At 49.0% G+C, this 71,424-nt stretch overlaps 1 protein-coding gene across 1 annotated transcript; it reads left to right on the top strand.

Annotated features, from left to right (window-relative positions):
* Positions 1-47,886: 47,886 nt before the first annotated feature.
* On the top strand, positions 47,887-67,943 carry Foxo6 (forkhead box O6). The gene is made up of 2 exons (XM_051188661.1): positions 47,887-48,439; positions 65,803-67,943. The coding sequence occupies exons 1-2, from the start codon at positions 48,026-48,028 to the stop codon at positions 67,066-67,068; spliced, it is 1,680 nt and encodes a 559-aa protein (XP_051044618.1). The 5' UTR covers positions 47,887-48,025; the 3' UTR covers positions 67,069-67,943.
* The last annotated feature ends 3,481 nt before the right edge of the window (positions 67,944-71,424 follow it).

Below are 71,424 nucleotides of genomic sequence, written 5' to 3'. Positions count from 1 at the left end.
ACATACCCAGGTCACCCCAGCACTGAGAGAACACCCACAGAAGAAAACCACCAGATACTAGTTAGTTCTGGAGAAAATGTCTTACTTTTGCAAATTTACCAAGTGTGTGCCATGTGGATGCATAGCTTGGGTATAGTCTTCTCCATGAAAGGACAGGAGAAAGTTCTGTAGACTAGAACAGGACAGTAGGTTCTCAAGACTAGAACATAAGCACTTTGGGTAGGGGCACTATTACACCTGCTCTCTCTTGTTAGTAAGATCTTTCCGAAGCACCCCTTGAGAAGGTTGTTTGGGAATGGGCATCTGAAAGGCTGGGCATGGTGGTTCATGTTTGTAATACCCACACTTGGGAGGCTGAGGTAGAAAGATCAGTTTGAATTTGAGGTCAGCCTGGTCTATACAGTGAGTTCTAAACTAATCCAGATGGCAGGCTCTTACTGTGTCTCAGAGAGAAAGTAGGGGAAGGGAACAGGTTCCATGCTTCACCCTGCTGTGAATGCTGTAGTATGATAAATAAAAGACTCAGAGTCAGATGTTTGGGTTCAAGCTTCAAGCTAAAGATCAGAGAAGCAAAGCAGCCGGCCACTAGCTCTTACCTCTACCTCAGCACAGACTGCTCCTGCCTTTACTGCTCCTCAGATTCACTCAGACTGCTATGCTTTCCTCAACATGGCTAGAGACTAACTCTCAGACTTAACCCCAGCTACAAGGCCCTGAGCCTGTCTTATATACCTCCCTAATGCTGGGATTAAAGGCATGTGATCCCAGATGCTGAGATCATCTTTGTGGGAGCTGTTTCTTTAAGGATGGGATCAATCTCGAGTAGTCAGTGTGGCCTTGAACTAACCGAGATCTGTCTACCTCTTAGTCCTGAGTCTTGGGATTAAAGGTATATATCACCATTGCCTAATCTCTGTAGCTTGAGGCTAGCTTTGATGCCTGAGCAAGCCTTAATAAATCATAAATAATATTTCACCACAGAATGCTTCTTGGAATTCAATTGTATATGAATTTGGAGCCCCATTATCAGTCCGGCTCTCATTATAGAAACAATACTAGAGGATTCCTGCAGTGCATGTCACTATGGGATTGGTTAGGCCTGTCCAAAACCTATAGGGCAGACTGTCAGAAAAGACCTGAGTTGGAAACTGGCATTAGAGGTGACATTTCTGGGCAACCTTTGTTCTGCTCATAAAGCCAGGTCTTCCAAGATTATCGAGGATGATTTCCTTTAATTACAGGGACTCATGGACTTTAACCACAGCTACTAAAACCCCACAATACACCTACAATCAATCACACATGTTGTGTGATTACCTAACTAGAACCATACAGAGGGTAGAATCTACATACAACCAATCAACCTGGGTCTCTTGTCTGGTTAACATGACTTCTTCCTTTTATTTATTATCTTTTTCTGAACATTGCTAGGATTGAACCCGGGGCCTCATGCATGCTAAACAATCACCCTAACAATGAACCACACCTCCCCCATTAGGCAAGCTTCTTACAATTTCATTTTTCAGTTTTCCATAGAGGTGATACTTCCATTTGCTTTAATATGTCACTTGTGGACTAAAAAACATCATTTAGTTCATGGTGTTAAAATGGGGAGCTGGTTGGGACAAACCTGTTTGGTCATGATTTATCATTTTATAATGTAGATTAGTTAAGATGACTGTTATTTTATTTATAGGCCTTCTAGCTGAGTAACTGATTGGGCTGAATGCCCTTATGTCTGTTGTCTTTGTTTGGCTTTGGCACCTCAGGGTTAGTGGCTTCAGCTGATAATGACAACCTCGGTTGATTTAAAGACTGGCTCAGCAAACTGAGGGGGAGGCACAACTTAGGCACGGCTGTGTGGGGGCTTTGTAACCAGATCAACTGCTTCTGATTCCCCGAGTTAGCCTTCCTGTCCAATTCCACATGGCAGGCAAGTGTCTGCCCAGAGGATAGTGGCCTCCAGGTCAATAGCCACTTCTTTCTCTAAGTCTTTTTTGCTTTCTTTCACTAGAATCCCACGCTCATCCCAGTGTGGTTCACCCTGGATGGTTGGAAGCAAAGGCTGGCAGAGCCGGGTCTGGTACTGGAGCCAGAGATGGTGTGCATGCCCCTTGGGGGACGCAGCCACAGAGCGGGATGCAGAAGGAAAGTCAGGGCACAAAAGGATGAATGGGATCGGAAGAGCTAAACAGCAGATGCCTAGGATAGCCCAAGGGGCACGTTGAGAAGGCAGCCACCTTTTAAAACTCTGTAACAATACCGAGAACAGAAGTTACTTGTTCCTTGAACGTCTCCTCTAACTCATGTGAGGCCTGATGTCATTTTCAGAATGATCCATTTTCTTCCTTGGATATTAGCATTTTCACCTCTCCTTGAGCCCTTAAGTGAATGCGTAAACAAAACGACCCGCATTTGGTTTCGTTTTCCACGTCTACATTTGCTTCTCATCTTACTAATTTCTGTTTTTGTCTCTATTAATTCCTTCTTTTTTTTTTCCCCTCCAGCTTTCTCTTTCTCAGATGCCCATATCCAATTTTCTCTCTCCCTTCTAACAAACGTGTTCAAGGCTATCTGTATATTTTTTATAAGCACCGTGCTGACCTTGACAATCAGTTTCATCTCCCGACGCTCTCAGTGACGCTCATTTTTGAAATCTGTCATTTCACTCTCGAGTATTCTATAGATGGTGTTTTAAGTTTCTGAGAGCTGAGTTTTTGTCTCTCTTCTCTCACTGAGACCATTTCTTTTCACGTTATAGTCAGAAAATGTCTGTATGCTTCCTACTTTTTGGAAATATACTTTCTTTTTTTTTTCTTTTCTCATTTGTAATCAACTTCGAGGATTGGCTATTTTTGTAAGCAAACCATAAATATTTTAAATGTATAAATACATTTTGCTTGCCCATTTTGCCCATTTTGTGGTGCTTTAGTAGACTATTGCAGAGGGGGTAATTTATAATAAACAGAAATGTATTTGGCTCCTGGTTCTTGAGGCTGGTAAGTGGGGGGGGGGGTTGGGAGGTTGAATTTGTGAGGGCCTCCTTGCCATTCAAAACATAGCAGAGTGTGGAGGAGGCTCTATGGGTAAAGTACTTCCTGTACAAACGCAAGGATCATAGATCTGATCCCCAGCATCCATGTAAATGCCAGGTGAGCATGGCAGCCACTTATAATCCTAGTGTTGGGGAGGAGGATTCAGGATCTCTGGAACAAGCTAGCTAGCTAGACTGATTCACTGGAAAACTCCAGATTTAAGTAAGAGACCCTGCCTTAACATATAAGATAGACAGCGGCTGACAGATACCTGACATTAACCTCTGGCCTGCACATGCACTGAGGCGTGCCCTTACATGCACACATTAATGTGAACAGGCATGCACACATTAAAAAAAAATAAAGACAAAACAAAACAAGAAAACATTTAAAATGTGACAGAAGGCCAGACATGGTGGCACAAGCCACCCAGCATTTAGGAGTGAGGAGGATGTAGTTGATGGTCAGCCTGGGCTACACAGGCTCAAATAACAATAACAAAGTCAACACACACAAACACACACACACACACACACACACACACACACACACACACACACACACACGAAGCAAACAATAACAGCACACACACACAAAAAAGAGAGAGAGACAGAAAAGGAAGGAAGGAAGGAAGGAAGGAAGGAAGGAAACAAACAAAAAAAGGAGGAAATGGAAAATGAAGTTTACATGGTAGCTCTGGTGGGTTTTTGTTGTTTGCTTTTTGTTTCTTTTTTGATTTCTGTATTTTATGTGTGTGAATGTTTTGCCTGTATGTATATATGGGTACTGCTTGCATGACTTGTACCTGAAAAGGTCAGAAGAGGGCATCAGATCCCCTGGAACTGGAGTTATGGATGGTTGTGAGCCACTATGTGAGTGCTGGGAATTGAACTAAGGTCCAATGTAAGAGTAACAAGTACTCTTAACCACTGAGCCACCTCTCCAGCCCACATTATCACTTCTTAGAAGTCTCATCATTCAACATTGTATCTGTAACTCAGTTTCTAAAGTGTTCTTTGAGGGGGACAATAGAAAAAGAAAGAAAGAACATGTACCTTCATTTCAGTAAAATTTCTTATATAAATCTTAAATTGAGCTTTCAGATTATATTATTCAAATTATCCTGTAGGTTTACTTATTTTTGACCACTCTATTTATCAATTTCTGGAGACGCAGGCAAAAGTTAAGTATTATTGCAAGTTTGACATGTTGTCTTTGCAATTCTAAAGCTATTTCTTACTCTGTTCTAATACTCCATTGTTTAGTACAAAACACATTTTATTCTCATATCTTCTTGTTCAATTGTATCTTTTATAAAGTGTCCTATTTGTTTCAGACAATGCTTTTATTTTCAATTCTATTTAATCTGATCCTAATGTGTGCATATCATTTTTTATTTTGTTAGCACATACTGATTTTCCATTTTTTGTTATCTTTTCTGTGTTGTGTTGTTTTAAATGGGACTCTGAGATGCCTCGTTAGCATGGTAAGTAGAGTGTCAGTCTCATACTGAGACTCTGAAATGATAGCAATGTGTGTGTGGATGTGTACATGCACATGCATGGGTTGTTGAGAGTCTCTGTGGTTTAGTAGGATGTTGTAATCTATTCATATTTATTATTATTTCTGATATGTTTGGATTTCCCTCTGCTTTTTACTTGACTGATCAAGTTTTCCTTATTTTATTTTTTTGTATTTATTGGCAAGTTTTATGTACCATTTGTTAGTTCCTTACATTTTAGATAAATTTATTTAAACATCTTTTTCCTTCCAATAGTGTCTTAAACCGCCTACTCTCTCCCACATTCTGTTAAAACTTTAGATACAAGTATTGTGATTTTACTTTATTCCTGTACTTTCAAAAGAAGTCATTTCTTAAAAACCATGTGAACTCTTATAGATACATTTTTATTTATTATTTAGACTCTTGGATATGTATTGGCTTCTTAAAATTTTGTGCTCCTCTGACATTCTCTTTCTTGAATTCCTTTTTTGTTTTTCTGAAGTACATAATTATTTTTTCAGCAGGAGTGAATGGGTAGTAAATTTTCTTTGTCCTTTATTATCTGAAAATATCTCAGATTTGTTTTTCATGCTTGATAGCTTGGCTGATGTAGAATTGCACGTTCAAAAAAAAAAAATCCAGAAGCGTTGAAATTTTTGTTTTTATTTTGTAACTTAGAAATGTCACAGGATGCGTGTCTTTTTAGTACTTTCTGCTTAGCATTTGGTAGGTCTTTTTATAGTTTGAGAACTCAGATCTTTCTCTAGCTTTGGGGAAATACTTTAAAATCATATTTTAAATTATTTCATCACCTCTAGTCTTTGTCATTTTTGTTGCTAACTCCTTCAAGGTAAATATTGGGTCTTATATTTTCTCTCATTTTGAATTTTTGTGTTGTCATTGTATTTTCTATGAGATTTCTTTGACTTTATTTTCCTGCTTTTAATGTTCAAAGATGATTTCCTCTTTGTTTCTTTCTCGTAGTGAATATCCTTTGGATTCCTTTGAGTTCTTTAACGCTCCCCAGTCTTCCCTACATTATCCCTACTGACTCTGGGATGAATCATTTTGGTTTTTCATTTTATTCTTTCTCATACTCAAGAAGATATTTTGTGTGTGTGTGTGTGTGTGTGTATTCACATGTGTGAAATTAGTTGCATATATGCCACTGTGTTTGTATGGAAGTTAGAGGATATCCTCAGGTATTGGCCTTCACCTGCCACCTCATTTGCAACAAGGTTTCTTCTTCTTTGCCACAGTAAATACACAGCTAGCTGGACCATGGGCTCCCCTGGGATTCCTCTGTCTAGTCTCCACTCCCCATTTCACTGAAGCAATGCTGGAATTAGGTGGGTACTGCCACATTGGACTTTACATGGGTTCTAGAGATTTGAACTCAGGTCCTTACACTTGCCTGGAAAGCACTTTGCCCATTTAGCTCTCTCTCTCATACTCTTGATTATCTCAAGTATCTGATGACCAAGGATGGTCATTTCAGGCTTATAAGGTGATGGCAGGATGTCAAGTCTTTTAGGAGAGCAGGATATGTTTGTGCCACAGTTGTGGTGACATGCTTCTAGGGTGGGCCACTGCTTTGAAGTAAAACAGTGCAGGTGGTGTCCTTTTCAGAAGTACAAGAAGACCCTGTGTGGGCAAGTGGGCACCCTCAGGGTGGGCAAAGGAAGAAGAAGCCACCACACGGTGCCTGAAGTCTGGAAAAGAATTGTCTCACGACCTGCTTTCCCTTACCAGGACCAATGCAGAAATGTAGCCAGGGTCTCCTCCCCCAGCTTAAAAGCATGCATGACCAACCCTTGTCTCCCTGTCATTGCTGACCATATGACCAGACCCACAACTTAGTGATTCTTCTGTTCCTGCCTTCTTTTCCACACAGCATGGAGCTAGGCTCACATGCATTGCTGTGTTTAGCAGGTGGACAGGCTATGTTTGGAAGCCCTAGATAGCTTCTTTCAACTCTGGGACCTTGGTAGCTTACAGTCATCAGAGACACTTCTCTTTCTCTTCATGATTTTGTTGTTTTTATATGTTTTTTTTAGAAATTCTCCAGAGATTCCCCTAGGAGGCTAGGATGGCCTTCCTTCCATGAGAATAAGCCCTAGTGGAAGTACTTATCTGGTCTCTGTTGTATTGACCTTGCTAACACCCATTGGCCAAAGCAAGCCACATAGTACCGAGTTGAGATGCTGGGGGGACTCACAAGCATAAGAACACCAAGAGAAATGGTTCATTGCCTCAGTTTACCACACCTCTGAGGTGATCTTTCATCAGTCACTGGGATTCAACATCAGAGACAAGAGTCACAGTCAGGCATTCTATGTCTACTGGGAGAGGAAAGGGCTGGACTGCCTCTGTGCTTGGTCAGCAATTCTCTGCCTGCCCTCTGCTCCTGGCACTTGGAGTGTCTCCAAGGTTCTGTTGGAAGGACAGCATACATCTCTTTAGCCAATTTCTTCTGTGCTGATGTCATCACTCTGGTTTTCTCCACAAATCTAATCCTGTCTGCCCTTTATCTTCTAGAAGATCCTCAAATTTGTCTGATATCAAAATTTCTAGTTTCCTTAGGCTAGTCAGGATGTGTTCTTTTAGGGGATGTCTACTATTTCAATGAATTTTACTTGGTAGAAAGAAAAAAAAAAGCAATTAGATCTCTGGTGGTGAAGGCCTGCGTTCACACAGTAGGGATGCTGAAGAACCATCATATTTGGACCAGATAACATTTTTCTTATCTTTCCAGTCATGCAACATGCTGTTAATACTGGGCCTTCGATCCCTTCTTCCTCTGGAGGCTGGGGCTGGTAAATTAGATACTGATTTTTGGGAGGCAAAATGTCTGAACCTTTTGGGGATAGAATGGGAACCCAAGGAGCTGGTACAGCTCTAGCTCATTTTAACACCCTCTCTTTGTTCTGAAGAGATAAGGATCAGAGATGGGATCAAAGTCACCCTGTAAACCAGCTATGGGACTGGGTTTGGAACAGGAGTCTTTGCCCATATCATGCCTCAATTTGTACCTCTGTCATCTTAGTGAAATCCAGGGTTTAATGTCCTGAACAGACCTGGGCAATACCTTTACTGTACAATACCTAGGAATGAAGGATTTGACACAGGAGTTGCCTCTAAATGAGACAGGCCTCTGTCTGGCCCCTCCTCTTGAAGGCGATTATTTAAGCTTGGATGAGAGTGCCTTTGGATCGTAGATTCTCTCTCCCTCCAGCGCCCTCTGTCTCCTACTCTGTTATCTATTTACCTATCTATTTACGTGAGCTCCCCCCCCCCACACACACACAATGAATTACGTCTGCAAGGCAGTAAAATGTTATGTATTTGCAAGGCCCATAATCTTTAAAAGCCCAGTGATGCCAGATCCAGACAGCAGCGAGCTCCCTCCAGTATGTTAATAGATAGTATTAGGGCAATAATGAAAACACTTGAGACAAGTAAGCTCCTATCAAAAGCTGAGTAATAGGGCTTCGCCGAGTGAATCACAATGCAGAAGAGATTAAGACGTCTGCCGTTGTGCAGTGTCTATTCAGACTAACAGCTGCTCTGCTTCTGATTAAAATGGGGTTGGGGAGACCTTTCTGAGACAGTTCCCCTTTCTCCCTGCACAGTCCTCACCCTTCCTACCTCTGCCTCCACATACAGAAACCTGCAGTTGTGCTTAGCCAGAGCCATTGTGTGTGTGTGTGTGTGTGTGTGTGTGTGACACACACATACAGTGGAGTCACAAACGTTCATTGCATCTTCACTCACAGACAGAACCACCATTGCTCGCATAGCCATTAACACACAGCCACAGAATCATATCAGTACATCCAAGCATGTATAGCACTACATCCACAAGCACAGGCACATGGCCATACATGGAACCACTCTCTCGTACCCTCATGGCCTCAGCCAGTCTCTCTCTCACACACACATTAAATTACAATCTGTCATGAACACAGTCTCACCTCTCTCTCTCTCTCTCTTTTTCTCTCTGTCTCACCACATACACACACACACACACACACACACACACACACACACACACTTTTCACAGTCACAAACAGACACCCAGAGACAATTGAACAAGTGTCACAAACCCATACATACTGGATGGCTAGTCATATTCACATGCAGCCCTTGGAAGTCCTTTGTATGCAGAAGCACACGTGAACATTCATACATGGAATCACTGCTTGTCATCGACACACAGACCTTCATTCACAGAAGTGTTCCTGCCCATACTCAGACAATCATCAATACTCATATGCAGCTGTGCACTCATGCAAGACCACCCAGCTGAGTACAGCATGGTACCCTCCTGTGTCTAAGACACAGAGGCAGTCTGCACACCTGCAAACCTCAGCTACAGGTGTGCTGTGCTCAAGGCCCAAGTCACAAACCACCTGGATCCACACACATGGAGAAAGGCATTGCCCTGCATATGTCAGTGATGACTCTAGAGTCAAGACCACAGTACAACTAGTTCGGTGGTTTCAAATTTCTCAGGATATTGAGATCACAATCTCCCATCTCTGCAAGGCTGTGTTGTGGAGAATGATAGAATAATTTATGTGGAACCTAAAAGTGCAAAGAGCTCTGACCTTGAGTGGCCTGCAGAAGTAGATTTAGAACCTGAAGCTACACTGGGATAAAATAGCCTTCTTTGGGAAGTAGCAGGCATCTGGACAGTCAAGATGTGCACAGAGAAACCAGAGAGCCACTAGGCAAGCATGGTGAAGAAGGGCTCCAGCATTGCACTGGTAAAGCCTTGAGGACCCATCCTGGTCCTGACCTGTGTGTCCTGTCCCTCAGCCCTTGCCCCATCAGTGATCTCTTTCCTCCAGTCCAGCTCTACAAAAAGAAACCAGAAGTCCCAACCATCTGCTGCTTTCCTCTCATGTAACATCAGTTCCAGGAGAGCCTTGAAGATGCTGATTCTGATCGCTTTTCCTGAATGCTGGACTTGGGGAGTTGAGGCTTTAGCAAACTAAGAAATCACTCAACTGCCATCTTAATCCTTGGGACAGGGCAGAGCCTTTGGATACCACTTAGATGTCCTTGATGGAAAGGGCTGCATCTGTACTGAGCATCTGGAAATACCCTTGGTAGCCAGCTGGTCAGCCATGGGGCTGGCTGTAGGAGGGGAAGGAGATGATGACTTCGTGCCCATAGCCATACTTAGCAGCCTCTAGGATGGAGCCTGATGGCTGCTACCCTTCAGCCTTCTCTTCTTGGTCCCCATTTCCACTTTGAGGAGCATCTCACTGCACATTTGGGGACTAAGGTTTGGCTCTGAAGGGGTTAAGTAGAGTGGGAGCCAATGGCTGTGTTGGGGAACTTGTCCTTGGTTCTGAGAGCCAGGATGCCCAGACTCAAGAAGCAGGAGAAAGAAGGATTGAGGCAGGAGCAGGTTCAGACAAGTCAGAGCCTTCAGATAGTTTCTTTGGCTGCCCTAAAGGCTCAAGGCTTGAGTGAAGCTCAAGGGTCATATCCAAAGGATCAGGCCCCAGACCGAATCAAGGCATGAGGTCAGACCATGGGAAGAAGTTTCAGTCTGAAAGTGTTTCAAACATGTGAGAACCTGAGTTGGGATCTCCTACACCTACATAAAGCAGGGTGGGGCTGGTGGCTGCCTATAATGTTGGCTGGTGCTCAGGAGGTAGAGACAGGGGTCCCTGGGATATATTAGCTAGACTAGCCAACTTGGCAAGCTCTGGGTTTAAATGAGAGACTCTGTCTTCATAGATAAGGTGGATAGTAATCCAGGAAGACAGCCAATGTCAACCTCTGGCTTCTACATATGTACACATACGCATGTGTCTACACACATAAACATGCATACACACACATACACAGGCAAAAAATGAAAATAAACCTAGATGGCTGAAGTCTTTCAAAGACAGGAGAATCTGGCAAACCTTCCCATTGCTTCTGTACCTTCTCCTGACACATCAGTTGTAGACTGACAACCTTGACCAACCTGAGCTCATCCTTGATTCCTTGTTCCCACAGCCTGTCTCCTGTTCCCACTCTATCCAACCTTTTGGTGACATCGTCTGAGAAGGGACATAGGCAGCTCTGTCCCTGCTTGTTCCATCTCTTTTGTCTGCTCTCTGTCATAGTAGATCTAGCATTTGTGTGTGTATGTGTCCATACTTAGCAAGTCATGGGCAAAGAAACCAACCCATCTTTAAATCCAGGCCTTTAGCTAGTACCTCTTGGACCCAAGGGCCTGCTTAAACCTCGCTGGCCCAGGGCTGGGACACTGAGGGCTGGGGACATTTGTTTTGTGTTAGGTCCTTATGTTAGCATCTAATTTTCACAGGAGTCCTGTGAGCCATGAATAGTTGTTCCTTCCCATAAGAGAGAGGAAGGGCAACTGTGCAAGGATGGACCTGTCTGACCCCACCCTCCTGCATCTTCCATATCAGTGATCCTTGGAGATCATCTACTTCCTTCTCACCCAGCCACTTATGGGAAAGAGGTGAGAAGAGTCTTCCTCAAGGTCACAGAGTGACTTAGTAACTGAGCCCAAAGGCCTTCAGGCTCAACTGGTCCCTAGCAGACCCAGAGGCAGGAGGAGCACACCCCTCAAGGGTGATCCTTTTACCACATGGCTCAGCTCCTGGCACCCAGGCTGAGACCTGCAGCCCCAGACAGAGCATGCAATACCATCTCCCTTCCTGGGGAGGGGAAAGCAGCTGTGGCGGTTGTGGCAGGCGGAGAGAAATTTCCTCTTTCTGTAGATTGGATCAGTCACTCTCAGAATTGATGGCAACGGCTTCATCACGAAGATCTAATGCTTTAATTATGTTGTGACATGACCTGACATGGGGGTGGCATTTGATGGATTCTCTGGTGTCATCAGCATGGCCCTGACATAGGAAAGTGGCAGGATGCAGGGGGAGGAGGGAGAAGAAGGGCTCTTGGAGGGAAATGGCTCCTCCCAGGGACCCCTCCTTATTCCCCAGCTCTCTGTCTTCCAAGGAAGTTCATGAAGCATGGAGGAGGGATCCAGGAGAAGAGGGACAGCCACTACTATGCTGGAGAGAGTAAATGTGCACTTCCAGAATGACTGTGCACATGTGCACACATGTGTGCAAGAACCTAGATACACAAGAGTGTGTGCAAACAGGTGAGATTAGGACCCAGAGATGACAGCAAGAGCTGCATTGCTGTCTGTCTTCAAGGAGAATGAGGAAGGTAGGTGAGGGCATCTAGCTGGTCAGCATGTCCTGGGGGCTGTCTGAGCAGATGCACTCACATAGTCTAGAGGGCAAAGCTGAAACCATCACAGAATGTCTAGGGAGGCAGGCTTCACTTGGCAGGATGAAGGCTGCCCTGCAATGGCATGGGGAACTCTGGAGACTGGGAGCAGTCTTCCTCAAGAGAAGATGATACCATTGCTGCAGATGGCTTTATTCTCTCAGTGGGTACTCTGAACAGTGATCTCAGAAGCTAGGACCCCAAGTATCTGTGGTGAATAAATGAGAACATTGTTCTTCTCTTCTCCCCCCACATTACAACCTTGCTGCCTGCTCAGAAGTCTGGGGTGCCCTGGATGTGGCAAGAAAAAGAAGAAATCTGTTCCCATTAGCTCAAGCTCTCTGCCTGAATACCGACATGCACAGCCCCTCCTCTGTCAGCTCTCCCCATTCTGGTCTCTCCCTTCCAGGTTAAGATCTCCCTTGCAGGCCTGTAGGCTAGAGAGAGCTGGACTCCTGGGCCAGCTGAGTAAACAGTGCAGGCTGGATGGAGAGAAAGCAGAGGTACCTGTTGGCACCCCCATGACACAAATCATCAGGCCAGGAGCTGGGCTAGTCCCTTCTCAGGTTCTATCTTAGGGATCCCATGGACACCTGTAACCAGGCTGTTATCTCCATTTTGCAGCTGAAGACAGTGAGGTTCAGTGACACAAAGCTTCAAGCCCAAGGCTACAAGTCTGGGAAGGAGGGAATTAGATTTGACTTAGCAAAGGTTTGCAGAGTGGCTCCTGATGCTAGGGGGAAGCTGCAGACCCAGACAGGAACTCTAGACACGCTGTGTACCCATGTCACTCTCATTTTGTAGTAGGGCTGGTTCTACAGCTCACAGTAGAGGAAGAGCACCAGAACAGATATCCAGAAATAGGGTCTGGCCTGTTGCCTCCATCCTTAAGGAAAGTAATATGAGGTTTAGGTCTAAGAAATATTTAGCTTGGGGGCTGGAGAGATGGCTCAGGTGTTAAGAGCACTATTCTTTTACAGGACCTGGTTTAGTTCCTAGCACCCAAAACAGGAGGTTTGCAACTGCTTATAACTCCAGCTCCAGGATATCCAATGCCCTCTGGTCTCTGTGGGTGCCTGCATGCAGATGGTGCACATAAACTCATGAAGGCACACATATATTCACATTTAAAAAAGAAAGAAAGAAGGGAGGGAGGAAGGAAGGAAGGGTGGAGCTGGAGTGTCTCTGCCAAGGTGATTCATATTCCATTCTGCTCACTGCACTGTATATAGAAGGGGAAATTGAAACCCATAGATGGGCCCATGCTAGGATTATATCTCTAGGCTCTGAACTCCTGGATCAAGGCACGGCTAGATGGTGATGAAAGGCTTCCCGGAGCCTTGAAATTCCTCTTGAAAGGTGAGTTAGGGAGAGCCAGCCCAAAGAGGCTCTGAAAGCCTGGGGGATTTTCACAGCCTGAAGAAAGCACCACAGTATATTCCTAGCCCTAAACCCATGGAGTCCCAGCCTCAGTGAAGGATATAAAAGGCAGAGTGGCCAGGTTGGCAGGGGCTCGTGGCCTGGGCTGCGTTTCAGTGGCAGCAGGGCAGGAGAAGCTAGGCATTGTGCTGGGCTTCTCTAAGCACAGTACCTGGGTAGGAACGGAAGAATTAGAAGCGCCTGAGGTGCGGGCGCATCAGTGATGAGCACCTGGGCACACACAGAAGCAGGTGCTCATGTGTGTGGCTGGGCACCCATGATCAGGCTTTCAGGAGTCTTACCAGACAGCAGAGCTGAAAGTGTGTGACAAGAGCTGGGGCAGGGAGAAACATCTGTGCAACCAAGAACAAGGGTGACTGCAGCATACTCCTCTGGACAGTCACCATCCAGGGCTCCATTGTGACCAGCTGTGACTAGTGTAGTCATATATGGACACACCTGGCCCAATTTGCATATCCCATGGGTATAGATAGCTGTATATGCCGGTCTGATGTGTGCTTTAGGATGTAGTCAGACTTTAGCTAGCCATGGTCCTCAGCGTTACTCCTTGTTCCAGTGTGGTACATTTGTGTAGAATTGCATGGTCCCATTTAAATCTAGGTCTGGGTGAGTTTGGCCCTACAGAGTCCTACTGTAACAGGTTTCCCCATCACAAAGGCCACTGTGTATCTTCCTAAGCCATTAACCCTCGCCTGGTATCCCATGGAGGTCAGGGTTTGCTGAGATCTGATGCCAAGGCATCTTAGTCCAGGCCCAGCTGCTTCTGCCTCTAGGTTCTTGAGATGTTCAAGGCTTCATCTCAGCCCCCACCCTACCCCACCCCCCAAGGGTACAGAAAGGATGAGGTTAACATCCTACTTAGTAAACAACTCCTATGGGAGGGGTCCAGAGAGACTCAACTGCCAAGAGGCCTTCACCAACAAACAGGGATAGTGGAGTGCAGATGGGAAGTAACCTGCCCAGAATCTTGTCCCAGCCCAGGATAAAGCTAATTGCTTTGGATAAGCAAGCTACTTTTTCCATTTCCCCTGCAGGCCTTAAAGGGACTGCCATCTGACAGTGCGTATCAATAGAGTACGGGTTCTGGATCTTGGCTCCTTACCCAGTGAGTGACTCTGAGTTGCTTCTATCCTCATCTGGGTTCTTTTTTCTCCACAAGGTGGTGTGTGCCTGATCAATACCCGGTACTTAGTGCAGAGCCCAGAGGGGAGAAGGGATGAACTGGAGGTCAAAGGTAAGATGGGTGCACTCCTCTCCAGTAGCTGCCCCCTCACTCAGCCCGTAGGGGCCAGGGCTTCACTGTTACAGCCTGATGTGCTTTCAAAAGTGACCTGCCCGCCATACTCATGTGAGCCGGGTCCTAAGCCAGAGACAGTCCATTCCAAGTAAGAGCCCACACTAAGGTGAGAAAATGGTGGCTTTCTAGCCTTACAGCTGCTGCTTCAGAGCCTTCTCTGATTGAATGAGAGGCATTGAGCTGGACACTCATGGAGGTGAGCTGGGGGTGACTAGGCCAGCCTCCAGAGTAGCTCCCCAAAGAGCACAGGGACTTGCTCAGGATCTGCCAGCCTGATTTAGACAGCAATTTGCATACAATTTACCCAGAAAGCTGCACTGTGAAAAATATAATTACTTTTTTAATATTCTCACTCTGATGTGAATGCTTACCGCCCGTAATGAATTACTTGCTTAATGAAGATAAACCTGAATTGGAGATGCACTTCGGAGGGCTGCTGGGGCAGCCAGTTTGATGCCATCATTTGCAGCTGTTAATCTCTGAAATTGATGCCCTTGTTGGTGGATCATAAATTGAGGGGAAAATCTGAGCTCCAGCTTTTCCAGCTACTTTACTGTGCAGTGGTGGCTAAACTACTGAGCCTCTCTGAGCTCCAGTTTCTTCATCTACAGCAAGGTTACCAGTTTTGGGACAAGTTGCATCCATAGAGATGTGGGGATGAAGCTGGATATGATGGCGCACACCTGCAATCCCAGAACTGGAGAGAGAGGAGAGGTGGAGGCAGAAGGATTGTGAGTTTAATGTTAGCCTAAGGTGGGAAGGAGTCTCACTGACAGTGCTAGCCTAATGTTAGCAAGGTTCTGAGTTTCATACCCAGCACTGAAAAGATGAGATGATGGATAGGAGGGAGAGGAGGGGAAGAGCAAGGGGGCAGAAAGAAGAGGAGGAAGAAGAAGACAGCAAGATTGATTTTTATTAAAGCGTAACTATCTATACATTATAAGACACAGATTGGGGAGTGACTTACTCAAAGATGCACAAGGATTGAGGGGCTTCTAATCTACAACCAGTAACTATAGCTTCTCTCCCAGGGATTGCACTTCTCCTGGCTCCTAAAGGCCTTGGGAATTGCCTCTGTCACATCTAGTGATGGGCTAGAGAGCCAGACTAGAGCTCTACCTTGACAGAAGAATCCTTGTGAGCTGGGCTGGTGTAGCCCTGGGAACTGCTCTTTTTTTTTTTTTTAATGATGCTGTCCCCTTCTTGGGGACCAATCAGAGAAGAGTATGTGTACAATTGGGTCAGGTGTGGGTGAGAGGGTCCAGGACAGCAAGTCAATAGCTTAGTAAATATGTACTTACCATCCTCTGGAACTATGTGTCCTAGGCTCCAGAACAACAACAATGAGTAAGAGTAACGAGGCCCCGCTTACACATATCTGAGATTCAAGAAAGCTGTGGCGAATACCTAGAGATAAGCAAGTTGACAAAAAGCAAAGATGATCTGAGTGATAAGTGATATAAAACTTTAAATGGATGAGTGACAGACAAGAGAGTGTTTTGACTTTTGGCCAAGAAGACATCCCTAGGAAGTGGCTAACCCTATGAGCTGAGGTAAGTGTGCTAGGAAGAGGCAGTCCAGTAAACAAGGGAACAAAGTATCAGGAAGACCAGTACCAGACTACTAAGTGGGGTTTATTCTAGGAATGCAAGTCTAACATTGAAAAAGCCAATTAATTTAATTACCACATTGACAGAATCAAGGGTAAAACCTTAAGATCAGTTCAATGATGAAGAAAAAGAGCGCCAAGAGAATACAAATTCTGTGCCCACTCATGATCTGAAAAAAAAAAAAAAATGTTCTCAGCAAACCAGGGATAGAAAGGAGGAACTTCCTGGCATGGTGAAGGACATTCATGAAAACCTTATACTTTGTCCTATACTATCTGGTGGAAGAATGCATGGTTTCCCTTCTTCAGGACCAAGGCAAAGGTGCTTGCTGGCCTCACTCTATTCACTAGAAGTCCTTGGCAGTGTGATAAAGCAAGGAAAGGAAACAAAAACACTAAGACTGAAAAAGACAAAGTGAAACTGTTTTCATTTGTAGCCCATGTAATTATTTATGTAGAAAATCATGAAGAATCCTCAAAAACTTAGCAGAACCAAGGAGGGAGTTTAACATAGTTGCAGGATACAAAGTCAATATGAGACATAAAAATCATCTACGAGGAGCTGGAGAGATGGCTCCGTTGTTAAGAGTGTTTGCTGCTTTTCCAGGAAACTGGAGTTCTTTCCCCAGCATTCCCATGACAGCTCACAACTGCCAGTAACAACTTCAGGGGATCTGATACTCTCTTCAAGCCTTTCCACATGACTTTCTACATGCATTGGTGACTACACTCATAGATACACACTCATACACCAAATACATTAATAAACCTTATTTTTATATTTTTTTCTTATTTTACATATCGATCTCAGTTCCCTCTCCCTCCTATCCTCCCATGCTCCCCACAGAGCCTCTCATCCCATCCCCCATCCATTCCCCAGGGAGGGTGAGACCTTCAATGAGGGATCATCAAAGTCTGTCAAATCATTTGGGGTAGGGCCTAGGCCTTCCCCCTAAATCTTATTTTTTAAAATCAGTGGTATTTTCTATATTAGCAGTAAACAATTGGAAAAGTAAAACTTCAAAACTTATTAAAATAACATAGAAAAAAACATTAAGTACTTTGAAACAGACTTAGCAAAAACACATAAGATCTCTGTGAAGAAAATTAGAAAACACTGTTGAACTGGAAAAAACCTAAACAAATCCACCCGAAGATGACCTCTGTGAGCTGGGAGACACACACATTATAGATATGTCCACCATATCTATAATGAGTTGTAGACTCTGCAGTCAATACCCCAGTAGGCCCTTTTTGTTGTTAAAATGACAAACTCATTCTAAAATTATGCAAACACTCAAAGCAATTAGGCAATTTTGAAGCTGATAAAGCTGAGGGCCCCACACCACCTGATCCAAAGATGGCTTTTTAAAAGTTGTTGTTTCACTTGTTTAAAGAAGAGACCAATGGTGAAAACCTACCATTAACCTTACATCTTCTAATGCCACACATTTACTAATTATGTGTTCTTAAAACCACCATGTGCTCCACAAAGATTGGGGAATGTATCTCTTAGAATCTGCGAAGCTAAAACCAGGCACAGGAACCCTGTGATCGAGAATGCTGAGGTAGGGCTGTTCTTAGAAGTTTCTGTGCCACTCAGTCCCAAAGCCATTTAGTCCCAAATAAACACACAGAAGTTTATAGTAATATATACTGTTTTGCTGGTGGTGCAGGCTTCTTATTGGCTAGCTCTCTTTTAATTATTAACCCATTTTTATTAATTTGTGTATCTCCACATAGTCTTGGCTTACCGGTGAAGCCTGGACCTCTTATTTCCTCGGCAGCTATATGGCGTCTCCTTGACCCAGCCTGCTATCTTCCTCTATCCCTGTTTGGATTTCCCACCTGGCTAAATCCTGCCTGTCCATTGGCTGAAACAGCTTTATTCATCAACCAATAAGAGAAATATATACCCACAACAGACAGAAGGACATCCCCCATCAAGGAGTATCACTTGAGACTGTGAATTTTAGATCAGCCTGGGTGACATAATGAGATACCATCACAAAACCAAAATACAAAGGTCTGCAAAGTTAAGTGTGCAAATGAATACGTGATTTCATAGTAAACCACTGAGTTCCATAACCTATTTGGATATCAGTTATTTCATAAGTTTTTTCCTAGGTTCCTGTGAACCAATGGCAGTGACATCATAAATAAAACCACAAAGACCTACAACAGTCACATAGAGCTCACGTTTCTGGAGTTGAATTAGGAAAGCCACAGAGATGAAATAAGGTTTTATTCCTCTCCCCATCATAATGTAAAAGAATGAAGTAGGCATAGAAACCAGTTGGGATGTTATTGGCATGAATTAGCTAAGAGGTAGTAGGGAATCTCAGCAACCAGGGACAGTATTGGAGGTCAAAAAAAGGGAAGGATTTGCTTATATTTTAGAAGTAGAGGCAGTGAAGTTTGCTGATAACTGGAAATAAGGGGTGAGAGAAAGGAGAACCAAATGATATTTTGGCTTGGGCAGTCAGGCAATGGAAGTGTGAATTCCTGAGAGGAGAAAATCATTTAAGAATGGCTTCTAGTGAGAGAGGAGACCTATAAGGCCACACAAGGAGCTGTCTAACAGGCAAGCGAATGTATGAGTCTGGAGTGAAGGAATAGATAGGGACTGGAGACTCAAATTTAGAGTCGGTGTATAGATGCTATTGAAAGACTGGTTGAGACTAGTGAGAAGAAGACCAAGGATTGTTCTGTGGTCCCACTTTGGGAAAGGAGGAAAGCAACAAAGTTTGGCACAGGACCTGGGAAGGATGGATTGGGAGATAATTAGGACGAGGCATTGGGAAAGCCGCAGAGATGCAGGGGTGGGGAGAGGACATGCGCTATGCAGAAGAGAAGCTGGCTCACACATCCAGTATCTTCTCCGCACCAGGCACTGTCTCAGAGGACTTATTCACCCAGGACAGTGCTCTGAAGTGTGCATTGCCATTCCTATTCCATGCAAAGAAAACCAGACTGGTCATATAGCCTAAAGGGAACCTCAATCAGCAGTGAGACTTGTCTCTGAGTGTCCTTCCCCCACTCCCCTGTCCATGTCTCCAACAAAGGGCACAGGATTTGGGGAAGCCACTTAAGAGTTTCCCATCTGCAAAACGTTCACCTTTCAGGCTTATGAGGATAAAATGGGATAATCCGCGCTAAGCACCTGGCAGTGCTTAACTGGGCAGGCCCTTGAGGGGGAACAATGGCTGCGGCTGTGTGTGTGATGCATAGCTCAGTCTCCTGGACAGAGACCCATACTGGGAAGAATGAGGCTGGGGCCTGAAGAGTTGAGGCAGGCTTTCTGGAGGAAGTGTGGTGTGAGCCAAGGGCTCAGTGGTTCTAAATGAAGAAGAGACATTTCAGTGTCCATGGGGCCAAACGAGGAAAAGGTCTTGCATAAGGTTCACAGTGTTTAACATAAAGAATTACTTTGGTCTGGAGATTGTCTTTCCTACTTTGTCTGAATCAAAGCATCTTTTCCAGAAAAATGGTTGTGGATGGAGGATGATTTCTGTATTGTAAACACCCTTAGTAACAAAAGGAAAATTTGGTGACCTTCTGTCAGCATCCGGACTTCTCCTTAAGTCTTTAACTCGTTCATGACATTCAGATCTGAGAACCGCTGGGGCTGGAAGATACCTGGGTAGGAAAGTTGTGCATGCAAAGAACAGCACAGTATGCCCTGGAACTGTCAGCCAGTAGCAAGCACACATGGGCAGGAGCTTTCGGTGAGTCTAAACAAGGAACCAGGAAGCCATATTCTTGGGTTAGAGCGGTCACCATGCTGAAGTCCCTACCCTCTGCCTCCCAGCTACCCAAAGTGGTGAGAACTCTCTCAGGGTGGGATAAGACTGCTCCCTAGGGCTCCCCCAAAAGTGTGCGCTGCGAGAAAGGAGGTGATGAGAAAGGAGATGAGGAGCAATGAAGCATTAAGAACAGACAGATTCTTGGGAAAGGTTAAGAGCACTGGCTGCTCTTCTGGAGAACCCAGGTTGGGTTGTCAGCACCCACATGGTGGCTCAGAGCGATCTGTTACTCCACTCCTGGACGGACACACACACACACACACACACACACACACACACACACCTCATATAATACATATATACATAAAGTCTTAAAAATAACCTGGCTTAATAATTATTGAGGAGATGCATAAGATGGACCCAGAGAAGCAGACAGGCAGGGGAGAACAGGAAGAAAAACCCAGGACTCTTTGAGCAGGGTGTGCAGCACCTGGATGTCTGGGCACACACGAATGTGTGCTTACATGTGCAAACACATTCTAACCTATGCCTGTCCCTGGGTACAATCTGCTGGTGGTGCTGGCCTTGGTTGGGGTATATGCTCAGTGCTGGCTAGAGTGCTTCATATATGGCTGATGGGAAGGTGCCCCACACCTATTCCTGTGTGCATCCTGCTTCCATATCTGTGTAGGAAACTAAGAGTGAGTATGTTCTGATGGTGCTGAATCTCTGCTGCGTATGTTTATGCTTCTGAACAGGAAATCCACACTGTGTGTTGATGGCAGCATGAGCTGTGTCTACAGGTATTTGTAGGTTGAGTATGTACTATCAGTGTCAAGTGTGTGATGTGTATGTTTATGCATCTGCCCAGAAAATCCAGGTTGAGTGTGTGCTGATGGATGTGAGTATCTGGGCAGAGCTCCGTATCTTGGTGGTGCTGATGGTCTTGAGGTGATATTGGAACCCAGATTGGGCCTCTCTTCTTCCCTAGTCTTCTGGGGGGGGGGTCGGGCTGCAGTTCCTTTTATGACTTCTTTTTCTCCTTGCCTATCAATATCTAGTCAACAAGCAGGGATCTCATAAGTGATGATGTAGGAAATAGGGATGCAAAGTCCCCATTGGTTCCTTTTTGTCCCCTCCTCCCACCCCCACCATTTCAGAATCAGCCTTTGGTTCTCAGGATTAGAATTGTGGTTTTTACCTGAGGTGGGCAGACCTCCTGGATAGGGACAGTCCCCACCCAATCCTCTTTCCAGATAGGCTTGGTTCTTTCCAGTCTGACTTTTGCCGAGTCTCTCTTTCTGAGGTATGTCCCTGGTGTGACCTTCTCAGCAGCCCTGTGAGCAGGCTGGGGGTTGAGGCCCAAAGCCTTCGTCTCTTGCTGTCTTTTCAACCCCCACCCACTTTCTTGGGGCTTCTCCAGATTTGAGCTCTGGGGAGGGGCTGGTGCATGGGCAGCAAGCTTATCCCATCACACTGTCCAGCCTCTTGGCCCTTACCCAGGATCCTGCCAGGAAGAGATAGTGGGGGAGGGGAGAGGAAGAAGTGGCAATAGGGTGTGTGTGTGTGTGTGTGTGTGTGTGTGTGTGTGTGTGTGTGTGTGTGTGTGGTGGGGGAGCCTGCCTCTGAGTATGTGTGTTGGGAGCCATTTATCAAGTGCTCACTGATACCCAGGCGGGGTGCTAACAGCTTTACTCGGATTATCTCATTTAATGAGTGTGACAGTGTGTGAGAGGGTGAGAAAAACAGGATGACAAGGGTGAGTAGTCACTGGCTGTGGCTGGGAGTCCTTGGTAGTGTGTACCATGCTCCATGCTAATAATGCTGCCCTCATGGATCTGAATGGAGCCTTGGGATGGGGAGCAGACTCATGAGCCCTCTCCATGTGGGCTCTGGCTGATGGAAGGAATGGGCTGTGGCCCTGTTCCAGGCCTTCCTCCTTCCTTACCCAACTGCTTAGTATACTGCCCAGCACTCAAGAGCTCATTAGCAAGGCAAGGCTAGCTGACAATGGGAAATACCTGTTGGTTCAATCTGGTCCTCACTCTGCAAAACTCACACAGAGGGAATAAGAGCTCCCATGGCTCAGAGGCCAGCCTCAGGAACACAGTGGTACAAGAGGTCCCACCTTTGCTTGCAGGTGGCCTCGCTGAGTCCTCACACAGACTTTTGTCCTTGTACCTGTGCGCTTCCTTAAAGACACCGATTAGCTTCATTTCAACTCAATCACTATCTTTTAAAATTCTGAAGTACATGAGGGTTAGGGTTCCAGCATGTGAGTCCTGGGGATGTTGCCTAGCCCTGGCACTTCCTTCCTTGTTCGGGTCATTGCTGATGTCATGGCCCTCACTGCCAGTAGCATTGTCGTGAAGACCCGATATTTTGTCACTTAAAACTCTGACAGAACTTCCTGCCTCCAAGATGCTTTCCTTGCTGGTCTTCTGCCTCCTCTGGGCTCCCACAGCCAGCACACACAGACCTGTATCATGGCACGTGCCACACAAACAGTTGTTATTTTGATGCCTGTTATGACCTGTATAGGACAGCTTTTGCTCCCTGATCATCATCTCTTCTTCCTTATGAAGAAGTGGCTCCCCTTCCTCCTTTGCCCCTGTGGTTCTGAGGGACTGCATGCACTTGGAGCTTCTGCTTCTTCGCACAGGGATGATCACATGACTGAATAGAGCCAATCAGAGTCCTCCCCTGGGATTGCCATCTGTGAATACTGGGTGAGCAGAGGCCTCTCCTTCCTCTGGGATGCAGAATGATGTAAGTCCAGCACTTTGCATGGCTGTAGCATCTATCTGCTGGGCACGGACGAGCGTAGGCAAGCCTCTCTGCGCACCAGTTTTCTACGCTGCACCGATGCAATGATAACAGCACCGGCAGGATCCTGAGGAGACTTTCCAGTTAGTGCACCTGCTGAGGGGCCAACTGCTTTGCCTGAAGTTTAGATGTACATATGTGTGTGCTGAGTAAGAAACATGGTTAAGTGCTTCGAAAATTGATGCAGTAAGCTATGCGATAAAGAGTCCCAGATGAATTATTGTCCCTATCAACCCAGGTCTCATCCCTTAGACAGTTATACTTATTTTGTTCAGCTATTTGCTGAGATGGGCTCTTACTACATAGCCTTTGCTGTCCTGGAACTCACTTTGTCGACCAAGCTGCTTCCTGCCACTGCCACCGGAGTTCTGGGGTTACAGAGATGTGTCACCGTGCCCGGCATGGCAACTGTTTTTAAAGTGTTCTCATGGAGGCCTGTGAGCCGGATAAGCAGGGGAAATATCCTGCTTCTAACCTCAAGGACCAGAGGCCAGTCCCTGAGACCCACATGATACAAGGAGAGAACCAGCTCCTGCAAGTTGTCCTCTGACTTCCTCTCACACACTGACTTAATTAATTCGTTAATTAAAACTTCTTGTAGATCATTCTAAATGGTTCTACATGAAAATATAAACACTTTTATTCTTTCCTCTAAAAACCAAATTATACCCTCTCTATTCTGTGTCTTTTTAACATTTTTATTTAATAACATATCCTGGGGTGCTTACTCTGAAGTTCTCTGTGGCTGGCTTTTTCCTATTCCATGTATGGACAAACTTCACAGCTCCTAATGATGAGTCCCAGTATTTTCCCAATTTGTCTGATACTCTAAACAATGCTACGGTAAGCCAGCTCTGTGTGTATTGTTTCACATGAGTGCAATGGTCTTTGTAGACTTTAGAATCTAAGCCAATCAGGAAACAAACAAACAAACCAACCAACAAACAAACCAGAGAGTATTGACAAACTTGCCTTCGGAGACCTGAGCCAAATGGCTGCTGCTGAAGAGTATGTGAAAATATTCACTATTGGTTGTCAGGGAAGCACCAATCAAAGCCACCATACCATTTTGCATCACACCCACTGGAGCACCTGTTCTGTCTTAGTCTGCCCCTTTTGGGCTGCCCTGGGAGGCTTTGGCCAGATCAATCCCTGGAGGCTGGAGAGCTTAAGGTCTAAGTGCTGACTGATGTGGCGCCTGGCATGGGCTGTCTTCCTGGATTGCAGACATCTGTATCTCACTCAGCATCCATGTGACTGGTCATTGTGTGCCAGTGGGGAAGAGGAACTCAGGCTTCTTCCCTTTGTATTTCAATTAATTCACTTATATGAAATACTTCGAGGATGTGGAAAAGAAACAGGGAAGTGTCATTAGCCTCCATGGGGCCCGTTCACTTCATTTAAGAAAGGTGCAATATTTTACCATGTTGACTTCACCACTCTTTCATTTTGTAGGAAATAAAATATTGAAGACATAGTCAAAGTCCAACACTTCATCCTTTCCCATTGCTTCTCCTTAATCATGAATCTAACATTGTGTATTTTTCTTTTGAGACAGGGTTTCTCTGTGTAACCCTAGAATTCACTCTGTAGACCGAGCTGACCTCAAACTCAGAGATCCACATGCCTCTGTCTTCCAAGTACTGGGATTAAAGGTGCACAGCACCACATCTGGACTCATTATATGTTTTTATATTTTTATTCCATGCATGACTATGACCACAAAATATATTGGAGTTTTCCTGCTTTTGTTATATTTTCCCAGCTTTTAAATTTTGTGATACTCCTGCCCGTGCATGCAGAAGCAGAGTATCCTCCTCTTTTGCGCTCCTCCTTATTTTTTGAAGCAGAGTCTCTAAATGAAACTGGAGCTCTCAATTGGCTAGATTTGCTGGCCAGAGAATCCCCATGATCCTCCTGCCTCTGCCTCCTCACTACTGGGATTATGAACATGCACCATCAAACTAGCTTCAAACTCAGGCACTTTATATTGACTGAGCCATTTCATTTACCTTACTCCACTCAAAATACAATTCAATGTTCTTTTTGTTTCTATTTTTAACTCTTATTTCTCTTTCAAATACTGAGGATATATGGGTGGGAGAGTTCCAAGTATCTTTTTGTTATTGATTTATGATTCTACTGTTGTCAGAGAACATACTTTGTCCTATTTTAAACTGATTGCACCTGGTTTTATGGTCAGAATACTATGTTTGGGTAGCAATTTTATGTCCACTTAAAAGTGTTTTCTTTCTGTTGTTGTGGGAAGTATTTTAAAGGTCAAGTTAGGTAGGCAGGTCTGATAGAGTTCTTCAATTTTGTTACTAACTCCTCCTAGTTGAAAATCCCCTCCTGTGTAGAATTTTGTGAGACTCTGCAGTATATGAAACACACAGGCTCAGGAGCTTCCTGAAAATTACAGGACTCACAAGGCCCCTTCCTAAGGTTATGTAAGCAGTAGCAACTGTTGAGAAGAACCCTCTTCATAAACCTACCTGTAGGTTTTGTAGGGATCTTTGAAAAATGTATATTTTGTGACTCACCAACCATACTGGGGGTGGGTTGTTCAATAATGCAGCTTCTTCTGTGTCACTCACACTCCTGTTAGTGATCTTAGTCAACTCATTGGTTCACCAGGCTAGAGTTGGGTGGAATAATTTATTTGGTATGTCTTTGATTAAACATGAGGTGAGAGATTTTGTTCATGTCTTCCCACCAGGAAAAGCTACCCAACAATGATATACCCTTGATGACTTTCTACTTTTTTGTTCTGCCAGTCACTGAGAGAAGGATATTGAAATATCTCTAACTATAATTGGAAATGTATCCATTTATCAATGTAGGTCTATCAGTTTTTGTCTAATGTGTTTTAATGCTCTGCTACTAGGAATATAAATGCTTGGGATTATTATCTTTTCTTGGTGAATTGATCTCTTTATCATTATGAAACAACTCTGCTTCTGATAATATTGTTTTCTTGAAATCTATTTTGTCTTATATTAATGCAGCCATTTCAGGTTGGGGCTGATTACTGTAAGAGTGGGATATGTTGTTTGCTTTACTTTTAATCTATTTATATCATCATATTTGCACAGAATAAGGGCTATATATTGCTATTTATAAACCAACTGGCAATCTTGACTTTTTAAGTGTGGTGTGTAGACCATTTCTATCTAATGCAGTCATTGATATGAGTGAGTTTCAAATCTATCTTCTTGCTATTTGTGTAGTGGCTCCCTTTTCTCTTTTTCTTTGACTTGAATAGTTTTATATTTTATTTCTTTCATTGGATTCAGTTGTCACTTTTGAAATGATGGTTAAAATTTTAATTTATCCAGGAACACTTTCAAGTACCTGTCAGGGGCTCCGTTGGTAAAATGTTGGCCATGGAAGCATGAAGACCTGAGTTTGGATCCCCAGCACATTGTGGAAATAGATGAGTGTAGCACCAAACACCTGCAGCCCCAGAACTGGGGAGGTAGAGACAGAAGGATCTCTTAGGCTTGCTAGTGAATTCCTAGTTCAGGAACTTAAAAATAAGGTAGAGAGTAATTGAGGAAGGCACTTAACACTGACATGTGACCCAGTGACCTACAGCCACACACACACACACACACACACACACACACACACACACACACACACTTGGGGAGAGAGAACTATCTAATGGTGAATTTCCATGAACTCATTGTTGTTTATATTAGTGATATATTTTGCTCTCTGTGTATCCTAAAACCAAAAATTACTTTGTTTCATTCAATAAATTATCTTTATTAATATATGTATGTGTGTGTTGTCCATTAGTATATGTATGTGTGGGCATGCATATATGTGCAGGTGCATGGGGAGGTCTAAAGTTGATTCCAGGTGTCTTGTTCAGTTGTTCCCCATCTTCTGTGTTGAAGCATGCTCTCTTGCTGAACCTGAAGCTGGCCACTCTGGCTAGCCCACTTGCTCAAGGAGGTCTTGTCTCTGCCTTCACATGCTGGGGTTATGGATGAGTGGGCCATGATTCCCACCTGGCTTTTAAGTGGCTTCAGGGATCTGAAGTCCATCCCCAAGCTTGTACAGCCAGTGCTTCATCCACTGAGCCATCTCCTCGCCCGTACAATATGCTTAATTATAGCAAAGGAGTGTTTGATGCTTCCCCTGTCGATGTGTTCTCAGAGGCCTGTATTCCTTCCTGCAGACCCAAGATTCCATTGGGGGATCATCTTACTTTCTGTCTCAAGGTCTCCTTCAACCTTCTTGTAGACCATGTCCACTAGTGATCCATTCCCTCAGCCTTTTTTATATGTTATAAAAGTCTTTGTTTCATCTCTACTTTCAAATACATTTTACTACATATAGAATTATAGATTGACAGGTTTTTGCTTTGTCTTTATTCTCACTTTGTGCCATAAGATGTTCCAGTGTCTTCTACCTCAGAATAGTTGTGACAAGAAGTCTGTCTTTTGTATATAATATTCCTCTTTCCTCCACTCTTAGATTTCCTCTTTAACAATTTTATTATTGTGTGCCTTAGTGAAGCTTTATTTAATCATTATTTTACTTATTTAATCATTATTTATACTTATGATTGTGCTTATGCTTACTGGTCACTGAAATATTAGAATGCATGGTTTATTGTTTTCCCAAACTTGGGGAAGTTTTTTTTTTTTTTTGTTCCTTCAAATATCGTTATACTCCCTCTTTTTTAAAAGAAAAAAAAACCTATTTATTTATTTATTTTTATGTGCATGGGTGGTTTGCCTGCTTGTATGTCTGCTTATCATATGCTTGTAGTGCCCTCAGAGGCCAGAGGAGGGTGTCGGAGGTCCTAAGACTAGAGTTACAGACAGTTGTGTGACTGCTGGGAATTGAGCCTGGGTCCTCTTGAAGAGTAGCCAGTGCTCTTAATCTTTAAGCCATCTCTTCAGCTCCCCTATTAGGAACTCTAATTACACATATTAGTTGCTGGACATTGTCTTATGGCCCATTAATAATGTTTTAGAAACATTGTTCTCTTTGTATTTAATTTTGGACAGTTCACATTGCTCTTCCCCCACACTTTTTTTCTATCATGGTTTTTGTGTGTAGCCCTAGCTGTCCTGGAACTCTCTCAGTAGATCAGAGTTCTGGTTGCCTCTGCTTCCTGAGTGCTGGGCTTAAAGGCGTGCACCACCACTGCCTGGTGTTACACCTTTATTTATTTCTAACTTGTCTATTATCAGTGGGGAGTGTGTGTGGAGGTCAGAGAACAACTTTGCAGAGTCAGTTCTCGTCTTCCAACTTTATGTGGGTTCTGGGAACCAAACTCAGGAGGCTAGACTTTCATGGCAAGTGCCTTTACCTGCAAGTCAACTCTCTCAGCTGGCCTGTTTGCTGCTACGTCTTTAAATTTACTAACCCTTCCTTCCACGCTGCCAGTCCTGTGTCCCAGCCTGCTCTTTCTGTCTCAAACCCTGACTTCCCACCCCATATCCAGAGGCTCAGATTGGTTTTGTGCCGTTGTTTTGTTGTCTTTTTTCTTTTCTTACTACTTAGCATGATCTATCATTGCCCTCGCTTTCCGAATCTGTGGCCTATAGTTAGTATAATCGTGGAATGTCTGTGTCTTAATCCTGTCTTCTGTGATATTTGGGGGTTTGTGTCCAGCAGTTGGTTTGCATCCTCACCAGGGTTGTGTTTTTCTGTGTCTTTGCAGGCCTGGTGGTTGCTGGTTGGATCGGAGACACTGTGAATTTAACCTTGGTGTGAGCTGATCATTTTAGTATTCCGATACATATATTCTTGAGCTTTGTTCTGGGATGTGGCTAAGTCACTTGAAAAGAGCCTTCTTTGCTGCCTTCTCAGGCAGAACTACTCTTTCCTCTCCAGTACAGACCTGATACCCTTCTAAGAACACTACTTAATGTGCCAGGAGGTGAGAGGGTTTGCACTGGGGCTGCTAGGCTTGTAAAAGGTACCAGGCTTGTGTGAACTTTGGAAATGATTTCCTTGGCTCCTTTGGGATGGCCCTTCCTTGCACTTGGGTAGTCCCCTCACGTACTAGCTGCCCATGTTCAGGCCTGCGGGGAGCCCTCGGGTCTTTGAAGCTTCCCTCCTCTCTCCAACTCTCTTCTCTCCAGGTCTCTGCCCTGTGAACTCCAGCTGTGTTGGCTGCTCCTGCTCCAGGGTCTGTCTCCTCAGCTCAGAGAGAGGGCTGTGATCCCCTCGCCTTGAGGCCTTGAGCATAGTCTAGAAACTCTCCCCAGGTGGAAGCTGGCAATCCTAGGACTCACTTCATTAGTTCCTCCTCTCTCGGGGATGGCTGTTTTGTGCTGCCTGATGTTCAATGTCTGGAAACTTTTCAGTGGTTGTAGGACAGAGTGTAAATTGGCATCCTATTTTATATTCCCAGAAGCCCTGTAACTACATATTCACAATGAATTATCCCAACAATCCTGTGTTTTAGGTAGGCCGGTTTATTTTGCAAGTAAGGAAAACTGCGACTTAGAGATTAAGTTGTAGTATTGTAGAATTGTAGTATTGTAGTATTGTAAGAAAATGACTGTGCTAACAGTCTAGATTTGACTCTTAGATTCCCCGCTTACTAGCTGTGCAATCTTAACCTCTCTCTCCTTGGTGCCACATCTTCATTATCCATTCTTCAATTGAGGGGCATCTAGGTTGCTTCCAGGTTCTTGCTATTACAAATAGTGCTGATATGACCCCAAACCCCCAAGTACAGTGTTGCCCCACAAGTGTGATGTGGTTCAGGGAAGGGAAGGCAGCTGGCCACCCTCACTATACAAGGAAAAGCGGGGATTGGAGGTGGATTTTTGATTTGCTATAGGCGGGTTCTGTGCAAGGCCCTCCTTGTTGGTAACTCACATGATTGGTGACCTCATTAGTCCATATGAAAGAATGTGCCAAACATTATTGTTGTCTTTGCACCTAAATAAGGGACTCTGAGGCCAGAGACATAGAGTCACATGCGAGTCACCAGATGGCAGATGGATCCCAGGGCATGGCTAGAAGGGCAATGGATGTTGCAGATTGGGGGGGGGGTGTGTCCTGGACTTGCTTTTGAAGATGGGGCCTCCCCTGAGCTCAGAAGTCAAAGATGAGTTAGGAGCCCTTGCCAGGTCTGCCCTGTCATCCATACCTGCACACTGGCACTGGGAATGGTTGGTGGCTGCACTGGGAATGGTTGGTGCACCAGTGATGGTGGTGGCAGTGGTAATGGAGGTACTGTTAGTGGTGGTAATAATGGTGGTGGCAGTGGTGGCAATGGTGTTGCTGTTCTTGTCAGTGACAGTGGCAAGGGAAACAATGAGGGTGGCATGGGCTATGGCGATGGTGGAGGAAGTGTTAGTGTTAATGCTGAGTGCCGGTGGCCAGGGCAGTGTTAGTGATGGTAATCATGGTGGTGGTGAGGGTATTATTGGTAATGATGCTGGTGAAGGTAGTGGAGAGTGGTGGGGTGGGAGTGTGGTGGTGAAGGTTGTTGTGGTTAGGAGGTGGTAAGAATGGTGGTCATGGTGGTGGTGTTAGTGTAGGTGATAGTGGTGATGGTACTGGTCTTGTTGTTGGTGGTGGTTTTAATGTGGGTGGTGGTGGTGGTGAGGGCGACGGGGTAGTATGGTGGCGTTGGTGGTGGCAGCAGCAGTGGCAGCAGGGAACAGTCACACCTCGCTGTTTTGTAAACTGTTTCTCACAGCTTGTTTGTTCCGGGTTAGGGCTGGAGCGGCACCGTATGGAAGTGTGACTCATTGTTTAATGTGGCAGCTCATTAGCAGAGCTTGTTGCTGCCTCTGATTTCTCTGCTCCTGCTAATTGGAGAGCCCAGTGGGGCCCTGGCTTCCCGGGAAGAACCAGTCTAGATCCCCCAGGACTCCAGCTGGCCCTTGCCCTCCTGACTCCCTTAGGAGAATACCCCATGCTGGTGGGCACTGGTGTCTGCTAGAGAGAGTTCAAATCCCGGTTTGTCCAGAAAGTGCAGCTTTGAACAAGGCACCTCGCTAAGCCTCAGTTTCCATATCTACCTCATCAGAGTGGGTGAGTCTCCTTGTTTGTAGTATGTATGCAATAAGTGGCTTTGCAGTATTGTTATTTTGAGGCAGATACCTCAGAGAGTCCCTCTGTCCTGAACTCCCAGGCCAGCCACTCAGCCCATGGGTGGCCCAGGTGCTTAAAAAATGAAGACTGTTCCACTGAAGTAACCTGACAGCATTTCTCCAGTCCAGGCAAATCCACCCAGAAATCCCAAGCTTTGCTTGTTGCTGTATCCTGGCTAGGCAGCCAGGCCCATCTTGCTGGCAGTCTTAGCCTTCCCAAAAGTGGAAGTCTGCTTGCTCCCTATGAGTCCCTGCTCTCCTCTCTCAGCCACACAGAGCACAGGCTGCCATTGTCCGGTAACAGTTCTTTGCTATTTTAAGTTACTTTCTCTCCAACTGGGTCATGTCTGGTTTCTTGAACTGTCCCTTGTATAACATGGTTCCTGAAGTCACCCAATAACACATCCTCATTCTGAGAGCCTGCAATCCCAATCACCCTCTCTGGACAGGCTAGCCTGTGCCGGGACCCTCCTGACATGTGCAGTCCTGTATTCCACTGAGTCTCCTGTAAGGTCCTACGAAGGCCCGCACTATACCGTGGTGACATCAGGGGAGCCACAAGTGTTATTTCACATTTTCTAGTAACCAACCCGTAGTAAAAGTGACAGCAAATAGGTAACAGCCACTTAAAAAATTTATTCAACTAATTTATTCAAAAGATTGCCGTTTCGGCACTGGATCAGCATCAGAAATCCTTAATGAGATCTGAAAGTATTTTTATACATGTAAAAATTCCAAATCTTGGGGCAGGAAAGAAGGCTCAGAGTCAAATCCCTATGACCTATCCAAATGCCATATACGAGTGGCAGCCCACTTGCAATCCCAGCACTCTGGAGACAGAGGCAGGGGATCCTAGAGCAGGCTAGCTAGCTGCACTAGTTGAATTAGTGAGCTTTGAGTCCAAGCGAGAGACCCTGCCTCAATATATAAAGTGGAGAATGATTAAGGAAGACACCCAATGTCAATCCCTGGACTTCACATGCACACATACATGTGTATGCAGTGTCCGTATATGCATGTGTACACATGTGAACATACATACATGTGTACCCCCAAATTCAAATGATGTATTATACCACACTATGGACCAGCCATGCTCGCAGCCCTCACAGTCACTCACTATAATGGCCATGGGGATGGATGCACAGCTCTACATGGTACTTCTGAAAGTGGTCTGAGCTGGCTGAGGGTTGTGATTAACACAGCACTGACTTAGAAGGGAAGAACTGCCATGGGCCTGAGGGTTTGAGCCCTGGCTCTGAGAAGTTCTGGGTTCCAGTCTGACTTCCATCATTAGTTCACCACACACATTAGTTGCTTTTCTTGTCACTGTGACCAAACACTTGACAGAAACAACTGATTTATTTGGGCTTATGGTATCAAAGTAGTCAAGTCCTTCAAGGCAAAGAGGGTATGGTGGAGCATCATGGAAGCCATGAAAGAGAGTGAAAGAGGTGGGGGGCAGGGACAAACTATCCCGTGGATTTACTACCCCCAGTGACTTACTTCCGTCTGCTGGATCCCAACTGATAAGGTTCCATAATGGAAACACTACATACGTGGAAAATCCCTGCCTCCTTCTGGATCCATTTCCTCATCTGACAAATCAAGTGACAAGAATCCCCCCCCTGTGCTGGGGACCCATTGGAGTCACGTGTGTCCTTGAATGTTTCTCAGGAAAGCCCACGTTGTATGTTTTCTTACCTAGTTTCAGCCTTGACCTTAACATTCACTCCAGGGATGTAGATTCACACAGCTGTAGCTGTTGAGTTGGTAGCTTCTGCCTTTTTGGCCACTGTGGATGCCAACAGGTATGCCCAACTCTGTCTCTTCCTTTCCATGGCTTCTCCCACGATGAGCAAGCAAAGCATGGGTGGTGGCATGTCCTGAGGTGACCACCTGGTCTGCTGCATGGAAATGCCCCCATCTGTTAGTCATTTTGTCTGTCCCTCCAGGGCTGGCCCACCAGCAGGCTGGCTGGTGTCAGCTCCTCTCCGTACCTGTTCCTGCTCCCTGCCCTCCCCTGTGTCCTCCCCACTTTCTCAAACCCAGCTGACTTCCTGCTCATGATCACAGACTTCCTCCTAATCCGAAGTAAAGTCACCTGTGAACAGAACGCGACCCTTGACAGAATCTGTTTCTGTAGTGAGATATCCACCCCACCAGCACCTGTTGCATTGTACATGTTTCCACGTGAAACACGGGGAACGGTTCCACCTCCTCTGAAGCTGGCCTGGTGGCCATCCACAAGGTAGGGTAGTTGGCTGTGCCTTGTGTATATGCTCTGAGTATGTGATCATTGTGGCTGCATCTTCAGGCGTCTCTTTTAGAACAGCTCAGCTTTGCTGGGCTGCACTCAGCCCTTGCTGGGATTTTAGTACGTCCCAAACACCAAATCTCTGCACAGAGAGCTCAGCCACTTCACTCCAGGAATAGCCAGAGAACAGAGGCAGAGGAGAGCTTGGTAATCCTGCCTTGGTATGCCTGTCACAAAGGCCAGTGGTCTTTTAAAACAAGACAGACAAGAATTTTGCTGAGAATCTAGAGTATATTTTACCCTCCTCTGTGTTTCCAAAATGAGAATAGTTGGTCTGACCTTGCCTTCTGGAAGATTCAGGACCACCATTAGGTACACAATCCCATGCTATGATGAAGAGTGGGGAGCTGTGGTGCTTGCTCAGGGCCCTCTCTGTCCTGGGTGTCTTGTCAGATGAGGTCATCCAGATCTCATACAACCCTGGCCAAAGTCTGAATGGCATCCCCTTTTCACAAATGAGGAAACTGAGGCTCAGAGATGTTTGCAAAGACCTACCACAGTCTTATGAAGAAGAGAGAGTTCCCTCTCCCCTCCTCCTCATAGCCTCCTGGGGGCATATAAGGGCCCCTGGTTGGCAGAAGTCCTTATGCGAATCCCTCGAACATTCTGGTTTCTTGCAGTGTCCCCCTTCAGCTCCGTTCTTTTCCCATCTTGCTCCACAATCAGGGATTAGCTGCCACTACAGTTTCACCTCTTCTGTACCAAGGACCCGGTAACCCACACCTCCCATCTAGACCCTGAACTCTATACCATGGTCAACAGCCTGGCCAGTTGGCTGCCTCTCCTGGCTATCCAAACACTGACCTCAGGCCAAACCTAGCATCTCCCCTTAGTGCTTCTGCCAGTTCTGGGATTGGAGCTTCCCCAAGTATCCCTCCCTGCCACTCCATGGCTAAGCAGTGAAGCCCCCACAGACAGTGATCCATGACTTTCACTTGGTCCTAAACAACCCTAGATCTTGCTGTCATTCCCTTTCACAGATGGAGACATGCTGGAGGTTCCTGGTGCACAGAAGACAACTGACTAGGACTGGTTCTTTCTATGCCTGTTGGTTTCTCTATTAATTAAATCTGCTATGACCAGTCTGAGCCTGGGTCCACAGCTAGCTCTCCCCACCAGGGACAGCTCTGAGACCCCACTCGGCACACTGATCGCCCAGGCTGCCTCCTTGGTTCTGTTGAAGCCTGGCCACGACACAAGTTCTGGGCCTGCCTCCTCCCTCACTGTACTTCTTCAGGTAACAGCCTAGGGATAGGAGAAGGCAGAGCTTGAGGTGTGGGAACAGGTGGTAGTGGGCTAGTGGGAATATACCCATCTGCCAGGTGTGTGGCCTGTCACCACAGAGCTGTTCCTTCGCAGCAGTTGGTGGAAGGCCAGATCTGGACCCCTTGTAAAGTAAGTATTCCAAGTGCCTCCTTACAGCTAAAAATAAACAACTAAATAATAAATAAATAAATAAATAAATAAATAAATGGATCTCTGAGAGACAAAGCAAAGCCAGGTTAAAGCAGGGTTGCTAGCCTCATCAGTTGACATGCTACTTTCAAGTCAAATGTCAAGGTGTCTGGTTTAGGAGAATAAACAGTTTCTAAAGTGGCTAGTCAAGGGCTAGAGAGATGGGTCAGTCAGTAAAGCACTTGCTACACAAACATGGAGACCTGAGCTCAGATCTCCAGCACCCACATAGAAAGCAAGTTTACACCTGTCATCCAAGTTCTGGAGAGATAGAGATGGGAGGAACCCTGGGGCTTGCTGGACAGTGAGTCTAGCCAATCAGTGAGCTCTAAATTCAGTGAAAGACCCAGTCTTTAAAACATTAAGGTAGAAGAAGCAATTGAGGAAGACAGGACATCAACCCTCTGTATTTGTGTGCATGCACACACCCCACACAATATACATATGCACATGAGCACACAAAAATGACTTGTAAAATGTAGGTATAAAAGAAAAAAGACTCATAAAATGCCAGCCACAGCCAATGTCATTCAAAGCTTTCAGATTCCGCAGACACCTGGCCAGACTCACAGGTATTCTCTTGGTTACTTCCTCACAAGGGGATTTTCCCAGATCCCAGACATGGAAAAGAAGGCGCCACCAAGAGCAGCAATGTGCTCAGAGTGCCACAGGTGACAGGTGGTGCTTGAGGACGGCAGTCCTTGTCATTGCACTCTGAGTCAGGATCCAGGCCTTGAAGTAAAGCACTTTTATGTAATGCACCCTTCAGAGCCACAGGATGCCCTTCATTTTCACAGCTACTATAAAATAGTTACTGTCTTAATAATTATTTCACTGGAAGTTCACTGTGAATAACAGCAGAAAGGCCAGGTAACTTGTCCATGATCACACTACTCATAAGTGTGTAGACTGAAGGAGAAATAGGCAATCATAATATCTGTTCAGATATCTGAAGGGAGGTTCTAGGTTGCTTTTCTGTTGCCAGAAGAAGCATCCCACCCAAAAGCAACTTAGAGGGTGAAAGGGTTTGTTTGGCTTGCACTGGCAGGTCATAGCCCATCACTGAGGGAAGACAGAATCTTGAATCAGAAACTATGGAGGAAAGCTGCTTACTGGCTTTTGCCTGCTCATATTTAACTCAGGTTCTTATATAGCCCAGAAGCACCTACCAAGGAAATGATGCTGCCCCACCATGGGCTTGGCCCTCCTACATCAATAAACAATCAAGACAATCCCCTACAGACATGACCACAGGCTAATTTGATATGGACAATCTCTCAACTGAGACTCCCTTCTCAATACCTCTTGGTTGTGTCAAGTTGACAATGAAATAGGACAGAAACTTCTAAGATCAGGGCTTGGCCAGATGGTGGTGCTGCTCACCTTTAATCCCAGTACTCAAGGAGGCAGAGGCAGGTGGTTCTCTGTGAGTTTGAGGCCAACCTGGTCTACAGAGTGAGTTCCAGGACAGCCAGGGCTACACAGAGAAGCCTTGTCTCAAAAAAACAAAAACAAAAACAAACAAACAAAAAAGATCAGGGCCTGAATGGTGGTCACAGGGCACAAATAAATGGAGGTGGCCCTGGGTGTTGTGATGTCTGAAGTTTAATGTGTTCTGAAAGACTAGGAACATGCACACTCATCCTTTTAGTGGTGGTAGCAGTGGTGGAGACTGAGGCTTAGAGAGCACAGTAACACATTTGAAGTAGCAAAGCCAAAAAGGGGTAACATAGTATTCACTTCAAATCTGCCTGCCTGAGACCTTTGTCCTCTGCATCATTCCACACTGTGGATGCCGAAAGTACTGTCTTAGACTTTCTATTACTGTGAAGAGACACCATGATTATGGCAACTCTTACAAAGGAAAACATTAATTGGGACTGGCTCACAGTTTCAGAGGTTTAGTGCCTGGTGGTGGCACTCACCGTTAATCCCAACACTCAGGAGGCAGAGGCAGGTAGATTTCTGGGAGTTTGAGGCCAGCCTGGTCTACAGAGCTTGTTCCGGGACAGCCAGAGCTGTTACACAGAGAAACCTTGTCTCAAAATAAAACAAAAACAAAGAAACAAAACAAAAAACAGTTTCAGAGGTCGAAGTCATTATCTTCAAGGCAGTGTACAGGCAGACATGGTACAGGCTGGAGAAGGAGCTGAGAGTTCTGCATCTTGATCTGAAGGCAACAGGAAGTGAACTGTCACATTGGGCATGGCTTGAGCATATATGAAACCTTCACAGTGACATGCTTTCTCCAACAAGGCCACACCCCCAATAGTGCCATTCCCTGTAGGCCAACCGTTCTATGGGGGCCATTCCTATTCAAACCATCACAGGCCACACTGCTCTCACACTATTCTGTTGGGAATGTCCTTCTGTATATGTGTTTCTCTTAGAAGTTGATGAATAAAACACTGATTGGTCAGTAGCCAGTCGGGAAGTATAGACAGGGCTACCAGATTAGGAGAATTCTGGGAAAAGAATGCAGAGAAGAGTGGCCAAGGAGATACCATGTAGCTACTGGGAAGATAAGATGGGCATTTTTGTAAGATAAGGCCATGTATACATACATAGATTAATAGTAGTGAGTTAATAATTAAGGGAGAGCCAGCCAATAAGTAGCGTAAGCCATTGGCCAGTTCATAATTAACATGAATCTCTGTGTGTTTATTTGGGGCTAAACAGCTGTAGGACAAGATGGGAAAGAAGCTCAGTCTACACTTCTCAGTATCTTCTATAAGCTTTAGCTTGAGTCCATTGGGAGACCCATGTCTCCCTCTCTCCATCTACATCTTCTCTGTTCACACTGGTCTTATGCTGCCTTGAGAGAGAAATGAGGAAGACAATGGCCTGGTTCAGCAGGAGCCCACAGTCAAGCATGTGGGTGTGAGAATGGAGAATTGCAACAGAGAACCTGGAAACAACAAAAAACGTGACAACAAACAAAGGAAGAGTTGCTGATGCATTGCAGTGCTTAATTTTGTGTGGGCTGGACTAGGCCCGGGAGTGCCCAGATTAAATGTTATTTCTGGTGTCTGGGAAGGTGTCTTCAGGGGAATCAGCCTTTGAATTAGTGAAACTGAGGAAGGAGGTTGGACTCCATAGTATGTGTGGGCACTAGCTGAGCTGAACCTACCTGCCTGCTGAAAATGGGCTGTTGCCCATCTTCCTGCCCTTGGACTAGAATTTTTATCCCTGGTTTTCCTGGTTCTTAGGGCTCCAGGATTAAACTGGAACTATACCACTGGTACCCTACATCTCCAGCTTGAAAAGGGCAGATTGTGAGGTTTCTGTCTCTAAAATTGCAGGAGCTAGTTGTTCACTATGTGTTTATCATCTATCTATCATCTATCTATCTATCATCTAGCTATATCAATTTATCATCTATCTATCTATCTATCTATCATATATCTAGTCTCTAGCTTAAAAGGGGAGCTTATAGAACTTCTCAGCTTCCATAATTACAAGTCAATTGCTAATGTTATATATCATCTATTTATCTATCATCTACTTCTCTATCATCCATCTATACATCATCTATCTGTCCATCATCTATGTCTATCTTCTATTATAACTATCTACCTTATAATCTTCAAAATATCTATCTTCTGTCTATATATATTTATCTTCTATTTATATCTATTTTGGGGGCTTTAACTAAAAAAATTGCTAGACATTGGACTTAGGGCCTCACACATGCTGGTCAAGCACTCTACCACTGAACTACAGCTCTGGGCTTTCAATATCTATCTTTTCTCTATATCTACCCATCTTTCATCTATCTCTATCTGTCATCTATTGTCTGTCTCTTATCTATCTTCTCTCTAGACCTACTTATCTTTTGCTAGTCTCTATCAATCATCTGTCATCTGTCTCTTATTTGTTCTGTTTTGCTGATGACCTCTTATGAATGCAATGTCCAGAGGGATTAGTCTCAGGGAATCTTCCTAGAGGAGGTGACACTTACCCTGAGTTCCAAGATGGGAAGCACTTGTCAGGCACGAGGGAGATGCCGTGCCAGTGTCTTTACACGACATGTGACTTGCTTCCTGCATCTGAGCCTCTTTCCCTCATTCATCATTCTTGCCACATTTACTTCCTAAAAAAGGATTTGGGGTAGAGTCTAATTTTTATAAAATGACACACACAATAACAATAGGTCCATTCAGTGGGGGAAGGAGTAGGGGCTTTACAACAAAATGAGAGGAGGGAATGAGCCATAATCTTAAACTGAGGGTAGTTACTGCAATCAAAAACAAGATTTAGCTCCTCATTTCCCATCAGGCAGCAAGGTACCATTGTTGTACCTACTGTACTGTGGTGACAAAGAGCCTGAATCACCAGTACACCGCATGGTCACCCACTACTCTCCAGTGACCTTCTGGTGCTGCCATTTGGACCTTGAGGACCACACAATGGTGGCTTGGTCTCCGGCTTGTGGCACTATGTGCAGAACCTTAAGGAGGTTAGGTCATTTGGGGGTCATGTTCTTTTTATATGTGTTTGCGTGTGAAGTTGCACATGTGTAGGGAGTGCATATGTGTGTGTTTAGGTTAGAGGATAACTTTGGATGTCATCTTTGGGAATGGTGTCCCTGGTTCTTAGAGGCTGTAGAACTGTGGTCTCTGCTCCCTTTTTTACTTCCCAGCTACACTAAGAAGCCTCCTCTGGCACATTTTTCCTGCCATGCTGTGCTGCCTTGCCATGAGCCCAAGGGCAATGCACCAGGTGACCATGGATAGAAACCTCTGGAACCAAGAGCCAAGATAAACCTTTCTTCCCCATATGTTGATTAGCTCAGGTATATTGTCATAATAATGGAAAGCTGAATAACAGCTGGTTGGTATACAGAATTAATTTTGTATTACATCTTATTCATACGATGAAGTTAGAAGAAAGGGTTTAGAAGCCAAGACTTTTGGAGCACCGACTCTGTGCCCCTCCTTCCCAACTACCCCCTTCTGCAACATGCATAGGGGATAAACAAGTACTGAGGAATGGGGCCAAACAGTATCCAGTCATCTCAGAGCCCTGTAGCCACTGGCCCAGCACAACTACTTGCCAGGAGAGAGAGAGAGAGCTGAGGGTGAGATATCCCAGAACAAATAACCAGGCTAGATGATCAACTTGCCAAGATGGAGTCTCAGAGCCAGCTAAACACCTTCAGATGTCCCAGGTGGAAGGCTACATGCTATCAGCCCTCCAGAAATGTCATTGCTATTATATTTTCTCTTATCATCCTCACTACAGCCCCAAGAAGAAGGTATTGTCAGTGCTGCCTCCTTGCTAAGAAAGATGGCTCAGGAAGGTGACATGCCTAACGGCATTCAATTGAAGCCAAGATTATAGCCGAGGGTCATTGGGCACAATTCCTGTACTCTCTCCACATTATGAGACAAAGACTGGGAGAAAAAAGTGATGGCTGAGGACAAGCAAGCATAAGGCAGCCAGGCTTGGGGTAAATGTGTGTGGCATAAGGTCCCTTTGCTAGGGGAGGTAGGTGCCTTTGAATGGTAGTTGGAGAGAAAACAGGATGCATATGTGGCCCAGGGTCCTGCAGCTAAGGTTGTATTCCTTGTGGATGGACAGGTGCAAGGTACACGTAGTAGGTACAAGAGGAGCCGTATAAAAGAAGCTGCGAGGCAGGTAGGGATGGGCCCAAGACTCAGGATCCCAGGCAGGGTCAAGCCCATTAAAGGGCTGCCACTTGACTCTTGGATTCATCAAAGCCGTGAAAGAGTAGGCTGGCTGTACTGGTGTGAGCCATGCTCATGGCTTGGCCTCACTAGGTCTAATCTAAGTATTATAGTGCAGTGTTTAAAAGGTAAAGTTAAATAAGCATGTGGTTTCATATAATGCCCAGGGTAGAAATTGGCAAGCCCTGTCTCCGACATGCTTGGTATGGACAGCCTGTACCAAACTGTGCTTCACATCAGCAGCCTGTATAGTCAACAGCCAGGTTAAAAAAAAAAAAAAAAAAAAAAAAAGTCAGCTGCATTGGGGAAAGCATAGACTTTGCAGTGGGAAAACCCTGGCGTAGAGCCTGGCTCTGTGACCTGAGGAACATTATTCTGTCTCTGAGCCTCTGCTATCCTTTTTAAAATATTGTCAAACTCTCAGGTTCAATTAAGGATCAAGTGAGAAATGTGGAGTTGCCCAGCATAGTGCCTGCAGTACTCAGTAAATGTTAGTATCTTTGTCATTGTCATCGTCCATGAGGACTAATGCAGCACAATAGAAGCCAGGTAGTTTATAAAGAATTCTGGTAACCAGTCTAAGATCAAGGCACTGGCAAGCTCTGTGTCTAGTGAGGTTTTCATCCCCCTGGGTTAGTCACCTTCCACATGACCATGTAATGAGGGTTTCAATATAAGATTTGGAAGGGGACTGAGATGTTCAGTTCCTCAAATAATGTCCTTGTCTTCCCCATCTACAGAATGGGAATAGTGGCCACCAGTACAGATCATGACTTTCAGGACCTACACAGCACATGCCTGACCCAGAGGAGACCTTCTTCCTACTCCTCTTGGCCCCCTTGCTGTAACTACCAAGTAGCCTTGGCTACTGTTCTGAGATGCCTTTTACCAAAGGGTCCTGAGGTCCATAGTTAGCCTAGGAGGTAGTGAGGCTTTCCATGTGCCTTGGAGGTCACATGGCAAGGCCAAGCTATTGACCAAAGCAATTACAGTTTCACAAAATTCACACAGTTCCTTTTCAGCTACTTTAATTCCTCCCTTTTTTGCACCCAGTTTGGAAATGGGAAGACTGAGGTGAGTGGCCAGTCTTGGGTCACATAGGAGATGCCTGATAAGGCTGATCCTTTCTGTCTCTTTCCATAGATGCCTAGTATCTAGAGATAATGCAATAGCCAGCTTGGGTACTGAGGGCTTCTTGGAGACAGAGGCTCACTGGCTTGGGGGAAGTCTGCTAGGTTCATGGTTTGGAGGGTCTAGAGACCTTTCAAGAAGGGCAGAGCAGGAAGAAGACGCCCTCTAGAAATCTCATACGCTTCTCATCCTTCCTCTTGATGGTTACAGCTGGTTCTTGAGAGTTCCAAATGACATCATATTTTGCAAAGTAGCCTCAGGGCCTTGCAGCCGTCTACCTCTGAGATGACCAGCTGCCTGTCCCAGACGCTTCAGAGACAAGTAACTCAGCCAAGAACGTCTGTCTCCAAAGCCTACATAGTACTGTTGAATCAGAGAGATGGTAATAGACTTGGAGCCAGAGGAGAGGTCATAAGGAAGGGCAATGAGGCTGTGGAACACACCAGTTCTTATTCTATCTTCCCTACACAATATTTGCCTTGCTACCACATGGGAGGCTGGTAAGACACACACCTCAGAAGCTTAGTCAGACAACTTGGCAAGGAAAGCAAAACTGAGATGAAGACATGCCTGCCTCCACATTCCACACACTTTCTGTGACACCTCGGCTTCTGCGTTCACTAGCACTCCTTAAAATGTAAGCCCTTCCCAGACCCTTGCCATGGGGTACTCATTTGGAAATAAACACCTACCTAATGTAATTAAGAAAAGGACATATTGGTATAGCCCTGTATCCTTTATAGGAATGATGAGACAGAGAGACAGACAACTGGAGATAGCCTTGGGAAGACACACATGGAGGAACAAAATGTTAGTGACCAAGAAGAGACTAATGTGCCACATCTTCAAGATGAGACCTCAGAGCACACCCAAGACACCAGAGCCTTCAGAAGCTGCACAGTCCTGCCCCCACCTTAACCTCAGGACTTCCAGCCTCCATCGCTGCAGAACAAACAAATCCCTGTTGTTTCACAGCCACTCAGTTTGTGGTGCTTTGCTGTGGTGGCCCTAGAATGAGTGTGTCTCCTCCCATGTTGTAGAAGGATAAGTTACTCACAGGGCTGGGGCTTCCGTGTAAACTCGGGGCATAGGAGAAAGGAGAGAGGTAGGTACATTTGTTTGACATGTATTCCATGGTAGGCTCTGGGCTTGGGTTTTTTTTTTTTGTTGTTGTTGTTTGTTTGTTTGTTTTTGTTTTTTGTTTTTTGAGTTTATGCCTCATATATTCCAAGCTGGCCCCAAATTCCCTGTGCTGTTGGGATGATCTCGAACCTCTGATCCTGCTGCCTCTCCCTCCCCAGTGCTGAGATGACAGGTATGCCCCCCACCATATCCCCACCACATGTTGCTTGTGCAGGGCTACAGACCAAGCCTAGGGGTTTGTGCTTTCTAATCAAGCAGTTTACCAACTATGCTACGCTTCTACCCTCTGGCTGGGCATCTTTATCATACCCCAGTTAAGTACACGCATTCTCATTGCACAGTAACAAAACAGAGGCTCGGGAAAAGTAAAGGGATTTCCCCTCTCTAAGCTCATTTCCCATATCAGAAGCATAACCCCAGGCACCGCAAGAAGCTAACCCAAGGCTGGCAAGATGGCTCTGTGACTTAAATGTGTGGCACACAGTATGAGGACCTGAGTTCGAATCCCAGAACCCACGTAAAATCAGACACAATAGTATGTGTCTGTAAACCCAATGCTCCAAGGCAAGATGAGAAGAGGAGATGGGAGAAGCCCTGGGAACTCATAAGCCAGTAGCCCGGCATACTCATTGGTGAACAACCAAGAGAAGACTAAGCCTTAAGACAGAAGGCAAGTACTGAAACCAGAAGTTGTCTTCAGGCCTACACACACACACACACACACACACACACACATTCCACAGTACTCACTCACAGGTCCTGTTCTCACACATATGTGTACACATACACAAAGCTGGCCCTGAGTCTCAGGGAGACAGGAGGCTCCCGTTCCTTCTCCAAGTCTCCTTTCCATCATTCAGAAAGTAGACATAAGCGTGCCTTCCTCTCAGGTGAGTGTAAGAATAGTGTGAGTTCAGGCTTTTATTTGCCACGCATCCCTTCCTCGGTGCCAGCCTCTCCTGGAGGCCCCGAGGACAGAGCTGTGAACAGGAGGATGGGCCAAGTGCTTGCCTCTGAAGAGTCTGATTCTCAGTCAGGAGCTGCACAGAGAACGGCATGCAGTAAGTGCTCGATGGAGCTGAGAGCATAAGAAGGCAGGCTGAAGGGGGCAAGGAGGACTCACTGGCGTCGTTTCTCTAGTGGACAGTTCTCTGGACAAAATAGAACACCAGGTCCCTTGGGCCAGGCCGCCACATTCTCAGGAACCTCGTCAATGGCTGCTTGAGCTGCTTCCCCAAATCAGCGAACCCTGTGCCCCAGGAATAGTTTGTGGAAGCAACTGGAGGGGCCCTGGTTCTTCTCAGGGGGCCCTCCATACTGCCCTGTCCCTTTTAGCCCTGCCTCTTCAGCTCAGCCCCACCCGCTTCCGGGCACTGTCCCAGCCTGAGCCAGGCATGAGCCTGTCTTGGAGGTGCTCCCAGCTGTCCTGATGTCCCCTTTGCCTTCTACAGACACTCCCCCTTCCAACCTGCAGGCCTCCTCGGTACACCAGCCCCTCCCCCACTTCCAGAGGTGGCCCCAGACATCACCCCTGTGCTATTTTTTTCCCCTGTCACTGGCATCAAATGTCAACCAGGCTCTGCTGGGTATCAGAGGGGTGTATTGTTTTCATGTGTTTGTTTTGTTTGATAACTGTGGCTTAGGGAAGGGTCCTCTTGAGTAGCCGAGGAGGGCCAGATATTTTTACTATGGCCTAGCACTGTCCAAGTAAAACCTGTTCTTCTCTGCACCTCTGGAAGGGAGGTGGTCTCTCTGCTTTCACAGGGTGATGTGAAAAGATGATGATCAGGAGACCCTGGCAGGGTGGCACAGGTGGCAGCAGCCAACCCCGAAGACTGGAGTACAGAGCAGGGGTCCTGGAGTACAGAGCAGCTACACACATCAGAACTCAGAGAAGCCTTCCTTCTGTCCTCACTTGCCCCTAAGCGAGCCAGGAAAGCTGGCACAGAGCAGTGGGACACAGGCTCTGGCGGGCCCTGACAGCTCAGCAGTTGCAGCAGCCCTGGTGGCAGGGGCTATTCTGAGAGCTGGGAAGGGCTGAGACAGGAGAGGATGCAGTGAGAGGAAACAGTTGATGGGGGCCAGGATGGAGGGTGTTTACTGAGGCAGGTGCACTGGGACAGTTGTGTGGTATATTCTTGGCCTGGGGAGGAGTGGACCAGCTGAGGTCCTGAGGAGGCTGCTGTCAGTATTTGGGTACAAATGTACAAGTGTTAGTTATAAAGTTGTATGGGCAAGCACATGCCATAAATATAAAAGTGAGCAAGTATGTGTGCATCAACACGCACGTGTAAGTGCATGACGAGGGAGGTGTGGAAGCAAGTGTGGCTGCACGTGGGAGGAGGAGACAGAAAGGTAAGCAAGTGGGAGCTTGTCTGAAGGCAGAATGGATGTGGGAGTGGGAGTGGCAGCGAAAGAAGGCTGGGCTGGAGAGCTTGCATGGGCGAGGGGAGGGGTCAAGAAAACTATGGGAAGATAAGGGTGGCATTCTGAGTGTAGGGCACTCAGAAAGTGTGCACATGAGTGAGCCAGTAAATATGAGTTGAGGTGTGCACTATCATAAGAGCGGTTGTGCAGAGTAGGGGAAGATAGGAAGGAAAAATACATGCGAGCAATAATAACCAAGACAGTTAGCATTTCTGGACTGATTCTGAGTCTATTGCTTGGAATCTTATTTCATACTTCAAATGTCCTGTGAATACAGTACCATGATGATACCTGCTGACAGGGTAGGAAGCAGGGCTTGGAGCAGCTAAATGACTTGCCATACTCCTTTTAACTGTTGTGAGATTGCCTCCCGATGAGTGTATAAGCAGGGGCCAGCCTGTGAATGAAAAAGAAAGGCAATGTGCCCTGGTGGGTGTGTTAGAGCTTTGACTGTGCCAGACACAGGGCCCAGAGGAGAGGTCAGGCAGCAGCTGTGGCCACTAGGCAGGCAGGGGCAGATCAGAGCCTGAGTCAGTCTCTGGGCATTTCTGCCAACTTGGTTCTCCAGCTCTGCAGTGGCAGCCTGTGCCAGAGCACCCAGCTAAGTTCCTTACAGCCCTAGTATGGTCCCCAGCAAGCTCCCATGTTACACTCAGAGCCAAGCCTGACCTCAAGGATGGCAAGAAGCTTGCCTGGCCTTCAGGGAACACAGGAAGCAGGCTCATTGTCAACTCCCCAGGCAAGAACTGCATCTGTGAACTGTGGGAGTTTCAGTCCTTCATGGCTCTAAACGAAACCACCCGGAGTGTGTGTATATGTAAGGGGTAGCCCACGGTCCCCATGCCCATCCTTGCCTTTGGCATGTGATGCTGGGCCAGTCATCTGCAAAGATGGGCATGATCCAACCCTGGGGAGGGGAGGCTGTGGCTTCTGCCTTGCAATCCAAACCTTACTTTCACCCTTAGCAATCATCCTCTCCCTGGGTTTTAATCTGAGGGAACGAAGGTTTGAGAGTGGAGTGGAGGCTGTCTCCCTTGGTGAGAACAGTTTTTACACTGCCCAGAGAACTCTACCTCTCTAGTTCCTCCAGGAACCAGGTACTGGCCAGGAGGGGGTTAAAACTTGGAAATCTAGTGCTGGCCATGCTACTTTTGGTAGGTTTCTACCCCCCTCTGGGCCTCAGTTTCCTGACTGGCAAAACAGAATACTGTGCAGAAGGGACATGAAGGTTTGCTGGCAGGGCAGCAAGTGGTCTGGACAAGCAGGGAATAGTTAGGCATGTGTGGGAGTTGGAGTTAGAAGGGATGTTAGAATTAGATGGATGCTTAAGCTGAGTTTTGGTGGAGGCCTTGTGAATGGGAATGGGTGATTCTAGGCATATACACGGCATAGCCTGAGCAAAGGCTGGCAGATGGAATGGTGACTGGAGACTTAGCCTCCTATACCCTTTGGGATGAGGTAATGGACTTCATATCCTCTCAGGAGCTGCTCCCCCTGGGGTCACGTGATGATGGGATTAACATCTGAGTCCTCCACCAGTCTATACAGTAGGGACCTCATTTGTCTCCGTTTGCTGTTCTTGCCATATAGGGCCCTGGAAGGAGACTGGAGCAACGAAGATAATCAACAAATAAATACCCACTAAATGAATGAATTCCCTTGCCAAACATTCTGAACTTTTGGGGTAGGCACTTGTTCCAACAGCCCCTTTGAGGAGCTGCCACATACTGGAAAATTGATTTATAAAGTTGGGTCTCTAGTGCCTGTGAGCTTTCTAGAAATGGGAAGTCTCCGCCCAGCACAGACTCGCTGCCAGAAACTCAAGGGTCGGGTTCAGGGATCTTTTTTAATAGTATGCAGGATAAACCCCACCACACGTTGAACTTTGAAAATCAAGGCTCTAAAATTGTGCTTGCAAGCAGCATAAAAGCCTAGGAAGCCCATTTGCACACAGAACAAGTAGGGTTGTAGCAACGCCTGGCCTACAATCCAGGAATTATCAAATCATTCCTTTTCCCTACACCGGTCCAGGGCACAAAGAAGAGAGAGGAGACTTAGATCAAGGCTTGGTCTGGCTGTTGGAAGACTTGAAAACGTAAGGTGTCTAGAAACAGAGGGCGGGGCATTTCTGGGGGTGGTAGAAGGAGGGAGGGACTAGTGTTTTGAGCCACGCCCCATTCCTGTTGCCCCGGGAAACCCCGGGTTGTAACAATAACCGGCTGACGCGCTCCTGGGAGGGATCCTTTGGAGCTTGTGGGCGGGGCAGTCCCACTGTGCACCAATAGGAGCACTCGGGATCCGCCCCCACGTCGTCTTCCCCCCCCCCCGCTTGGCAGGGGGCGGGGCCGCGCCAGCCACTTCTCGCCTGTTCCCTAGGGGGCGCTATGGCGTGCGGGGCTGTGGCGGGGTCGCCCTTAGCGGGAGCTCCGCGCCCCCCACAATCTGCAGGCGGGGCACCCAGTAAGCAAGGATTCCGCGGCCCAGGGTGAGCACGCCCCGCCTCCTTCTGCGCCGGCCCCGCCCCGTCCTCGTCCCCCGCCCATCCGGAGGTGCAGCCGGCGCTGAGCGCGGCAGGCGCGGGAGCTGGCGCTGGAGCAGGAGCGGCGGCGGCGGCGGCGGCGGCATTCACCGGGAGGCGGCGGCGCGGGCTCTGGCAGGGGCTCGGGCTCCGGCATGGTGCAAGCCAGCCTCGTCCCGGGAGAGCGGAGCCCGCGCGCGGGACCGGCACCCGCGGAGCGGCGGCAGCGGCGGTGGCGGTGGTGGCTGCAGGCGCAAACAGGCGGCAGGTGCTAGAAGCCGGGCTGGGCGAGGTGTGTGCCCGCTGGGCTCCCGGGCCGCCGCCCCCTCACTGCCTGGGTCTTTTCCTCCCTCCGTGCTTGCCAGTGCGTCCAACCCCCTGCCTCCGCGCCCCGGCCCATGGCGCCCCGCGGTTGAGCCGGCGCCGCCAGGGACCCCTCCCGCGGGCCTCCCCGGGGCGCGCAGATCCAGGAGCCGCGCGCCCACCCTCGGCGGAGCCTCCCTCCCTGCCTCGCCCGAGCCGGGCGGGACCATGGCTGCGAAGCTGCGAGCGCATCAGGTGGACGTGGACCCGGACTTCGCGCCGCAGAGCCGGCCGCGCTCTTGTACCTGGCCCCTGCCGCAGCCCGACTTGGCCGGCGACGAGGACGGGGCGCTGGGCGCAGGGGTGGCCGAAGGCTCCGAAGACTGCGGGCCGGAACGCAGGGCGACGGCCCCAGCGATGGCCCCAGCGCCGCCGCTGGGCGCGGAGGTCGGACCGTTGCGAAAAGCAAAGAGCTCCCGACGGAACGCGTGGGGGAATCTTTCCTACGCCGACCTCATCACCAAAGCCATTGAGAGCGCCCCGGACAAGAGACTCACGCTCTCGCAGATCTACGACTGGATGGTCCGCTACGTGCCCTACTTCAAGGATAAAGGCGACAGCAACAGCTCGGCCGGCTGGAAGGTGGGGGCGTCCGGGCTTTGGGCAGACCACGGGGAGGGGGCTCTGGAACACCCCAAGGGGTCTTGTAGTGCGCGTCCAGGGCGTGGGGCAGGTCAGTTGACAGGCGGGGGCGTGCTAGCAGTAGCTGTATTCATTCTTGTCCCCTAGGAAGGATGCGCGGGATTGGAGGTCTAGTAGGGTAACAAGGGACTATCTTTTTGAGGCATCCCAGAAGAATATCCCTAGGCTGTCCTTGAGGGCATAGCAGCACAACTCATGCAAAGGCCATAGACACTAGGGAGCCCTCTTCGCTTTCTGTGACTTGTTTTACCTTCTCCACCAGAACACCCGCTTTAAAGAGCTGGAGGCATGACCTGAGGCTCCTGGCTGCTTTCCCTCCCAAATCTCCCTAGCCCTTGGTGGAGCTGGCCCCATGGTGGAGTGCTAACAGGCCATGGGTCCACAAATTCTTTCTGTGGTGTCAAGAGTTTATCCTGGAGCACCAACTAGACTGGGTGAAGAGCAAGGCAGATCACTGAGATGGGCTCTTTATGGGGCAGGTGCTGTCAGGCCCTTCCCTGGTACAGCATGGGGTGGGGGCTGCTTAGTGGTCCTTGCTAGTACTTGAGGGAAGGGCGTTGAGGCCTGGGTGTCTATCTCTGCTCACGGTAGGTAACTTATCTACCACCTCGCTGGCTTCCTGGGCCCAGATGCACTTAAGAAGTAAGTGGAGGACCCCTGGGAGTCCTCGGTGGCAGGCAGTGGAAAGGGGAGAGCCATCTTGGGCGAACACTTAGTTGGGGTCTCCTCTGGGTTGTAGCTTGTAGATCCAGCTCCTCCTCTGGCCATCTTGTTGGGAAATGGAGCTAGCTTATGCATTTGGGGGTGAGGAAGCTTGAAGGGACTCCTTGTGGGAGACATGCCTGTGTCTGGAAATGAGGCTGTTCAGGGTGTTGGCTGGCAGCAGGGTCTGAGGAGAGGAGCAGGGGCTATGGCCATGATCAGCTCTAGATGCGTCTGGCCGTCCTGTGAGCCCACAGCTCTTGGGATGGTGGTGTGCTGGCATCTGCTTCGGCTCTCCCTGACCATTATGGGGCAGGGACACACGGCAGAGAAGTAGACCTGAGTCTCATCCCATCCGTTCTGCAGCCCCTGTAGCTCAGTTCCCACCAGAATACAACTTCCTCTCAAGTGTGTCCTGCCCTTGGGCTTGCTCCCCTTGTTTCCTGAGTCCACCTTCCACTCCTTCCTGGAGATGCAGTCACTGTCCTTAGGGCACAGAGTCCCAACGCCTCTTCCAGGAAGCCTCCCTTAACCTGTGTCAGCTAGTTCAGGTCTCTCCATTTTTTTCTGGCCCTGAGGCATGCATCATGGATCGATCATGTGTGTCTTGCTTCCCTTTCCCTCCCTCCTTTGCCTTTGAAAGCCTGTGTCAGGGTCAGGGTTGATCTGTGCCCACGGCACCTTATAGAGAGCCTGGTCCAAGAAGCCATCAGTACATGTGTAGTGAGTGGGTGGCTTAGCGGGGGTGGGGTGGGGAGTGGAGGTGGGGGTGGGTTGAGAAAGAATACCAGGACCAGAGCAGATCAGGAGGGCTTCCTGTAAGAGGCAGAGCTCCAGCAGGTTTGGATGGATGAGGGAGACTGGGGAAAGATGGGAAGCAGGCACTTGAAGCTAGAAGCCAGGAAACAGCTGCAGTTCACTGAGCATGCATGATAGGGCCAAGCTCTGTGCCAGGCTTTTCTTATGTCTTTAAAGTGCTCAGTAGTCCCTGAGCTACATTTTACTACAACAATTTACAGGGAGGGCTCTCAGGTCCAGAGCATAAAAGTCAACTGCCTAAGGTCCTACAGCTCGAAAATGGGCAAATTGGACTCCACCCCAGGTGTGTCACCTCTCCGGGTCCCACAAACCTCTGGAGCAGTGCCTTGCTGGCACTGTTGAAGTGAGATGCTGAAAGCTTGGGAGCAGGGGCAGATATAAGTCTTAGAACGTGATGGCAGTGTGCTTGGACATAATCGAGCCCTGTGAGTTCATTTCTCACACTGTGAGACTGAGGCCCTGTGAGGTAATAGGACTCTCTCTCTCTTGAGGGTGTCAGGAAGCAGTAGGCCCTGGACAAGGGCCCAAGTCTCCTGTCTGCCCACTGAATGCAATTCCCACTGCACCACACTGCTGGGGACACACTGGCTGTCCTTGTGCCTCGCCCCCAGTCCCAGACCGGGGGTAGTGAGTGAGCACCCCTAAGCTTGGACTCCTGCTCTTGGTTCTGGCAGAAAGCACCCAGACCCTGAAGGGAATCTAATCCATGCTGTCTTTTCAGTGGAGGCCCCCTTTACCCTCCTGCTCCCGCAGGGTCCCTCCTTCCCATCTCATTCCTGGAACTTCCTGCCCTTGAACCCCTTTTAGGTACTCCCAGTCAATTCCTCCAGAGGCCTGGAGGAGGAGCTGTCTCCAACTTTCTCCTGATCTGAGCTTGACCAAGGCTGGGTGCACCTCAGGTGCCAGCATCAGAGATTTCTTATTCCTTCGTCCCTTTCATTATCCTTGAAACCCTGAGGGTACCAAACCTTGATTCCATGGGGGAGAGGGGTGCACTATGACTCCTTCTGGGGACCTATGTTCTTGTCCCCATCATTAGGCTGCATCGCTCTGAGCAGCTCCCACATCCAGGAAAGGCTGGTGGGTGTGGCAGGGGCTGGGGAAAGTGGGTCCTATATTCTAGGGAGTCTGATGTTCCCCCACAGAGATGGCTGTTTTATTGATTAGGGAAGATAAGGAAGATAGTTTTGTGAGGAGTGGGTGAAATGACTATGTTCAAAGACACGAGCAGGGACCGTGTCTGCTGGATTTGGGGTGGTTTACAGTTGCAGACTGGAACCTAGGGCTCTCAGGCTGGCAGAAAAGTGGTCTGGAAAAGTGGAGTGGTCACCTCAGGAAGGGAATGGAAGGGAAGGGGGTGGGTGTTGCCCTGAAGTCCATCTATGATGAGAAGAGGGGGTCACAGTGTTGCAGAGGACAGCATGAGGCTCAGGCCACCCAAACCAGACAGAGAGAGGATTGGAAAGTTAGGACTATTTGGAGTTCCATCAAAAGGGCTGGTCCCGGTGCCTGGGAACAGAATATCAAGCCTGGGCTCAGGACTTGGCTCCGAGTGTAGTGGCCCAAGAGTTGTGGCTCTCAGAGTAGAGCCTCCCATTCCCTCTCAGCTGCTCCAGAAACTCCACTTTCCCTAAGCCTTGGCCTCCTATGGGAAGCCTTCCTGGCTGCACTGCCCTACTGTTCCTTCCACTGAACGCCTCTGGAGTTGTTCAACTCCTTTTGTGTTTCCTGGCTGCCAGTCCTTGGGGAGCTCCCAGGCCAGGCCTGGGCGCCTCCCATTTCTGTCCCTAGGCCCAGAGGGGAGGAGCCCAGTGGATGGGGACTTCCCCTCTCCCTCAGGGGCTGGAGCAGCCTTGCTGCTGAGGGGTGGGATCAGAAGGCGGGTGCTAGCCCCATCTGGCCCAGGCCTGGCCCTGTAAATTCCAGGTGGGGCGGGGGCTTGAATGAGGGGCTGATCCCAGAGACCAGCAGCAGAGTCCTGCTCCTGGACCAGAGCGGTGGTTTGCAGAGTAGTGCCCCCTCCCCCAGCCCGCTCCACCAGGGTGCCTTCCCCCTCCTTTGTCCTCGGGGATCCCCAGCCCCAAGGGCTTGTGGGGGTGCGGGAGGGGGCGGTGTGAGCCCCGATTGGGGGGGTGTCCTCACCCCCCTCACTGCACGAGCGAGGGGCTGGCAGCTGCCCGCCTCCTGGGCACGAGCCCGTGCCAGCCGCTCCTGGCACAGTTGCTGGCACGCCCGGCAGACTCCCACGGCCACCTGCTCACACCCACCCACGAGCGCTGGCGCGCTGCGGGCCCTTCCGGCTTCCCGGGCCTCCCGACGCCCCTCCCTCGACGCCGTGCCCGGAGCCCCCTCCCCAATTCTTGGCTCCCCTAGGCCGGCCCTACGCGACCCCAGGCCCCCACCCCGCGCAAGTTGGGGAGCTCTCAGGGCGGGGCCTCCGGGGGCCTCCGGGGTTGCGGCGCCTCAGGGGAAGGGGGACCAGGAGGCAGCAGACAGACCGACAGACAGGGTGAGGGCCCCGCCTGCCACCTGGCGCCGCTCCAGCGGGACGATGGCGGGCAGCGCCGTGCCAGGCGGTAATTGCAGACAGACTAATTTAAAGAGATGAGACGGTTATTTTTAACTCGCGTTAAGGTAATGAACGGCGCGGGGGGTTTGTGGGTTCGAAAGTTCAGCGCCCTCCAGCCCCCACTTAATGCAGGTGGGGGAGGCTCTGCAGACCTTGAGGGCTCCAGCCTCCGGACTTACTCAGGTACAGCGTTGATGGGATGGGAACCGAGGAACTGAGCAGGAGGGAGGCCCTGCCAGGGTACAGGACTAGTAAGAGACCCATGCACCGGATTCTCATCACTACCCTCTTTCCAGATGTGGAAATGACTTGTCTTGAGGTCACATAGCTAGCAGGTACCAGTCCTGAGTGTAAGAACCCAATTCTAACCCTCAGACTGCAGCATTTTCTGTATCAATGGGTAGGACTGGGGGTTCCTTACCTGCTGTTGGGAAGGATTTGGGTTTGGATTTTGAAAGGGGTAGAGCTCCTTTCTGCAGCCTACTTTATCCTGTTTTTGAGTAGCAGCTGGTGATGGCCATCACCTGAGGTTTAAAGGCACTCAGGAACTGTGAGTGCCAGTAAGCCTACGGAGTAGGGGTCTTCTCTCACCTCAACAGACTTTACCAACTCCTCCCTGCACCTGCCATGGGTCTGCCTCCCGCTTGGAGGCTGAGTGACTGGGAAACAGGAGGGGCTGACACCTCCACATTAGAGCCCCATCTACCTCCAGGTCAGACTTTGGGTCACTGGAGAAGTTGAAGAGTAGAAGGCTGGATGCCATCCATACTTAGTTTCCTCTAACACATTCTCCCCTGGGACCACCATTCAATGGCGAGACATATCTTTTTTAATCCGGAAAGACTCCTTTTCTTCTCCCCAGCAGTGCCCTGAAGCATTACCGTGCCCAGGTGTAACCCTCTGTGGTCACTTGGAGTCAGGGCTAGGTAAGGGTGGACAGAGGCCCTGTGGGGAACGTGATTTAGTGTGTGTGAGCTGAAATGAGTCCTCTGTGTTCTCCTGTAAGGCCAGAGGACCTTAATACAGTCTCTGGGACCTTCAGAACTGCGACTTGCAAACGTTTTGGTGTTAGGAGCCCAGAGGAGCATGGTACTGAAAGGACTTCTCACTGGTGGACACCTTTGAGTATGGGTTCCGAAAATCTTGAACCTGAGCTGCCTACTTAAGATGCCTACCCTACCCATTGCAATACCCAGGTGGCAACCATTCTGCTAGCTCAAGGGACTGTTCATGACAGCCCCAGCTGGCCCCAGAGCAGGCAGGTGGGGGGCTCAGGGTGTTGGGTGGGCATCAGCTTGGGCTCTAGGGCCTGAGGAGGGTGCTCAGGGGGACAGCTGGATCTGGAGCACCCCCCTTCTCCTGGCACCCCAGTTACCATGGAAACCCACTCCTGTTTGGGAGGGTTTGGCTGTTTGCTGCCTTTCCCCACCCCCCAACCCATATGTGGAGGTGGGAGGGGGCCAGGTGGTGTGTGGGGGTGGGGCCTCCCACACCCTACCCCCAGGGCCTCCCTCTTTACTAAGAGAAACCTTCCTGGTCTCTAAGGGGGCTGCCTCTTGTGGGAAGGGGAATGAGAAGAGAATCGGGATGCTAGGCAGCCAGTCCTATTCATTTGCACATGCTCTCCCATTCCATCCTTTTTAAAATCCTGCCAGCTATGTATGCTTTTGTTGTCCCATTTTGCAGTTGAGGAAATCAAGGTACTTCTGGGAGAAGGCAGAGCCTAGATTTAGATGCAGATCTGTCTGTTTCTACCCTGTTTCCCCCATCTCCCGTGGCCAGTATGTCTCACTCCCACATAGTAGCCAGCCTTTCTGCTCCAAGAGCTTCAAAATCTGGTTTAGAACTCTAACACTCCTCAGCTCCCCCCCCCCCCCCCCGAGCCAACCAAGTGAAAACTACTCAGGGTCCCTGAACCCTCTGCCAGACTTGTCTAGGCTCCACCTCTATGCTCAGGTACCCTTCACACCTGACACTGAAGTTCTCAGCCTACACCCACTGCCATCGCCACATGCCTACCAAGACTGCTGTCCTTGGTTGGTCTTTTGGGACACCCGTCAGGGTGCTTGAGTATTTTGATTGAAGCCGCCACCATCCAGGTGGTTCTGGAAGCCAACACATCTCCTTCAGGATCTTTGCCTCCATCCTTAGCTGTCATAGGCGTGTAATCAGAGAGTCCCCAGAAGCTTTTCACCAACACAGTTTCTGATTCCCATCTCAGTGCTGTGGGCTCAAGCTCCGAAATCTAGATTTTAACAGGTGTGTTGGGTGACCAGTCATTCAGAAGCCACCCATTAAGATGATGGCCTCCCAGCCTCCCGATCTACCTGTGCACTCACGGTGGGTCAGGTTCTTCTTTACGTCGCTTCCTAGTGAGTCCATGCTCCCTTTCCTCCCTCCTGTCCTGAAGACTTGGACCTAATGCCATCAGTTTCAGAAGCCTGACCTCCTGCTCCAGCAACCAAGAATCGGAGCCACCTTGTATAAGACATGGTTGGAGAGAAGGGAGCCACAGCCATAACTGGCACATGCTGTTCCTGCCAGCCTTTTGATGCAGGACAGAGGGAGGTGTTAGAGGGTGCTACTCAGCTCTCCAGGCCTGGAGTGTGAAGACAGTGACAGTGAGGGACCCTGTCCCTCCCCACTGGTGGAAGAGAGAACTTATGTACAGCCCAGCATATCTATCCATCCTTGGAGAGCCTAGTGTGATACTCCAGGCCCAGCCCCAACCTTGTCAACCTTTCCTGCCCGCTCCATCCTCTGACACTTGCTTTAGCTACCTTAAACTTCTAGCTCAGGATTCCACCTGCCATGTGCCAACACATGATATATTCTCTCATTGGATTTTCATGGTTGCTCCATGATACTGTTATTGTGGCTGTCTATCCCACTGGCAGATGAGGAAACTAAGAGGGAAAAAAATCAAGACGCTTCAACTATGCGTGGCATCACTGGAATGCCCCAGGACCTACTTCACCCTGGTCCAGCATTCCGCCAGGCCATCCCAAGCTGGCTTTTTGCCCCTGTCTTTGTGATCTCCCTTGAAGTTTGGCCCTGAGGCGTCTAGCCTGGGAAACGGGCCCTGATTCCAGTCTGCGTTTCCCATACAGTGTCCTAGAGGCAGGGTTAGGCCAGTTTCCTGTTTCCCTGGTTTATGAACCAGGGCTGAGGGCACTGTAATCCAAGGCTACACCATTGGGTACCTGCTGTGCAATGCAGTCAGGACTGAATCTGACCTTGAGGGGCTGGGAGATCAAGCTTGGGTGATAAAGACACGGAGTCTGGTTCTGGACAAATACAGCCATGGCAGGATAGGACAGAAGGTTACATTGTCAGCTGTGGTTGTTTAGAGGCAAGGAACTGAAGGAGGTCAAACCCCTGGGACTTTTGGGGGAACCCAGCAAGAACAGAAGCTGGAAAAGCAAGAGTAGCTTGGGATGGCAGGCACCTCAGACCTGGGAGCTGGCACTCCAGTAGGAGTGGGAGATGGAACGACACCAGCAGAGAAGGCACGCATGAGTGACTTGTGTGACAAGGGCACAGTGGGGCAAGGCTAGTGGATGAGCCTGAGTTGGGTTCCAGAGGTCAGGCTGAGTTCTCTGCAGCTATCCCATCATGCCTTAAGACTCCAAGAAACTGGCTGGGTTGTGTGTGTAGTAGGGGGAATGGGAAGCCAGTGACAAGGGCAGAGCCTCATTATGCTTACCTTCTGTGGAGCCTGGGGCAGTCTTAGTTTTCTCCTCTACAAAGAGGGATGACAGGTCTATGTCTAAGCTTTCTTAGAATTTCATGGAAAACACCTATAAAGTCCCCAAGAAGTCTTATCAGAGGTCACTACTGTTATTTGTTGCTCTGTGAGGAAAGGAACTACCTGCCAGTATATAGGGTAGGACTCCATGTGCATATCCCTGAAGGAAGGGGGGTGTGCGCGCAGGTGCATTGTATGTGTGGAGACCAGCTGTTGATGTACATTGCCTTTCTCTATTGCTCCCAGCCTTAGTTTTTGACACCAGGTCTCTTAGTGAACCTAGAGCTCACTAGTTTACCTAGACTGTCCAGCTGGTGAACACCAAGGATCTACTTGTCGCTGAGCCCAAGCACTGCAGTTATGGCTATATGTTTCCACTCCTGGCTCTTACATGGATGCTAATGCTTGTGCATTAAACACTTTCCCATTGAGACGGATCCTCAGCACCAAGGACCCTCATTCTCACAGATAAGAAAGCCACTTGTTCAAGGTAACCCTCAGACCTAGGGCTGCCTGTGGCTGGCAGATTGGGCTGTCCTTGCCCCGCTGCCAGGCTGTGTGACCTTGGACAAGACCCTTCCCTCTTTGCATCCCGGTTCTCCTCCATCAACAATCTGGGAGACTCTTCAGCCTCCTTCTCCCTCCTGTCCCCTCCTCTGTCCTCAGCTGGCCTTGCCACCACCTCCTCTTGTAACCTGAGCTGGGCCTTGAGGAGGAGGGGCTTGCCCTTTGCCAGAGGCACCTGCCAGCTAAGCAGATGTGGAGATGGAGGCCCCAGCAGGGAGAGTGAGGACTTTAAGCCAGCTAGGCCTGCACTGGGGCAGCCACACTTAGCACACCCAGCCTGGCCTCTGGCCTCTGGCCTCTGGCCCTGGACATCACCCAAGCACTTGTTCGTTTTTTTCAGTGGACATTTGTGGTGCTCCAGTATGTCCTGAAGGACCTCTGAAGCTTCAGGAGGAGACAGATGGCAAATGAGGTTGCTGCTCTCGGCTCTTGGAGCCTCTTTTCGTTGAAATAGAGGGACAAGGGCAGCCCCTAGGGGCATGGCCAGTGTCTTTGCGGGTGGCTGTGCCCCTGGGAGAGCAGATGGTTCTCTTGGCACCATGCCTACTCCTCCTCTTTCTCCCCCAGGAACCAGCCTGCAGGGCTTGGGCACAGCTGCTAGGCCTTCCCCAGAGCTGGGTCCAGGGCAGGGCTGAGTGAGGTCACTGCAGCTGCTCCCAGGGCCTGGGCAGGGAACCAGGGAGGAGCTGCCTGCAGATAAGAGGTGATCAGACTAGAGGGCTGTCATGCCAAGTCTGAAGGGCTTTGCAGTTAAGGGTTCTGGGGAGGGGCATCTGAGCCAGTTGATCAGCCCCATTTATATTCCAGGACAACCCAGGAGCTTCTGCCTGGCCTAGGCTTTTCCTCAGAGCTGTGGTTCTCAATCTTTCTATTGTTGTGACCCTTGGGGATCCCCAATCACAAAATTATTTCATTGCTACTTCAAAACTGTAATTTTGCTACAGTTACGAATCATAGGGTAGATATCTGACATGCAAATCCCCCAAGGGGTCAAGACCCACAGGTTGAGAACTACTGCCTTCAAGGCATCTCAGAGCAAGGGCTCTGGGTTGACACCCATTCAATGATGATACTGAGGTCAGAAGATTGGCTCAAAGATTTGGTGATGTAGTCATAACATATGGTGAAAAAGTGATAATATTTAATATGTGGTGATCTGACCCAGGCATGGTGAGCCTAGCACTGGGGAAGCTGAGGCAAGAAGACTTTGCAGCTGGGATTATACAGTCAGATCCCTTTTCAAGAAAAGAAAAAAAGAAGTAGTCTCCCCCCCCCCAATTATGCTGAATTCTCCCGAGGAAGGCAAAGGAGGCTATGGTAGCAGGGGCCCCTGGGGAAACCAGTAGGTCAAGGGGGAGGCTCAAGAGGACTCTGGTGGCAGGGCCTTAGGGTTGCTCAGTGCCACCTTCACTGATACCAAGCGTGAGCAGTCAGACACTGCCCCTCCTGCCACACTTCCTGTGAGCCCCACACACTTTAGTGGAGGAGGCAGACTCAGTTGAACTCAGTCTGTCATTAGCACTGTGGTGGAGTGGTCAACTATCTCCAGGGCTTGTGAAGGATTCAGAAGGGGCTCAGAGCAGGCCTGGATGAGGGAATAGAACTTGTGGAACAGAGAGGGGAGGACAAGAACATGGGAACAAAGTGCACAGAGGCACCAGAGGTGGACATTTATGGTGGTTGGAAGCCCAGACTGGTCTGCTGGTTTGGGGAATGTGACTGGACAGACAGACACTTAAAAAGGCTCTTGAGTGTTTGTCTGGGGTTGTACCCCAAGCCCAAGGCTGTAGGGCAGGGGTGAGCTTGTTGCTGGCTTGTTGTCTGCCCAGGTTGGTTGGTTATGTGAGCTCTTTTGTGTGTGGGGAAGGGAGGGGAGAGAGGAATAGGGTTGTGTAGTCTGACCCTTGACTTCATGTCTTGCTTCAATCAGTATTCAGTCCTCCTGGACTCTGGCTGCCTATACTGTTCCACTGATGACCCTCAACCCTCTTATGGACACCTGTAGCTCTTTCCCCTCATCTGTTTGCCCTTTTGCCCCTCCTCCATTGCAAACCTTAGTATCCAGGGTTTGCAGATGACCTCTAGATCCTGACATCATCTGCCAGGAAGCCTGCCTGGACTGAACACTCCAACTCCACCCCAGACAAGAGGGCAAGCGCCACCCCACCCCAGCGTGCCAGACTCTGGGTCTGTCTGACTCAGATGTGTGCTCCTGGAAAGGCAAGGGCTCTAGGAATAGACTGAGGGGCAGGGTTGGGGCTGCTCCTGGGGCTCTGAACCAGGAAGAATGAGCAGCTGGGTCTGTGGAAATCCCCCAGTGAATGCTAGAGTTCTAACAGGAGGTCAAAGACCCACGGGTGGTCTCTAAAGCACCGAGGCTGGAGCTGGGTCATCGTTTACCATCATACAGACCAGGTTAGTCTCCTAAGGGCTGGCCTGAGCTGAGATTTTTGCCTGTGATGGAGCCTACAGAAGCATGTATACCTGATGGTATTGGTGTGAGAATGGAAGACCCAGGACCAAACTCACCATCTAGGAATTCCCTCAGGGATCAGGGAGACCAGAAGAGAGTGCTGGGTTGGTGGTGGGCAGTGGGTACAGAGTTTGCATATCCTCTCTCCAGTGAAAGCCAGGAAAGCCCGAGTGTGTGAGCCAAGACAGGGATAGCTACTGGGATGGACAGCAGAGCAGTGGCCCCTGCCACTGTGGGGGCAGGGCAGAAAGAACATAAGCTTTGGAACCTAATAACCCAAGACCTGAGCCTTCTTCACTCCCAGCTTAGGGGCTTCAACCCAGCAGTCATTAAACTCACCAGAGCAGTCATTAAACTCACTTTCCCCCTTTGTAAACTAGTGGTCCCTTCTTGTGGAATGGCTGGCAAGATGAAAGAACCCCACCCACACCTGGCATGGGGAGGTGGCGCCTTTCTCCGCCTCCGTACTGGAAGCACATCATGCCAACAGTGTGCTTGAGCTGAGCTGGCTCACGGGAGCAGTGTGCACATTTCTCTTCAGTTCTCTACTCTGTGACTTCCCTGGCAGCTTCACCGGGCTGTGATAGGAGGATCCATGCCACAAGGCAGCGACAGCTACAAATCAATCAGCTGTGTTTCCCCCTCCTGGAGAGCCGGTGGTTAAACATTTACCAGCATACCACTGAATGCGCCCCAGATTGGGTAGCCGTTCTCAGATCACAGGACCACAGAAGAGAGCATGGAAGTCCACATCCCAGACTCCACTCTTTTGGCCCTCTGTAGTCCTAGTTGGGACAGAATGAGAGTTGAGACAGAGGTGGCACTCTGGTTAGGCCAAGCAACTTAGAAGGCAAAGTCGATAGCCCCTTTCTTGGTCTGAGAAAAACTGTATATAGTTGAAGCATCGTGCAGCCCCTTGCAGGCAGGAACACCAAATGAGGGGGCAGATCTCTCTTCTTTCCACTCATCATTCCCCACCCCTCTGCCAAAAACTGGCAGGTCCTGGCTGGAGAAGTAAGATTGGATGAGGTTGAGCTGTTGGGGAATGAAGCTGTGCTAGGAGGAGAAATGAGGTTGTACCGGAAGATAAACGAGGTGGTACTGTCAGGGAATGAGGTGGTACTAGGAGGCAAGGTAAGGTGCATTATTAGATAAATGAGGTTGTACTGTCAGGGGGATGGAGTGTACTTGTAGGAGAGATGACGGCCTGCTGGATCAGCTGGGTTGCACCATCAGAGAACACAGCCACACCACAGGAGGAAGGAGCGTGTCCGACTTGGAGGATAAATGAGGGTGTCCTGCTGGATAAATGAGGGGCCCCGTCAGGTGAATGGAGTGCTGTTAGCAAATGAGGTTGTACTTGCTGGATAAATGGGGTTGTGCTGTCAGATGAATGCATTACTGCTCGTGGGCGAAGGGTGTCCTGGGAATAGATGAGGGTGTCCTGATGGATAGATGAGCTGTCACCACCAGATGGATCAGACCCTATCCAAGAGGGAGGCACCAAGGTCGAGGTCATTGTGACCCACTGAAGCTCTTGGCGTATCTTCTGCCCCAGGGGAATGGTGCAGTGGGAGGGGGTGTCTGGCTGGGTATGAGCCAGCCTGGGGCAATCTGGGAGCAGGTGGGGACCTGGGAGAGCAGTAACTGCCTGTGAGCCCTTCTTCCACACGCTGGGAAGCCTGTCGTTCCTCCATCATGGTGGGCTTGACTTTCCCCACATCTCTGCTTGCTTCTCATCCTATCCTGGGATTGCTTCCAAATGCAGTTTGGAAAAGTCCCTGTTGTATGCCTGCCAGAGCTAGTTCACTCAGATCCTCCTATGACCCAGTATCCTGTATGTATGTCTCTCATTCCTTCATTGGACAAACTTTTAAGTGCCTAGTATTTGCCAAACACATGGAGTGCAGTAAAAACTGAATTGGGGATGGATGGATGGATGGATGGATGGATGGATGGATGGATGGAGAGAAATCACTACCCTCACAAAAATGCCACTATAAGGCAATTGGACAGTAAGTAAAACATGATCAATAAATTACTCAGAGGCTGAATATCCCTTATCCAAAATTTTTGGTCACAGATCTGTTTCTGATTACAAAATTCCTTAGGATTTTGGAATATTTGCATAGATGTTGAACATCCCTAAGCCACAAATCTGAAAGCTATAACTTAAACGTGAGCAGATTTTTGGATATCTTTTGATATAGGATTTTCAACTTAGTATTCATTTCAACCTGTATCCACCCAGAAGGTTATAGCTTTAGAAAAAGTCAGGTTGGGGAAAGGACCCCAAGATATAGCAAGGAAGAGGGACAAGTTTTAAGAGAGTTGTTGGACTGGGTCCCAAGTGAAAGGTGCTTGGGGAACAGAGCTGTGAATGGGGATGAGAGAGCTCTGTGAGCATCTTGAGGCTGGGAGGACGTGGCCTGGCAGGTTGGAGGCAAAGGAGGGGGTGTGTAGGGTGACGTATAAGAGGTCATGGAGGGTGTGTGGGTCTTTGTTCATTGAGGCGGTGGGCAGGAAAGGACTGCATGTGTTTAAGCACCTCTGTAAAGATGCTGCAGGGAAGCAAAGGTGGAAGCCATAGCTGTTGAAGGAACTAAAGCATCAAAGTACCTTGCCCCAGGGTTGCACCATTTTAGTGTGCTGGAGCTGAAATTGGCATCTGGATCCAGTGCCAGAGCCCATGCACTTGGCCATATGCCATTCTTGTCAGGCTTCTTTCCCTAGTGGGTGGGCCCCAGGAGGGGATTCACCCAGGTCCGTGTTCTGAGGAAGATTGGGGTAGGCATGAATATAACCTGTTGTCCTTTCTTCTGCCCCTACATCATTTCCCTGGGGCTCCAAATCAGGGAGGTCCTATCTTCCCTAGGAGATTGTGCCAAACCTAGATGTACATGTGGGATGTGGGAGGCCCCAGAAGCTGAGCCCAGCCCTGGGCATCAAGGGAACTTGGGCATGCCTAGGCCGTAGCTGTGGTGGTGGGTTGCTAAGCGACTCCAATAGGGAGCCCTGGTTACAGCTGCCTGGCAGAGGCATCTCCCTCTTCTACCTCCCTCACCTCCTTCATGGCCTCTGGCCTCCCAGGAGGCCTCGTGGGCAAGCCAGAGTTGTCATGAGTGCTTGCCACTGGGTCTTAGCTGGGAGCTCTGATTGGCACCAGGTGTAGACCCTAAGGAGATATGTTGGGATGCAGGCTGTGGGCTTCCCTCCGGGGGCACATCTAGATCAGAGCCTAGCTTAGCAGTCAGAGGCCTAAATCTAACCCCGCCCCCAGCTCCAGGTCACCTGTCTGAGTAACCCTGAGCAAAGCCTGGCACCCTTCTGAGCTCAGCTGCCCCGTCCATCTGGCTTGCAGAAACCTTCCACAGGGCCTCATTCATGGAGAGTGAAGGTCTGAGTGGGCAGGGCTTCCCTGTGCTGAGGGTTTGAGTATCTAATGATTCAGATTTCCATCAGATTTCATTTATGAGAAAAAGAATCCACTTTAAGGGGGGAAAGGTTGCAGAATTCTAGATCAGACCATTTCAAAAATTGTTTAGCATCAAACTGGAAAATTACACACAGAGCTCAACTGGCCCAGGTCATCAGTGTGTGTAAAGAGACAGCCCTGGAGAACAGGGTGGACTTTTCCTGGGCCACACTTTGTGGAGTGGGTAGGAGGAGTACCAAGCTGGGAGTCAGGAGGCATGGGTGGCATAAATGACCAGGTCCTGGCCACCTTGAATAAGTTCTTCTTTCTCCCTAGGCATGGGGCATGAACTGGGTCCAGGGTGGGAGCAAGGGGAGAAAGCTGCAAGCCTTCATGGGCCTTTATTCAGTTATGAAGAATGGAGGTATTTTGAATCACATGAAGAGTTCTAAAAAGGAAGCACAGAACTTGTAGCAGTCTTGACCTTGCAGCCCACACCCAGCCATCCATACGGGCAGCTTCTGGGCATGGTCTACATGGTAGGTTTGAGGAACATGTGAGTACTGGCTAAGAGTCTTTGCAAACTCTCTGACCTTCCCTGGCCTATGGCAGAATGGAATGTCCTCTACAAAGACCAACCTAAAATCATATTTGGCTCTGTGCTAAACAAGCTGCCTGACCTTGACAACTCACAGTCTCTGAGCCACACCCTCCTCGAGTTTGGAATTAAGGATCCCAATCCCAACCCTGTAGAGTTTGGCATAATGATTACAGGAGATATGTACTTAGGGATCCCAGGGCCAAATGAACTGTTACTATCTAGGTGCAATTACCCGGCAATGTCCTTCCTCTCCCTACCAGTACTCTGAGCCAGGCTGGCACATAATGACATAAAGCAGTATTGTCTGATGGCCTTCCATTCCAGTAGGACTAGGAAGGTGGGAGGTGGAGCTTCTGGCAGGCCTATAGTCCTAGGGGAAGAGAGCTGAGGCCTCCTAGGAACTGAACACAGGTGTGGGGGAGGGGCAGGGAGCCAGGTGCATGGGCGGGCCAGGGAAGGGAGTATCTACCTGAGGGATCATCACTCCCTGGGGGTCCAGCTCCCCTCCTCACAGAGCCCCAGGAGAAACCAGACAGGACAAGGCTGCCAAGCTCCAGCTGTTGCCTCCCAAGTCCATAAAGTGTCAGAGACAGCCAGCTTGGTGGAGCTGGGATGATGGACAGCTAGCCTTGTGGAGCTGGGATGATGGAGAGAATAATGGGCAGGAGAAAAGATCTCTAGAGGCTGATGGGGATAGGAGGGAAGAGGGAGAATCCTTGCAGATTAGTGGTTAGGGTGTGCCTACGTGGTTTAGCAAATTAAGAGCAGGTCCAGTGGCCTGGGCACAGCTAGAGTGGTGCCTGGTATTACTGCCTAGCTGTGGGGTTGTGGGTAAATTACATCATGCCTCTAGGCCTCTGTCATGGGGTAGATAAAATAGGGTAATTCTGGCCTCCTCAGGTGGTTGATGCCCAACATAACTGCACTTAAGTCTTGGTGTTCAGGAGGTGGTGACCAAGCAGGTCTGTTGAGTCTAGGGGTAAGTTCTAGCCAGACAGAGGCTTAGGAGCACCTTGAGTGTTCACAAACACCCATTAGCTCATGTGATCATCTAACAGCCATAGGAGATGGTGATGACTACAGTGTGTGTTTCAGAGTAGCTCAGAGACTGATACATAGCCATGGTCACACAGCCAGGTGACTAAACAGCCAGGCATCCTACCCAGTCCTCAGCCAGGACCATGTATGTTGTCTGGACAACAGTGTCTGATCAGGAGGGTTAAGTCTACCAGAGAGGGAACCCAGCAGAAATTCTACACCAGATTTTTGTGGAAGTCAGGCTGGTGGAGCTGTGAGCTCACCATGCCTTCTGCTGAACTCTGGACAGGACTGTTCATTGCAGGTAATGACCTAAGGGCACTCCCAGTTGGCACAGTAGAAATTCAGATGATGATATAGGTAGGGTGGCAGAGGTACTGAGGGAGATCGGACAGGGTCTATGAAGCCTTACTTAGGCAAGCTTCTTTGCTTGTTTGAAGCTGTCTCCCTGCCTGTAAATGGAGAATGTGTGGGAAATTGTAGAAAGGTCTCATGAGGAAGGGGTTTTGAGAGCAGAGCTGAGGCAGGCGGGTCAGAGGGACAGCAGCCTCTGAACCTGAATAGCTTTGAGGTATTCTTGGTCAATCCTGGACCTCTGGAGTTTACAGGCGCTTGGAGAAATTGAAGGTCAATCTCCTAAAAGTCTCAGGCATATAGGCTAATACTTGTCCTAGGGCCCCCTCAGCCTGTTCCGCTTTTTCTGGCCAGGCCTTCCCACAAACGGTTAATAGTCCTTTCTACCTGCAGTTGCATTTTAAAGACACGAAATTAAAGCAGGTAATTTATTCTCCCCACACACGAAAGAGCAATTAGTTCTAAACAGGGCTTAATCAGTCACCGCGAGATTGATTTCTGGAGCCCTGGGTTTTCGGGCTCCTGGCTCCATGCCAGGCTGGGGAGGGAGGGGGGCAGACAAATGAGCCGCGGCGGTGGCATGAGCCCTTACATAATCTGCGGGTGGGGGGGCCTCAGAGTCTAGCCAGCCCCTCCAGAGGCTTGACTGAGTTTGGGTGATGGGGTCCTGCTCCCTTGCTGAGGGGTGGCCCAAGTTCAGAATAGGGCTTAAAGTGAGCCATACCCCAGCCCTGCCCTCGGGCAATGTCTACACCGAAGGTGGGACAGGGCAGGGTGAGGGCATGTTTGGCGATAGATGTAAAGGATAGATATTCTGGATTTGTCAACGTGATACTTACACTCTTCTTCCACTCCCTCTTTATTCCCATTGGTCCTTCTATTTTCCCCCCATCCCCATCTGACCTCCACCCCCCCCCCTTTATTTTTTCTTCCCATCTTCCCATCACTTTTCCCTTGATCCCTTTGCCTTCCTCGCTTTCCTCTTCCTGCCACCCATGCCCCTGTCTCCGGCCACAGAACTCCATCCGGCACAACCTGTCGCTGCACACCCGGTTCATCCGCGTGCAGAACGAGGGCACTGGCAAAAGTTCGTGGTGGATGCTGAACCCTGAGGGAGGGAAGACTGGCAAGACCCCGCGGCGCCGGGCCGTGTCCATGGACAACGGGGCCAAGTTCCTGCGCATCAAGGGCAAAGCGAGCAAGAAGAAGCAGCTGCACCTGCCGGAGCGGAGCCCGGACGACAGCCCCCCGGGTGCACCAGCTCCAGGGCCCCTGTCGGCCTCTGCCAAGTGGGCCACCAGCCCGGCCTCCCATGCCAGCGACGACTATGAGGCGTGGGCCGACTTCCGTGGCAGCGGGAGACCCTTGCTTGGGGAGGCGGCCGAGCTGGAGGACGACGAGGCCCTGGAGGCCCTGGCACCGTCCTCACCGCTCATGTACCCGAGTCCCGCAAGCGCGCTCTCGCCTGCCCTGGGTGCGCGCTGCCCGGGCGAGATACCGCGTCTGGCCGAGCTGGGAGGCCCTCTGGGCCTGCACGGTGGCGGCGTCGCGGGGCTACCGGACGCCCTGCTGGACGGCGCGCAGGACGCGTACGGGCCGCGGGCACGCGCCGGGACTCCCGCCTACTTCGGCGGCTGCAAAGCGGGCGCCTACGGCGGGGGCGGGGGTTTCGGGCCACCGGCGCTGGGCGCGCTGCGCCGTCTGCCCATGCAGACCATCCAGGAGAACAAGCAGGCCAGCTTCGCGCCGGCCGCCACGCCCTTCCGCCCCGGGGCGCTGCCCGCGCTGCTGCCACCGCCGCCGCCAGCACCAAGACCCGGCCCGCTGCTGGGCGCGCCCGGGGAGCTGGCGCTGGCTGGCTCGGCCGCCGCTTATCCCGGCAAGGGAGCGGCCCCGTACGCGCCGCCGGCGCCCTCGCGCAGTGCCTTAGCCCACCCCATCAGCCTTATGTCGCTGCCCGGCGAGGCGGGCGCCGCCGGCCTCGCCCCACCGGGCCATGCCGCAGCCTTCGGGGGTCCGCCCGGTGGCCTCCTGCTGGACGCGCTGCCCGGGCCCTACGCAGCTGCGGCAGCCGGGCCTCTGGGTGCCGGGCCCGACCGCTTCCCCGCAGACCTGGACCTCGACATGTTCAGCGGGAGTCTCGAGTGTGATGTCGAGTCCATCATCCTTAACGACTTCATGGACAGCGACGAAATGGACTTCAATTTCGACTCAGCCCTGCCTCCACCGCCCCCAGGCTTGGCCGGGGCGCCGCCCCCTAACCAGAGCTGGGTGCCGGGCTGAGGGCCGCCCTGCACAGCCTGGGTGCCCCGGTCCCGTCCCCAAGGGGCCTCTGTCTTCCCATCCCGATCCCCGGGTCCCCACTCCCCTGACCCAGCTCCATGGGAGGAACCAGGGGGCAATCCCAGCCCAGCTGGAGTCATCCCCTCAGAGCTGAGTGCAGAGGGAGGTGGGAGGGAGCGGCTGGGACACCTCGTTATTCCTTTTGGAACTCCTAAGATCCCCTGCTGGGGCTGGAAGCCTGGGAGAGATAATTGAGGTCCAGCTAGGTGGCAGTGGGGAAGAGCAAAGCAGATGGCCCTCTGTGAATGCTGAAGCAGGAGGGTATCTAGGAAGTGGGGCGGGGCCGTTTCTGAATCTTCAGTTCCTATTGCTGGGCCATTTACAGGAATGTGACACCTGGCCCGCCCAGCGCCAATCTGATTCTCAAATGACACTTTCCCTCACTGGCCATAGAACCACCACACGAAGCCAGCAACCCTCTCGTTCACACCTATCTTGGTCATCCATTCTGCTCAGTCCTCTGGTCCTCAGCTACCCTCTGGTTCAGTGTCTCCCATCTTTGACAGTCCTGGCATCTCTCTCCTGTCAGTCAATCCCACACTCCTGCAGTACTGGTCACAGCCTCTCCGGCGGGCCTCAGTTCCGGATCCAGTCCCCAATCCGACACCCCCTTCTCCGTGCCAGTCCTGGCCCCTCTCTCCCATATTTATAAGTGTCCAGTCGGGGCGGGCGGTGGGCGCGGCGTCCCCGGCGCGTATCGTAGGCAGTGTACTGTGGCCGTGCCGTCAGCGTGTGCGTGTGCGTGTGTGCCGTGTCGAGGCCGTGTAGAGTGCATTGTACAGCATATTTTCATGAATAAAATTGTTTTAAATATTTCCCGCGCCTTGGGTTAGGAGGAGGGGGGTGGTGATGAAAGGGATTTTTAGGGGGTGATGCCAGGGCCTCTGTTGCTGCGGCTGTTACGTCTGGAGATATACTCAGCCACACATTGGTTAAGCGCCTACTGAGTTCCTGATGCTGGAAATAGTTTTTTTTATGGGGCTCTGCACCTGTTTTTTTTTTTTTTTTTTTTTTTTTTTTTTTTTTTTTGTGAGCACGTGCAAGCAGAAATTTTCCTGCCTTGAGAAATTCCTGAATCAAGTCCTAGGGGTTGGGAGAATGACACAGGTGTTTACTGAGAAGCTGCAACTAGCAACTAGCAGCCTTGTATTAGCATGCATTTTATTCCCATTACACAGATGAGAACACTAGGTCAGAGGGGGAAAATAATTTTTGAAGGGTAAGGACTGGTTTAAAAAACAAAACAACAGAGAGAGAGAGAGAGAGAGAGAGAGAGAGAGAGAGAGAGAGAGAGAGAGAGAGAAGCAGCCTTGGAAGCACAGACATCTGTAGGAATCCAACTGGTTCCCTTCCTTTAACACCTGTCACCTAGGGCACCGTGTTAGTTACAAAGTCTCTGACAAAACTAACAGATGGGGGGAGAAGAAGAAAGGGTTTATTGGGGCTCACACTTTGAAGGTGAAGTCCATCATAGCAGGGAAAGCATGTCAGCAGGAATATGAGGCAGCTGGTCACAGGAAGCAGAGGCAGCCCAAGGAGGGCTGGTGCCCAAATCAAACGTTCCTTTTTTACACAAGCACCCACGTACCACAGTACACGTGGAGGACAAAGAACAAGTTCTGGAGGTGGCTCCTCTTCCACCACACAGGTCCTGGGGATCAAATTCCAGTCACCAGGATTGGTGGCAAGCCCCTCTACCCACTGAGCTATTTTAAGGACTTCCTTCTTTTTGTTCAGTCTGGAATCTCAGCTCATGAGGACAGTTGTTGCCCACATTCAGGGTGGATCTTCCTTTCTCAGTCAAATCCCTCTGGAAACAACCTCATATACATGCCTCTGGGTGTGTCTCCTTGGTGATTTTAATCCCAATCAAGTTGACAATGATTAACTGTCCCAAACGTGGCTCCCCCTCTGTAGCCTTGTTTTCCTAGTCTGTGCTATAGCATCTAGTTTCCATTTCAGGTCAATGAGAGAAGATGTGTAAGTGCCAGATCCTTCCCTGGTTCGTTTGTCTGGAAGGAAGACCATGAGCGCCCATTCAAAGCCAGCTCCTGTACCAAGAGGAGCACATTGGAGGGAGGCTCCTGGGTGCTGGGATGACAATAGATGATCAAGGCAGTAATGGATGGAGGGGCTGAGGGGATGCTGTAGGGGTGCTCTCACCACTGGGCCTTGAGGGATGGGTTAGCACTGGGAGAGGGAGAGATTTAACGGGAAATGGCAAAGCCAGAGTCAAGAAAATCATGGATCCCAGAACCAAAAGCAGTTGAGTTGGGCTAAAACTCAGGAATGGAAAGGCTGCTGGGGGCAAAGACTCTAACAGGCAGTTGAGGAAAAGAGACGGATGGCAAGAAGAGCACAGGTGCTGAAGGTGACTACCAGGGTGTGGGGGAGGGCAGCGGAACCTGGAAAGATTAGGCGTATTCTTGCATGTGGAATGCCTGTGACTTGGCTGTGGAATGGACATGGAGTCAGTGATGTTGGGTACCTGGACAGAAAGTTGTGCCCTGTGATTGGGAGCAGCCCCAGGGAAATGATTCCACTTGGGTTACTGCCTGTGGGAAGTTTGGGAGCTCTTCCACCAAGTGAATGACATTCTCAGGCTTGGGCATCATGGCAGGCTGAAGATGTCTTCCTGGAGAGGGGGAGTTCAGAGTCCAGGAAGACATCTGAACTGGAGGGGGAGTTCAGAGAATCAGAAGCAGAGAGGTTGCCGTGGGGTGTTGGGAAAGCATGGGAGGGCATTGTAAAGTGGGACAAATAAAGAATCTCTGGCGTCAGACTCTATTCTGAGGTACTAGGGTTAGAACTCTTCGGCACCAGAGGAGACCACCAGCTAAGCAATGGTGTGGGTTTGAAGGAAGGACACAGGTCCTTGCTGTTTGTGCAAGCCTGGCAGATCCCAGAAAGGATACCCAATTCTACCCAATTCTCTCACCACCAGGGGCACTTTTTTTGGGGGGGGGTCTGGAAGCAATAGTGCTTGTCTTGTAGGTTTGTTTGGGGGGGCAAATAAGATTAGCTTCATTGTGGTGACACTACCAGCAAAGGATGAGCCAGGCTCTCTGCCCTCATTTCATGCCTCTAATACCCAGGTTCTCCTGTGGTACCTTTGCCTCAGGATGTGGCTGAGGCCAGGAGAGTGAAGGAGCTCCAAGCCAGCGGCATCTACACAGGTTCAGGCTCAGAGCTGGGGAGCTGAGACCTCACTGTTACACTGTGGTGCCTTTACCCACTGGGGAGCACATGGAAGGCCTCTACTGGGATAATGCCCCAGCTCCACCCAACAATAAGACTCAGACAACTCAACTGAGTCTGGACTCCAGATGGGCTGCAAAACTGCCCTCACCCTAGGCTGCTGGAGGGTGGGCTGCTGGTGTGCATGTGCAGATCTGTGTGTGTCCATGTAGTTCCATATGCATCTGTCTGTGTGGGCCTCCCTCCTCCCCCCTCTGTGTGTATGTGTGCGCGCGCGCGCGCGCGCATGGGCGCTCGTGCTCACGCGCACACATGTGTGTACGTGTTAGTGAACAACTTGGAGGTTGAGGTCTCTATTGAGTGCATATTGCTGAGTGTGTATATGCTTATGCAAGGGTATGAATTACAGTGTATCCATCTCTGAGTGCGCCCACATGTGTGGAGGCCACGTCTGTATGAACTGCTCTCCCAGTCTCCACATGTGCACCGCATGCTTTGCTCTCTGGGTGTGCCTGCCTGACTTGGCACATCCTTCTCTCTCGGGAGCACCAGGCTGGTGTTCCCCTGCCAGAAACATCTTCTGGATTGTTCTGCTGTCTGTGGGAGCAGAGGGGCAGAGGGACACTCTAGTCTTGGGATCCAGCCCAAATCATGAGCAGGGAGCCAGGAGACCACCTCAGAATGATAACTGAGCTCTGCCCAGCTTGGGCTAGCTCAAGAAACAGTTCCTAGACAGCTCCTGTCCTTCTGGGCCCCATCAGGAGAGAGAGCAACACCCATACAGCTGGGGGTCTGTCACTGGCCCTCCCCACCAGCCTTGGAGCCCAGCGGACGCGCCCCCCTCCATGCTCACTCCCTGGGAGGCGTCTGACACATGATTTATTCATAAAAAGCCATTATTTGTGCCAAAGGAGAACTGAGCTGCTCGCTTTTTAAGTGCTGATAATGCTCTCAGCCTCCCTCCACTCCCTCCCCTCTCTCACCTCCTTCAGACTCCCTCTCCTCTCTCCTCCTTCCCTTTCTTCCTGACCCCTCCTTTCTTCACTCTTCCTTCATTGTTCTCTTCCCTGCTTCCTCCCACATTCTCCTTCCCTCTGG

This window comes from Phodopus roborovskii, unplaced genomic scaffold (assembly GCF_943737965.1).
Source record: "Phodopus roborovskii unplaced genomic scaffold, PHOROB, whole genome shotgun sequence".
Taxonomy (NCBI): domain Eukaryota; kingdom Metazoa; phylum Chordata; class Mammalia; order Rodentia; family Cricetidae; genus Phodopus; species Phodopus roborovskii.
Note: the sequence above shows the minus strand (reverse complement) of the source record. Positions and strands in the feature narration are given on the sequence as shown.

Excerpts from the sequence above, each read along its gene's own strand:
- Foxo6 (XM_051188661.1), top strand. The coding sequence starts at position 48,026 with ATGGCTGCGAAGCTGCGAGCGCATCAGGTGGACGTGGACCCGGACTTC. Across the intron at positions 48,440-65,802 it reads ACAGCTCGGCCGGCTGGAAG|AACTCCATCCGGCACAACCT; the intron begins GTGGGGGCGTCC and ends CTCCGGCCACAG.